This window comes from Hordeum vulgare, chromosome 2H (genome assembly GCF_904849725.1).
Source record: "Hordeum vulgare subsp. vulgare chromosome 2H, MorexV3_pseudomolecules_assembly, whole genome shotgun sequence".
NCBI classification, from domain to species: Eukaryota; Viridiplantae; Streptophyta; class Magnoliopsida; order Poales; family Poaceae; genus Hordeum; species Hordeum vulgare.
Genome location: NC_058519.1, coordinates 88519884 through 88591972, shown reverse-complemented (window position 1 = coordinate 88591972; position 72089 = coordinate 88519884). Strand labels below are relative to the sequence as shown.

General features: G+C 42.8%; 1 protein-coding gene across 3 annotated transcripts; it reads left to right on the top strand.

The window, feature by feature from the left end:
• The first annotated feature begins 30123 nt into the window (after positions 1-30123).
• LOC123425226 (origin of replication complex subunit 3) lies at positions 30124-38490 on the top strand. Of its 3 annotated transcripts, XR_006621799.1 has the most exons (18): positions 30141-30294; positions 30369-30596; positions 30706-30880; positions 30975-31144; positions 31250-31380; positions 31826-32099; positions 32202-32276; positions 32421-32497; positions 32570-32660; positions 32846-33039; positions 33444-33513; positions 33938-34017; positions 34434-34511; positions 37114-37189; positions 37523-37650; positions 37838-37996; positions 38138-38406; positions 38439-38490. XR_006621799.1 is itself a non-coding variant. In XM_045108900.1 (17 exons), the coding sequence occupies exons 1-17, from the start codon at positions 30244-30246 to the stop codon at positions 38241-38243; spliced, it is 2163 nt and encodes a 720-aa protein (XP_044964835.1). In that variant the 5' UTR covers positions 30141-30243; the 3' UTR covers positions 38244-38490. The 3 variants fall into 3 exon arrangements, 2 of the variants coding, with proteins under 2 accessions (XP_044964836.1, XP_044964835.1); XM_045108900.1 differs by having other exon boundaries at positions 38138-38490; XM_045108901.1 differs by lacking the exons at positions 37523-37650; positions 38138-38406; positions 38439-38490 and having other exon boundaries at positions 30124-30294; positions 37838-37921.
• The last annotated feature ends 33599 nt before the right edge of the window (positions 38491-72089 follow it).

Here is a 72089-nt window from a genome sequence, read left to right as displayed (position 1 = left end):
GGTGTTCCACGTGGCATGAATTGCGAGAACAATTTCCACATTTTCTCAACTATGTACCAAAATTTGCAACTCACATATTCATCTCTATGATCATATCGCACACAATTTATCCTCTTGTCACGACGATCTTCACTCTGAAATAGCTTTGAATCTTTCAATATTTCATACTTGTGATTCATCAAGTAAATACTCCTGTATCCACTCGAATCATCAGTGAAGTAAGAACATAACGATATCCACTGCGTGCCTCAGCACTCATTGGACTGCACACATAAAAATGTATTGCATCCAACAAGTTACTTTCTCGTTCTATGTGGTGTGATTTTGCATATCTCAAGTGATTCAAAATCAAGTGAGTCCAAATGATCCATCTGCATGGAGTTTCTTCATGTGTTTATACCCAACAGGTATGGTTTGCATGTCTCAAACGTTTCAAAAATGAGTGAGTACAAAGATCCATCAACATGGAGCTTCTTCATGCATTTTATACCGTCATGACTCAAGCCGCGGTGCCATAAGTAAGTGGTACTATCATTATTACTTTGTATCTTTTGGCACCAATATTATGAACATGTGTAACACTACGATCGAGATTCAATAAACCATTGAGGGTAATTATTCAAGCAAATAGAATAACTATTATTCTCTTTAAAAGAATAATCGTATTGCAATAAACGCGATCCAATCATGTTCATGCTCAACGCAAACAAAATAACAATTATTTAGGTTTAACACCAATCCCGATGGTAGAGGGAGCGTACGATGTTTGATCAGATCAACCTTGGAAACACTTCCAACACGTATCGTCACCTCGCCTTTAGCTTGTCTCCGTTTATTCCGTAGCTTTTATTTAGAGTTACTAATCACTTAGCAATCAAACCAGTATCTAATACACTCGTGCTACTAGGAGTACTAGTAAAGTACACATCAATATCATGTATATCAAATATACATTTGTTGACTTCGCCAGCCTTCTTATCTACCAAGTATCTAGGGTAGCTTTGCCTCAGTGACCGTTCCCCCCATAACAGAAGCACTTAGTCTCGGGTTTGGCTTCAATCTTGGGTTTCTTCATTAGAGCAGCAACTGGTTTGCCGTTTCATGAAGTGTCCCTTCTAGCCCTTGCCCTTCTTGAAACTAGTGGTTTTACTAACCATCAACTATTGATGCCCCTTCTTGATTTCTACTTTCGCAGTGTCAAACATTGCGAATCGCTCAAGGATCATCATATCTATCCTTGATATGTTATAGTTCATCATGAAGCTCTAGCAGCTTAGTGGTAGTGACTTTTGGAGAACCATCACTATCTCATCTCGAAGATGAACTCCCACTTGATTCAAGCGATTGTTGTACTCAGACAATCTGAGAACACGCTCAATGATTTGAGCTTTTCTCCTTTACTTTGTAGACAAAGAATATTGTCGGAGGTCTCATACCTCTCAACAAGGGCACGAGCATGAAATCTCAATTTCATCTCTTAGAACATCTCTTATGTTCCGTGACATTTCAAAACGTCTTCAGCGCCTTGCTTCTAAGCCATTAAGTATTACGCACTGAACTATCACGTAGTCATCAAAAACGTGTATGTCAGATGTTCGCAACATCCACACACGACGCTCGAGGTGCAACACACCGAGTGGTGCATTAAGTAAATAAGCCTTCTCCGCAGCAATGAGGACAATCCTCGGTTTTACGGACTCAGTCCGCAAAGTTGCTACTATCAACTTTCAACTAAATTTTCTCTAGGAACATATAAAAACAGTAGAGCTATAGCGCGCTCGTAATTCGCAAAGACCATTAGACTATGTTCATATAATTAGTTCAATTAATCATATTACTTAAGAACTCCCACTTAAAAAGTACATCTCTCTAGTCATTGAGTGATACATGATCCAAATCCACTAACTCAAGTCCGATCATCACGTGAGTTGAGAATATTTTCAGTGGTAAGCATCTCTATGCTAATCATATCAACTATACGATTCATGCTTGACCTTTCGGTCTCATGTGTTCCGAGGCCATGTTTGCACATGCTAGGCTCGTCAAGCTTAACCCGAGTGTTCCGCGTGTGCAACTGTCTTGCACCCGTTGTATGTGAAGGTTGAGTCTATCACACCCGATCATCACGTGGTGTCTTAAAATGACGAACTGTAGCAACGGTGCACAGTAGGGCAGAACACGATTTCGGCTTAAAATTTTAGTGAGAGATCACATCATAATGCTACCGTTGTTCTAAGCAAAATAAGGTGCATAAAAGGATTAACATCACATGCAATTCATAAGTGACATGATATGGCCATCATCTTGTGCTTCTTGATCTCCATCACCAAAGCACCGACACGATCTTCTTGTCACCGGCGCCACACCATGATCTCCATCAACGTGTCGCCATCGAGGTTGTCGTGCTACTTATGCCATTACTACTAAAGCTACGTCCTAGCAATATAGTAAACGCATCTGAAACACAAACATTAGTTTAAAGACAACCCTATGGCTCCTGTCGGTTGCCGTACCATCGACGTGCAAGTCAATATTAACTATTACAACATGATCATCTGATACATCCAATATATCACATCACGTCATTGGTCATATCATATCACAAGCATACCCTGCAAAAACAAGTTAGACGTCCTCTAATTTGTTGTTGCATGTTTTACTTGGCTGTTATAGGTATCTAGTATGATCGCATCTTACTTACACAAAAACCACAACGGAGATGTGCAAATTGCTATTTAACCTCTCCAAGGACCGCCTCGGTCAAAACCAATTCAACTAAAGTTGAAGAAACCGACACCCGCCAGTCATCTTTATGCAACGAGGTTGCATGTCAATCGATGAAACCGGTCTTTCATAAGCGTACGAATAATGTCGGTCCGGGCCGCTTCAATCCAACAATATCGCCGAATCGAGAAAAGACTAAGGAGGGCAGCAAATCGAACATCACCGTCCACAAAACCCTTCGTGTTCTACTCGAGATAACATCTACGCATGAACCTAGCTCATGATGCCACTGTTGGGGAACGTTGCATGGGAAACAAAAAAAATCCTACGCACACAAAGACCTATCATGGTGATGTCCATCTACGAGAGGAGATTTGGATCTATGTACCCTTGTAGATCGCACAGCAGGAAGCGTTAAGAAACGTGGTTGATGTAGTGGAACATCCTCACGTCCCTCGATCCGCCCCACGAACCGTCCCACGATCCGTTCCGATCTAGTGCCGAACGGACGACACCTCCACGTTCAGCACACGTACAGCTCGATAATGATCTCGGCTTTCTTGATCCAACAAGCAAGACGGAGAAGTGGATGAGTCCTCCGGCAGCGTGACAGCGCGCCGGTGGTGGTGATGATCTACTCCTGCAGGGCTCCGCCCGTGCTTCGCAGAAATCCGATCTAGAGGTGGAACTATGTGGTTTAGGGTTGAGTTGCACGTGGCAAAAGTTGTCTCAAATCAGCCCTAAAAGACCACTATATATTGGAGGGAGGGGGAGGAGGCTTGCCTTGAGGGACAAACCCTCAAAGAGTGCGCTGGCCAAGGGGGAGGTGGACTCCCACCCCAATTCGGTTTGGGGGAAGTAGTCCACTCCTTCCTTCCCACCTCCCCTTTTCCTTTTTCCTTTTTCTTTTCTTTGGTATTTTCTTATGTGGCGCCATGGGCCCCTTGGGCTGACTCCACCAGCCAACTAGGGACTTGTGGCGCCACCCTATGGCCTTGGGCTCACTCCCGGGTGGGTGGGCCCCTCCTGGTGAACTCCCGGAACCCATTCGTCACTCCCGGTACAATGCCGGAATTACCCGAAAATTTCCGGTAACCAAATGAAACCATCCTTTATATCAATCTTAGTTTCCGGACCATTCCGAAAACCATCGTGACGTCTATGATCTCATCCGGGACTCCGTACAACATTTGGTAACCACAAATATAACTCAACTATACTAAAACATCGTCGAACCTTAAGTGTGCAGACCCTGCGGGTTCGAGAACTATGTAGACATGCCCCAAGGCACTCCTCAGTCAATATCCAATAGCAGGACCTGGATGCCCATATTGGATCCTACATATTCTCCGAAGATCTTATCGGTTGAACCTCAGTGTCAAGGATTCATATAATCTCGTATGTCATTCCCTTTGTCCTTCGGTATGTTACTTGCCCGAGATTTGATCGTCAGTATCCGCATACCTATTTCAATCTCGTTACCGGCAAGTCTCTTTACTCGTTCCATAATACAAGATCATGTGACTTACACTTAGTCACATTGCTTGCAAGGCTTGTGTGTGATGTTGTATTACCGAGTGGGCCCCGAGATACCTCTCCGTCACACGGAGTGACAAATCCGAGTCTTGATCCATACTAACTCAATGGACACCTTCGGAGATACCTGTGGAGCACCTTTATAGTCACCCGGTTACGTTGCGATGTTTGATGCACACAAGGTATTCCTCCGGCGCCAGTGAGTTATATGATCTCATGGTCATAGGAACAAATACTTGACACGCAGAAAACAATAGCAATAAAACGACACAATCAATATGCTACGTTCATAGTTTGGGTCTTGTCCATCACATGATTCTCCTAATGATGTGATCCCGTTATCAAGTGACAACACTTGTCTATGGTTAGGAAACCTTGACCATCTTTGATCAACGAGCTACTCAACTAGAGGCTTACTAGGGACAGTGTTTTGTCTATGTATCCACACATGTATTTGAGTTTCCAATCAATACAATTATAGCATGGATAATAGATGATTATCATGAACAAAGAAATATAATAATAACTAATTTATTATTGCCTCTAGGGCATATTTCCAACAAGTGCCCCTGCCATGTAGATGGCGACTTGATGGTGCGGACCCATGGTTTCCTCAGGGATTACTGCCTCTGGCAACCCCCCAAGTTGTCCTTTGCGGAGAGCGTAGATTGAATGTGTATCACCCATGGACGACTCGTCGTCCGAATTGACAAGACTGGTCTCCTGGATCACCGGCTCATCCGGCAAGTTGATTCCCTGCGTAAAACCAACGAAAACATGACGTGACCAGTCCCGATGCTTGATGGGACAGACGTACCTAGCCGGCTCGATGATGTCGGTGACGGTGTCCGGCTCAGGCACGGGTGCTCCAATCTTGCCGATGAAGACGTGGATCTTGCCGAAGGGGACCCTGTATCCAGATTCGATTGAATCGGCCTCAGGCCCCCACTATGAGTTGTCGATGTAGTGTTTTCCTCGGTGGCTCTTCGTCATGACGCCGACCGCGTACCTTCCTAACCCTGGAAGGCCTCCCTTTGAGAACTCAACTCCATCGTGCGCAGGCCCCACGGTGGGCACCAACTGTCGTGGTTTTGTCACGGCAGATGTCCTCGTGAAAGGACTTAGTGAAGGAGCCATCGCACCTTGGTGGCGACTCAAAGGGGGTGAGCGGAAGCGAGACTCGTGTGGAGGTAAAAGCCTATGTCCTACTTGTGTATATTGATGGTGGATTCAATTACAAGGAGGGTGTAACTCGCCTGACCTAGCTCTCGATGATTTCTAAGTTGATCTATATATCCCAGAGACTCGCCTTTATATACAGGTCGAGGCCCCACGGTTTACAAAGTCCTGGCCACGTTACAAATCGTGGCCATCCTTATCTCTAAGTCGTCGTGTACTTCAAGCCGAGGAAAACTCCTTGGCGGCTTATCTTCTTTGTCATTCTTGAACTGCCATCCGGCTCATGGGCCGTGGCAGCCTTCTTACAAGATCTCCCAACACGCCCCAGGCCCAAACCAAGGCTTATGTTGGTCATGTATGTATGAGTCGCCACTTTCCTGACCCGTCCCATTAGGGCGGGTCATACCGCAGGTAATATCCCCAAGAGCATCCATTTTGAAAACAAAGTGTAGACTTCAGAAGAACTACTTAATGGTCGTAAGGTTGTTGGGAACAGATGGATTTAAAAAAAAAAAAGGAAGACGAACGATGATCGTAAGTCTCGCCATGAAGAAAGCTCGACTCATCGCAAATATGTTTTTGACAAGTTCAAAGAGTTGACTAGATGGGACTTTCTCATTCGTAGCGATGCTAAATGTCTATTGGAATTGTGTTAGCAGTTGATGCATCGTTTATGAAATCTTGCATGTAGGATGTCAAAACATTGTTTCCTCGACGGTCTCCTTGAGGAAAGGTTGTATGTGATACAACCAGAAGGTGTTGTCGATCCTATAGGATGCTGACAAGTATGCAAGCTCCAGCGATCCTTCTATGGACTAGAGCAAGCATCTCGGAGTTGGAATATACGCTTTGATAAGATGATCAAAGTTTTTGGTTTTATACAAAGTTTATGAGAAACTTGTATTTGCAAAGAAGTGAGTGGGAGCACTATAAAATTTCTGATGAGTATATGTGGTTGACATATTGTTGATCGGAAATGATGTAGAATTTCTGGAAAGCATATAGGGTTGTTTGAAAAGTGTTTTTCAAGGAAACCCTGGATTAAGCTACTTGAACCATGAGCATCAAGATCTATGGAGATAGATCAAGACGCTTGATAAAACTTTCAATGAAGTGCGTTCCTTGACAAGTTTTTGAAGGAGTTCAAAATAGATCGGCAAAGAAGGAGTTCTTTGCTGTGTTGTAAGGTGGGAGTATTGAGTGAGACTCAAAACTCGACCACGGTAGAATAAAGAGAAAGGACGAAGGTTGTCCCCTATGCCTTAGCCGTAGGCTCTATAGTATGACATGTTGTGTACCACACCTGAAGTGTGCCTTGCCATGAGTCAGTCAAGGGGTATAAGAGTGATCGAGGAATGGATCACTCGACAACGGTCAAAGTTATCCTTAGTAACTAGTGGACAAAGGATTTTTTTTCTCGATTATGGAGGTGGTAAATGTTGGGGAACGTAGTAATTTCAAAAAAAAAATCCTACGTCATGCAAGGACCTATCTATGGAGAAACCAGCAACGAGCAAAGGGGTAGAGCATCTTCATACCTTTGAAGATCGCGAAGCAGAAGCGTTGCTAGAACACGGTTGATGGAGTCATACTCCAGCGATTTAGATCACGGTGGATTCCAATCTAAGCACCGAATGTCGGTGCCTCCGCGTTCAACACACGTGCATCCCGGTGACGTCTCCAATGCCTTGATCTAGCAAGGAGGGAGGACAGGTTGAGGGAGAGCTCCGACAGCACGACAACATGGTGACGGTGGAACTACGTGGCACTCCGACAGGGCTTCACCAAGCACTACGGAGGACGAGGAGGAGGAGTAGGAATGCGCCGAGAGAGAGAGAGAGAGAGAAAAGTTGTCTCAAATCAGCCCAAAACCCTCACTATATATAGGAGGAGAGGGAGGAGGGTGCCCACCTTTTAGGGTTTCCCACCCTAAGGGTGCGGCAGCCCTAGATGGCTTTGGGCGGCGGCCAAGGTGATGGAGCCGCCCTAGGGTGGGCCTTAAGGCCCAAGGTGGCCTCCCGACGCCTAGGGTTTTGCCTCCTCCACCCCTTGTTGCGCCTTGGGCTGATTGTGGAGGCGCGCTCCCCACCCACTTTTAGCCCAAGTAGCAGCTTGGGGCCGGTGGCCCTTGCCGGTGGACCCCCAGAACCCTTCTGATGGTCCCGGTACATTACCGGTGTCGCCCGAAACACTTTCGGTGACCAAATCCTCACTTCCTATATATGAATATTTACCTCTGGACCATTCCAGAATTCCTCGTGGTGTCCGGGATCTCATCCGGGACTCCGAACAACCTTCGATAACCACGTACACTATTCCCCTATAACCCTAGCATCATCGAACCTTAAGTGTGTAGACCCTACGTGTTCGGGAAGCATGCAGACATGACCGGGACACCTCTCCCATGAATAACCAACATCGGGGTATGGATATCCATGTTGGTTCGTACATGTTCCACGATGATCTCATCGGATGAACCACGATGTCGGGGATCCGATCAATCCCGCATGCAATTCCCTTTGTCTACCGGTATGATACTTGTCCGAGATTCGATCGTCGTTGTCCCTATACCTTGTTCAATCTCGTTATCGGCAAGTCTCTTTACTCGTTCTGTAACACATCATCTCGTGGCTAACTCCTTAGTCACATTGAGCTCATTATGATGATGGATTACCGAGTGGGCCCAGAGATACCTCTTCGTCACACGGAGTGACAAATCCCAGTCTCGATTCGTACAACCCAACAGATACTTTCGGGGATACATGCAGTGCACCTTTATAATCACCCAGTTACGTTGTGACATTTGATACACCCAAAGCACTCCTACGGTATCCGGGAGTTGCACAATCTCATGGTCTAAGGAAATGATACTTGACACTAGAAAAGCTTTAGCAGACGAACAACACGATCTAGTGTATGCTTAGGATTGAGTCTTGTCCATCACATAATTACCCAATGATGTGATCCCATTATCAATGACATCCAATGTCCATGATCAGGAAACCATGATCATCTATTGATCAACAAGCTAGCCAACTAGAGCCTCACTAGGGACACATTGTGATCTATATATTCACACATGTATTACGGTTTTTGGTTAATACAATTATAGCATGAATAATGGACCATTATCATGAACTAGGAAATATAATAATAACCATTTTATTGTTGCCTCTAGGGCATATTTCCAACAGTAAAAGAGTTCGCCGTAAAGGGTTACGTCAATGCAAGCTTTGACACTAATCGGGATGACTCTGACTAGTAAACCGGATTCGTATAGTGGAGCACTCATTTGGAATTGTTCCAAATGGCGCGTAGTAGCAGCATCTATAGGTTGACATAGATATTTGTAAAGCACACACAGATCTGAAAGGTTCATACCCGTTAACTAAAACCTCTCTCACGAGGAGGACATGATCGAGCCCCATAACTGTATGAGTGTTAGATTCATTACAATCACATAGTGATGTGAACTAGATTATTGACTCTAGTGCAAGTGGGAGACTGTTGGAAATATGCCCTGGAGGCAATAATAAATTAGTCATTATTATATTTCCTTGTTCATGATAATCGTTTATCATGCTAGAATTGTATTGATTGAAAACTCAAATACAGGTGTGGATACATAGACAACACACGGTCCCTAGTGTGCCTCTAGTTGACTAGCTCATTGATCAAATATGATCAAGGTTTCCTGACCATAGACATGAGATGTCGTTTGATAACGGTATCACATCATTAGGAGAATGATGTGATGGAAAAGACCCAAACTATAAATGTAGCATATGATCGTGTCAGTTTATCGCTACTATTTTCTGCATTTCAATGTATATGTCCCTATGACCATGAGATCATGCAACTCCCGGACACCGGAGGAATACCTTGTGTGTATCAAACGTCACAACGTAACTGGGTGACTATAAAGGTGCTCTACAGGTATCTTCGAAGGTGTCTGTTGGGTTGGCGTGAATCAAGACTGGGATTTGTCACTCCGTGTGACGGAGAGGTATCTCGGGGCCCACTCGGTAATACAACATCACAATAAGCCTTGCGAGCAATGTGACTAAAGAGTTAGCCATGGGATCTTGTATTACGGAACGAGTAAAGAGACTTGTCGGTAACAAGATTGAACTAGGTATAGAGATACCGATGATCGAATCTCACGCAAGTAACATACCGATGGACAAAGGAAACAACATACGGGATTAACTGAATCCTTGACATAGAGGTTCAAACCGATAAATATATTCATAGAATATGTAGGAGCCAAAATGGGCATCCAGGTCCCGCTATTGGTTATTGACCGGAGAGTGTCTCTGGTCATGTCTGCATAGTTCTCGAACCCGCACGATCTGCACACTTAAGGTTCGGTGACGTTTTGGTATAGTTCAGTTATATATGATGGTGACCGAAGGTTGTTCGGAGTCCTGGATGAGATCCCGAACGTCACGAGGAGCTCCGGAATGGTCTGGAGGTAAAGATTGAGATATAGGAAAGTGGTATTTGGATTCCGAAAAAAGTTTTGGGCATTTCGTGTATTGTAAGGTTCCGAGGGTCCACCAGGTGGGCCCTGATGTCAGCTATGCTTCCCCAGCAACGGCGCCAGAAAAATGATGACTCCGTAACAGCATACCTTCCCTTGTAACGGCACCAGAAGAATGCTGCTAGCACTCTCTGGCAATCGAAACTAGAAGAATGTTGTTGAGGGCCCACCTGCGCGTGGGATCGTAGCAGTTTTCGAGGGTAGAGTATTTGACCCAAATTTGTTGATCGCCAAAACAGGAGGTGAGAGAATACTCTTGAGTATTAGCAGTTGAATTTGTCAGATTCAACCACACCTGAAAGATTAGTATCTGCAAGCAAAGTAGTAACAGCAAAGTAGCGAGTAACGGCAATGGCAAGGAACAACAGTAGTGACAGGAGTAGCAAGTAGCAACAGTAGCAAGCGACAGTAGTAGCAACAGTAGCAGCAGAGCAAAACAAGAACAGCAGGAGCAACAGTAGTAACAGCAGCAGAGCAAGACAAGTAACAGCAGCAGCAACAGTAGTAACAGCAGCAGAGCAAGACAAGTAACAGCAGCAGCAACAGTAGTAACAGCAGCAGAGCAAGACAAGTAACAGCAGCAGCAACAACAGTAACGGCAGCAGAGCAAGACAAGTAACAGCAGTAGCAGCAGCAGAGCAAGACAAGTAACAGCAGCAGTAGGACAAACTCGTAGGCAATGGGTCGGTGATTTGTTTGGATGGTATTCATCATGCAACAATTATAACACTGAGAGATATGTGGCTAGCTCCCATTCGTCAATGCGATGTAGGCATGCATTCCGTGTGTCGTCATACGTGCTTAGGGAAAAGAACTTGCATGCCATCTATTGTCCATCCCTCCCGTGGCAGCGGGGTCCAAAAGGAAACTACGGGATATTAAGGTTCTCCTTTTAATAAAGAACCGGACCAACGCATTAGCACTTGGTGAACACATGAACTCCTCAAACTATGGTCATCACCGGGAGTGGTTCCGGTTATTGTCACTCCGGGGTTGCCGGATCATAACACATAGTAGGTAACTACAATTTACAAGATCGGATCTAAAACACACATATATTGCTGACAATATAATAATTTCAGATCTGAAATCATGGCACTCGGGCCCTAGTGACAAGCATTAAGCATGGCAAAGTAGTAGCAACATCAATCTCACAACATAGTGGATACTAGGAATCAATCCCCATCAAAACTAACTCGATTACATGATAGATCTCATCCTACTCATCACCGCCCAGCGAGCCTATGAATAGATTACTCAAGAACGACCAAGAGCTTCATGGAATTGGAGAGGGAAGAAGGTTGATGATGATGATGGCGACGATTTCCCCTCTCCGGAGCCCAAGACGGACTCCAGATCTGCCCTCCAGATGAAGAACATGTGGTGGTGGCGCCTCCGTATCGCAAACGCGACAAAAACTTCTCTTTTTATTTTTTCGGGACAAAAGTGAACTTATAGAGCTAGAATTGGGGGCGGCAGAGCCGTGTGGGCCCCACAAGCCTGCCCACGGCCACCAGGGGGTGGTGGAGCCAGGGCTTGTGGCCCACTGGCCCACCCCCTCAGGTGGAACTTGGCGCAGATATTTTTCATATTTTCCAGAAATGCTCCCCGTAAATTTTCAGGACGTTTGGAGAACTTTGATTTCTGGACAAAAATAACACCAAGGCAATTCTGCTGAAAACAGCGTCAGTCCAGGTTAGTTCCATTCAAATCATGCAAATTAAAGTCCAAAACAAGGGCAAAAGAGTTTGGAAAAGTAGATACGATGGAGACGTATCAACTCCCCCAAGCTTAAAACCTTGCTTGTCCTCAAGCAACTCAGTTGACAAACTGAGAGAGAAAGAAAAACTTTGACAAACTCTGTTTGATCTTGTTGTTGCAACTATGTCTAACTCATAACCAGAATTTCAGCAAGATCACAAGTTAACCACATAAGCAAATGACACAAAGGTCTCATGGTAACCTAATATCAATGGCATAATAAGCTAACGAGCAAATAATAATGAGTTTCAAATACCAACACTTCAATCAAAACAAGCATGAAGCAATACGAATAGGTGGTATCTCGCTAGCTCTTTCTGAGACCGCAAAACATAAATGCAGAGCACTTTCAAAGATCAAGGGCTGACTAAACATTGTAATTCATAGCAACGAAGATCCAATCATAGTCATACTCAATATCAATCAAAAGCAAAGCATAAAAATGACAGAGGTGCTCTCTAATTGGTGCTTGTAAAAGAAGAGGATGACTCAACAGGAAAATAAATAGACATGCCCTTCGCAGAGGGAAGCATTGATTTGCAGAGGTGCCAGAGCTCAAGCTTTGAAAACAGAGATAATAATTTTGGGTGGCATGCTTTCATTCTCAACGCAATGACCAAGAGTTCTCAATATCTTCCATGCTACTCATGCTATAGGCGGTTCCCAAACAGAAAAGTAAAGTTTTAACTCCCTCACCACCAATCAATCACACTCCACAGCTAGCCGAATCCTCGGGTACCGTCCATACTAACATCAATCCGGGGGGAGTCTTGTTTTACAGTTATGTTTTCGATTTAAGCGTGGAACTGGGCATTCCAATTACCGGCCCCTTTCTCGTGAATGAAAGTGAATAAACACATGTCGAGGATAACACTCCTAGCAAGGAAGATACCAATAGCCCCTGTCACCACATGAGCGGTTCGGGCACGCAAAACAGATTATTTCTTGAAGGTTTAGAGAGTGGCACATGCAAATTTACTTGGAACGGCAGGTAGATACCGCAAATAGGTAGGTATGGTGGACTCTCATGGAAAAACTTTTGGGTTTATGGAAGTGGATGCACAAGCAGTATTCCTCTTAGTACAAGTGAAGGCTAGCAAAAGACTGGGAAGCGACCAACTAGAGAGCGACAACAGTCATCAAGATGCAATGAGTTTGACTAACATTAAATGCAAGCATGAACAGGATATAAATCACCATGAACACGAACATCATAGATGCCATGTTGATTTTGTTTCAACTACATGCATGAACATGCGCCAAGTCAAGACACTTGAAACATTCAAAGGAGAATACCATCCTATCATACTACATCATAGTCATCTCAAAATCTATGTTTGCATTCAAGACAAACCATTATAAGCTCTCAGCTAAATAAGCATGGCATCAGAAACTATGATCTCTAAGTTGTCATTGCAAACATGGTTCTCTCACAACAAAGATGAATCTGGGTCGACAAGCTAGTCATATTTACAAAAACAAAATAGATAGAGTTCATACCAGCTTTTCAGTCTCAGTCACTTCATCATATATCATCATTATTGCCTTTCATTTGCACGATCGAACGATGTGAACGATAATAAGAGTGCTCGTGCATTGGACTAAGCTGAATCTGCAGGCAAACACAAAGGAGAAGACAAAGTAATATGGCTCTTTGAAAGCTAAACAGGTAAGCATGTAAGAACCAATAAACATTGTAACCAATATCTTCTACCTTAACACAAAGAAAAAGAAAACTATTTACACGGGAAAGATCCCAACAAGCAAAAGAAGAAAGAGAAATCTTTTTGGGTTTTCTCAAAAGGACACAAAACAAGAGAACAAGAAAAAGAAAAAGAAAATAAACTAGCATGGATAATACAGTCGCAAAGTGTAAACACCGGCTAACAAAGTGAAAGCATAAGCATGAATGTAAAGTCGGTGAGAATACATACTCCCCCAAGCTTAGGCTTTTGGCCTAGCTTGGTCTACTCCCATGGATGATCCTGGCGAAACCCAAAGTCATAATGGCTGTTATACGGGAGTGCTGCAGCCACTGCCTGAATAGCTGCCTCACGAAGTCGAGCAGCAGTCGCCTCCCTCTCATACTCCTCTGCCTCTCCTATGGTTATGTAGTATCTTCATTTTACCTGAAAGTCAAAGAAAGCAGGAGCAGGAAGGGTAATATGGAAAACATGTTGTCGGTTAAATATCAAGCGGTATAGGAGGGATCCATGATCTCTCTCAAGGAACGGGTAGCGTGTTAGAGCGACACGATCAAGGTAGGCTGTACGGAGAGGAGGGTCTTCTGGACGAATGGATACTCCAAGAAAATTTGCTAAGCGTGTAGCATAAACTCCACCAAAAATATCCCCCTCACTGGCAGTTTTATTCAGCCTCCTTGCTATTATAGCTCCCATATTGAAGCTCCTGTCACCTGTTACTGCGCTCTTAAGGATACTAAGGTCGGAAGCGCATAGGTGACAATGTGCACCCTTGCCGTTAATGCACCTACCTATGAAGAGGGCAAGGTAGTGCAAGGCAGGGAAATGGATGCTTCCTATGGTGGCTTGCGTGATATCTCTGGTTTCTCCAACAGTTATACTGGAGACAAAGTCTCTAACACAAAGACTTAGAAGGATCATTAATACTACCCCCATCGGGTATCTTGCAAATCCTATTGAAATCCTCCAAATCCACGGCATAGGATTTATCGTACAGATCAAACAGTATGGATGAGTCACGGCCAACTGAAAATTTAAATCTACGCACGAAAGAGGCAGTGAGCATAGCATATTGTTCACATTTATCTGAGAGGAATTCTTCTAACCCGGCATTGCGGACAAGTGTATCAAACTCGTCCTTGAAACCTGCTTCGATCATGAACTCATCGGAAGGCCATTCACATGGTTGTACCGGTGCGTCCCTTAGTTGAAAAGGTTCGAGCTCCCGAAAAGAAAGACGAGGACCCTTCTTACTTGAGGAACCACCATGAAACTTCCTCCTCAACATAATTTCCTTTTGCTGAAATTTTTGAAGTTCAAGAGAAAAGTGAATGAAGACCCACCACACCTTGTAGAAACTACTCCTACTAGTGCCTAGAGACCGTATCACGCGCTAAAACTACTTGGGACCAGCTAAAATCAGCATTTCTAGCTCAAGAACAGGGTCACCAAGGTAGCAAGAATTCGCGAAGGATAAAGGACTAGAGCAAAAACTAATTGGACCAATGGAGGAGTCACTTACCAAGGAGTAATTTCCCCAAAACGGTTCGGAGAATGGTGCTTTGAGCAAGGAGATCGAAAATCACAGCCAAGTGAGCAAGAACACGGGTTTGAGATGCGAAACAATTTTTTATGGAGGTGGAAGAAGAGGCTGGGAGCTGGAATGAGTGGAGAGGGTCCCTGTGGGCCCCACAAGCTTGCGCTTCGCCACCAGGGGGTGGGTGGCGGTGGCAGGGCTTGTGGCCCACTGGTCTGGCCCCGAGGCGAGCTCTCAGGCCCAGTAATTTTCAAAAATTCCAGAAAAAAAACATACTAAATTTTCAGGACCATCGGAGAACTTTTATTTTCGAGGTATTTTTCTCCGGGAAGCTAAAACAGAAAACAGGAAAAGCTAAACTAATTATATCATTTTTCTTCTAAGCAAAAGAAAATGAAATCTTTAAAACAGAGGTATGTGACTCTTTGATTCATCCGTTTCATGGTCATCGAAAGAAATCCGTCAATGGGATTGATCAAGTCCTTATGACAAAACCTTCTCGAATCGCAAGAGAGAACGGTGAATTTTCGAATAGCCACTAAGTCACCTCAATGGGGATATGTATTTCCCCAACAAGCAAATCATACTTCATCTTGACACGAGGAATAGGGCATTCAAAGCTCCCAATGAGAATCGATGAAGTCTTTTCGATAGCATTGATGCAATGTACTTGATATCGTTTCTCCGGAAAGTGCACTCTGTGCTCATTACCGTTCACATGGAAAGTGACATTGCCTTTGTTGCAATCTATAACAGCCCCTGCAGTGTTTAAAAAGGGTCTTCCGAGGATGACAACCATGGCATCGTCCTCGAGAATATCCAAGATAACAAAGTCTGTTAAGATAGTAGTGTTAGCAACCACAACAGGCACATCCTCGCAAATGCCAATAGGGAAAGCAGTTGATTTGTCAGCCATTTGCAGAGAAATTTCAGTGGGTGTCAACTTATCCAATTCAAGTCGACGATAAAGAGAGAGCGGCATAACACTAACACCGGCTCCAAGGTAACATAAGGCAGTTCTTACGTAGTTTCCTTTAATGGAGCCAAGGTTAGTGGGCACTTCGGGATCACCAAGTTTCTTAGGAGTTCCACCTTTAAAAGTGTAATTGGGAAGCATGGTGGAGATCTCAAGATTTGGTATCTTCTGTTTATTAGTCACGATATCTTTCATGTACTTGGCATACGGAGACATCTTGAGCATATGAGTTAACCGCATCTGCGGAAAGATGGGTCTTATCATCTCAAGGAAGCACTCAAAATCCTCATCATCCTTTTTCTTAGATGGCTTAGGAGGAAAGGGCATAGGTCTCTGAACCAATGGCTCCCTTTCTTTACCATGCTTCCTAGCAGTGAAGTCATTCTTATCGCATTTCTTAGGTTGTGGGTTATCAGGATTAAACCGAAGGTTCAATCTCCACATCCTCATCATTGCTAGGTTGAGCATTATTATGAACATCACTGTCGGTATTGTCACCAGGTTCATGTTCATCACCAGATTGTGTTTCTGCATCAGACGCAGAAATATCATTAGGTTCTTCAGGTGTGACAGTATTTGGTGAACTGGCATGCAGGCTTCTATCATCCTTCTTCTTCTCCTTAGGATGACTAGGTGTATCAGCATTGATTCCTTGAGAATCTTGATCAATTCTCTTAGGATGACCTTCAAGATACAAAGGTTCCTGAGTCATTTTGCCTCCTCTAGTAATGACTCTGACAGAGTTGTCATTTAATTCATTGAGCAGGTCATTCTGAGCTTTAATTACTTGTTCTACCTGAGTAGTAATCATAGAGGCATGTTTACTCAGAAGCTTCAGATCATTGACGTTTCTGTCTACACAAGCACTTAAATGGCTAAGCATACGAGTACTTTGTTCCAAATGTCTGCTAACATAATCATTGAAACTCTGTTGTTTGGCAACAAAGTTGTCAAATTCATCAAAGCATAGGCTAGCAGGTTTATCAAAAGGAATATCACTCTCATCAAACCTACGCAGAGAATTCACTTCTACTACCTGTATCGGGTTAACGAGACCATGGATCTCTTCGATAGGTGGTAGATTTTTGACATCTTCAGATCTAATGCCTTTCTCTTGCATAGATTTCTTGGCTTCTTGCATATGCTCAGGACTGAGGAATAGAATACCTCTTTTCTTAGGAGTTGGCTTAGGAGGTGGTTCGGGAATAGTCCAAGCATTATCGTTGATCAAGCTGTTATTCGGTAGGGTCTCATCTTGTCCTACAGTTCGTTCCCTAAAAACACAACCAACACAACTATCTAGGTGGTCTCTAGAGGCATCGATAAGTCCGTTATAGAGGATATCAAGTATCTCGTTCTTCTTAAGAGGGTGATCAGGCAAAGCATTTTGTAGCTGGGCGAGCCTCCCCCAAGCTTGTGGAAGACTCTCTTCTTGGAGTTGAGCAAAGTTGTATATTTCCTGCAAGGCAGCTTGCTTCTTATGGGCAGGGAAATATTTCTCATAGAAGTAATAGACCATCTCCTGGGGACTACTCACACATCCAGGAGCAAGAGAGGTGAACCAAACTTTAGCGTCATCCTTTAGAGAGAAAGGAAACAACTTAAGGATATAGTAGTGACGGGTCTTCTCCTCATTAGTGAAAAGGGTGGCTATATCGTGTAGTTTGGCAAGATGGGCTACGACCGTCTCAAACTCATAACCGTGAAAAGGATCAGATTCGACTAGAGAGATTATCTCAGGATCGACAGAGAATTCATAATCCTTATCGGTGATAAAGATAGGTGAAGTGGAAAACTTCGGGTCGTATTTCATCTTAGCTTTCAGAGATTTTTCCTTCCACTTGAGAAGTAATTTCTAAGCGTCATAGGCATCATTACACGCAAGAAAATCCTCAGCTATCTATCCCTCCATAACGTAACCCTCAGGTATATCAGGTAATTCATATCTAGGAGAGCTAGATCTAGCAGGAGCAAAAGCAGGTTCTATCTCAATAGTATCGGCAGTTTCAGAAGCATCACGAGCATTGGCAGTAACTCTAGCAATATGAGCATCAAGGAATACCCCTAGTGGAACATCAGGCAAAGTAGTATCTCTAGCAGTATCAAGCATAACATCATCAGGCATAGCATCTCTAGCAATATCAGGCATAGCAGTATCAAGCATAGCATCTCTAGCAGTATCAAGCATAGCATCATCAGGCATAGTATCAAGCATAGCATCTCTAGCAGTAGCATCATAAGCATCATCAAGCACAGGCGACATATCAAGATTTCTAGCAGGAGGTGATGTCGCAAACTTACTCATAACTGAAGGTGAATCAAGTGCAGAGCTAGATGGCAATTCCTTACCTCCTCTCGTAGTTGAGGGCAAGACTTTGGTCTTCAAATCCTTCAGATTCTTCATAGTGATCAACAGATATAAATCCCAAGTGACTCAGAGAATATAGCAATACCTCCCCGGCAACGGTGCCAGAAAAATGCTTGATGTCATTTGTGCTTCCCCGGCAACGGCGCCAGAAAAATGCTGACTCCATAAAAGCAGACCTTCCCTTGCAACGGCACCAGAAGAATGTTGCTAGCACTCTCGGGCAATCGAAACTAGAAGAATGTTGTTGACGGCCCACCAACGCGTGGGATCGTAGCAGTTTTCGAGGGTAGAGTATTCGACCCAAATTTGTTGTTCGCCAAAACAGGAGGTGAGAGAATACTCTCGAGTATTAGCAGTTGAATTTGTCAGATTCAACCACACCTGAAAGATTAGTATCTGCAAGCAAAGTAGTAATAGCAAAGTAGCGAGTAACGGCAGTGGCAAAGAACAGCAGTAGTGATAACAATAGCAAGTAGCAACAGTAGCAAGCGACAGTAGTAGCAACAGTAGCAGTAGAGCAAGACAAGTAACAACAATAGCAACAGTAGTAAAAACAGCAGACTAAGACAAGTAACAACAGCAGCAACAGTAATAACAACAGCAGAGCAAGACAAGTAACAACAGCAACAACAGAAGTAGCAGCAGCAGAGCAAGACAAGTAACAGCAGCAGTAGGACAAACTCGTAAGGCAATGGGTCGGTGATTTGTTTGGATGGTATTCATCATGCAACAGTTATAACACGGTGAGATATGTGGCTAGCTCCCGTTCGTCAATGTGATGTAGGCATGCATTCCGTGTGTCGTCATACGTGCTTAGGGAAAATAACTTGCATGACATCTATTGTCCATCCCTCCCGTGGTAGCGGGGTCCAAAAGGAAACTATGGGATATTAAGGTTCCCCTTTTAATAAAGAACCGGACCAACGCATTAGCACTTGGTGAACACATGAACTCCTCAAACTATGGTCATCACCGGGAGTGGTTTCGGTTATTGTCACTCCGGGGTTGCCGGATCATTACACATAGTAGGTAACTACAACTTGCAAGATCGGATCTAAAACACATATATATTGGTGACAACATAATAATTTCAGATCTGAAATCATGGCACTCGGGCCCTAGTGACAAGCATTAAGCATGGAAAAGTAATAACAACATCAATCTCAGAACATAGTGGATACTAGGGATCAATCCCCATCAAAACTAACTCGATTACATGATAGATCTCATCCTACTCATCACCGCCCAGCGAGCCTACGAATAGATTACTCACGAACGACGAAGAGCTTCATGGAATTAGAGATGGAAGAAGGTTGATGATGACGATGGCGACGATTTCCCCTCTCCGGAGCCCAAGACGGACTCGAGATCTGCCCTCCACATGAAGAACATGTGGTGGCGGCGCCTCCGTATCGCAAACGCGACGAAAACTTCTCTTTTTATTTTTTTTCTCGGGCGAAAGTGAACTTATAGAGCTGGAATTGGGGGCGGCAGAGCCGTGTGGGCCCCACAAGCCTGCCCACCGCCACCAGGGGGTGGCGGAGCCAGGGCTTGTGGCCCACTGGCCCACCCCCTCAGGTGGAACTTGGCGCAGATATTTTTCATATTTTCCAAAATTCTCCCCGTTAATTTTTAGGACGTTTGGAGAACTTTGATTTCTGCACAAAAATAACACCAAGGCAATTCTGCTGAAAACAGCATGAGTCGAGGTTAGTTCCATTCAAATCATGCAAATTAGAGTCCAAAACAAGGGCAAAAGAGTTTGGAAAAGTAGATACAATGGAGACGTATCAGGCCCACCCACCCCAAAGGGTCTCATGGGCTGTGGGAGGACGTGGACTAGCCCCTAGTGGGATGGCCGAACCCCCACTAAGGCCTTATGCGACTAGGAGGTGGGTAGGAAAGAAACCCAAGTGGGGAAGGGAGGAATCTTACTAGGAGTAGGATTGGAGGTGGACTCTTCCACCTCCTCCACTTCGGCCGAACCCTTTGAGGGTTCCTCCTCCCCTCCCTCCCTCCTATATATACTAGAGCATTTGAGGGCAGCCCTAACCCTAAGAAGCCACGTGCTCCCCACTCTCTCTCTCTAGGTCGTTTTCTCCTCTAGATTAGTCCGACATAGCTTGGCGAAGCCCTGCTAGATTAGTTCACCACCACCACCATCATGCCTCGTGCTGGAGAATTCATCTACCTCTCCGCCCCTCTTGCTGGATCAAGAAGGCGGAGATTGTCATCGAGCTGTACATGTGCTGAACACGGAGGTGCCATCCGTTCAGCACTAGGTCAGGACGGATCATGATGGGATCGCGAGACAGATCATGATGAGATCGCAGGACGGATCATGATTGGATCGCAAAGACGTATTGATATTCAGATTGCTTCCCTCTTTAGTATTTTCTTGGTTCAGCGGTATTGTGCGATGAAGCGGCTCAGACCAATTTTACTCGTCCACGTACAAGAGACCGGTTCCATCGACAGACATGTAACTTTGTTGCATAAGATGGCTGGCGGATGTCTGTCTCTCCCACCTTAGTTGAATTGGATTCAATAAAGGCGGTCCTTGTAGAAGGTTAAATAGCAACTTCTGTATCACCATTGTGGTTTTGCGTAGGTAAGAAGCGTTCTTACTAGATAGTCATAGCAGCCACGTAAAACATGCCACAACAAATTAGAGGACGTCTAACTTGTTTTTGCAGGGTATGTTGTGATATGATATGGCCAAAGACATGGTGTTATTTGATGTATGAGATGATCATGTTGTAATAGTTAATATCGACATGCATGTCGATGCATACGGCAACCGACAGGAGCCATAGGGTTGTCTTTAATTATTGTATGACCTACGTGTCAATCATTAAGCGCTATGTAATTCTTTACTTTATCACTAAACAGTAGCAATAATAGTGGAAGCATGGTTGGCGCGACAACCCTGACAACAACACGATGATGGAGATCATGATGATGGAGGTCATGGTGTCATGCCGGCGATGATGGAGGTCATGCCGGTGCTTTGAAGATGGAGATCAAAATCACAAGTTCATGGCCATATCATGTCACTTATGATTTGCATGTGATGTTAATCCTTTTATGCACCTTGTTTTGCTTAGGACGACAGTAGCATTATAAGGTGACCCCTCACTAAAATTTCAAGATAAAATTGTGTTCTCCCTGAATGTGCACCGTTGCGAAAGTTCGTCGTTTTGAAGCACCACGTGATGATCGGGTATGGTAGACTCTACGTTCGCATACAACGGATGCAAGACAGTTTTGCACATGTGGAGCACTCGGGTTATACTTGACAAGCCTAGCATGTATAGACATGGCCTCGGAACACAGGAGACCAAAAGGTCGAACATGTGTCATATAGTAGATATGATCAACATGGAGATGTTCACCCTTGAAACCGCCTCATCTCACGTGATGATCGGACTCATCTCACGTGATGATCGGGCTTGGGTTGGTGGATTTGGATCATGTCACACTCGAACAAGCTGAGGGATGTTGAATTGAGTGGAAGTTCTTAAGTAATATGATTAATTGAACTCATTATCATGATCATAGTCTAAGTTATCTTTACAAAAGTATGTCGTAGAACAATAGCTCACGTTGTAGCTCCCCTGTATTTTTTATGCGTTCCTAGAGAAAACTAAGTTGAAAGTTGATAGTAGCAATTATATAGACTGGGTCCGTAAACAGAGGATTGTCTTCATTGCTGCACAGAAGGCTTATGTCCTTAACGCACCGCTCGGTGTGCTACCCCCCAATCATTGTGTGTGGATGTTGCGAACATCCGACACACACGTTTTGATGACTACATGATAGTTCAGTGCTCATGCTTTACGGCTTAGAATTGAGGCTCCAAAGACATTTCGAACGTGATGGAGCATATAAGATGTTCCAAGAGCTGAAATTGGGATTTCAGGCCCATGCCCGCGTTGTGAGGTTTGAGACCTTCGACAAGTTCTTTGCCTACAAGATGAACGAGAATAGCTCAATCAGTGAGCATGTGCTCAGGTTGTTTGGGTACTGCAATCGCTTGAATCAAGTGGGAGTTGATCTTCGAGATAAGATAGTGATTGACATAGTTCTCCAAAGTTACTGCCACCAAGCTACTGGAGCTTCGTGATGAACTATAGCATATCAGGGATGGAGAAGATGATCCCTGAGCTATTCGCGATGTTTGACACCACGAAGGTAGAAATCAAGAAGTAGCATCAAGTTTTGATGGTTACTAAAACCACTAGTTTCAAGAAGGGTAAGGGTAAGAAGGGAAACTTCAAGGATGACAAGCTAGTTGTCGCTCTAGTGAAGAAACCCAAGGTTGAACCCCAACCCGAGACTAAGTGCTTCTGTTATGAAGGGAGTGGTCAGTGAAAGCGGAACTATCCCAGATACTTGGCAGATAAGAAGGTTGGCAATGTTAACAAAGGTATATTTGATATACATGTTATTGATGTGTGCCTTACTAGTGCTCGTTGTAGCCCCTGGGTATTTGATACCAGTTCAGTTGCTAAAATTAGTAACTCAAAACTGGAGTTGCGGAATAAATGAAGACTAGCTAAGGGAGAAGTGTGGATGTGCTTCCAAGGTTGATGTGATAACCATCGCACACTCCATCTACCTTCGAGATTAGTAGTGAACCTAAATAAATGTTATTTTGTGTCTGCGTTAAGCATGAACATTATATTGATTTTGTTTATCGCAATACGATTATTCACCTAAGTTAGAGAATAATGGGTTATTCTGTTTACATGAATAATATCTTTTATGATCATGCACCCAATGTGAATGGTTTATTGATTCTCAATCGTAGTGATACACACGTTCATTGTATTTGTACCAAAGGATACAAAGTTAGTAATGATAGTACCACTTATTTGTGGCATTGTCGCTTAGGTCATATTGGTATAAAACGCATGACGAAATTCCATGCTAATGGATCTTTGGACTCATTTGATTTTGAATCGTTTGAGACATGCAAACCATGCATATTGGTGTAGAACGCATGAAGAAACTCCATACATATCCATCATTTGAGTCTCCAACAATTATTCGATGGATCTTTTTGGACCCACTTGATTTTGAATCACTTGAGACATGCAAACCATGCCACATGGGCAAGATGACTGAATGCCTCGTTTTCCAGTAAGATGGAACGAACAAGTGACTTGTTGGAAATAATACATTTTTATGTATGCAGTTCAATGAGTGCCGAAGCACGTAGTGGATATGTTATGTTCTTACTTCACATATAATTCGAGTATATATGGGTATATTTACTTGATGAATCACAAGTCTGAAATGTTGAAAAGTTCAAGAAGTTTCAGAGTGAAGTTGAAGATCATCGTAACAAGAGGATGAAATGTGTGTGATGCGATCGTAGAGGTGAATATCTGAGTTGCAAGTTTGGTATACACTTAAGACAATGTGGAAATTTTTTCACAACTCATGCCACGTGGAACACCATAGTGTGATGGTGTCGTACGTCGTAGCCGTGCCCTATTGGATATCATGCGTACTATGATGTCTCTTACCAGTTTGCCACTATCGTTTTGGGGTTATGCATTAGAGACAACCACATTCACTTTAAATAGGGCCATATAAATTCCTTAGAGATGACACCGTACGAACTATGGTTTCGCAATAAACCTAAGCTGTTGTTTCTTAAAGTTTGGGGATGCGACGCTTATGTTAAAAAGTTTCAACCTGATAAGCTCGAACCCAAAACGAATAAATGCATCTTCATAGGATAGTCAAAGGAAATAGTTGGGTATTCCTCCTATCTCAGATCCAAAGGAAAAGTGTTTGTCTTCTAAGAACGGGTAGTTTCTCTCAAAATAATTGAGTGGGAGGATGGTGGAATTTGATGAGGTTATTGAACCGTCACTTCAACCAGAGAGTAGTAGGGCGAAGGACGATGTTCCTGTGGCACCTACACTAGTTTAAGAGGAAGTTAATGATGGTGATCATGAAGCTTCGTATCAAGTTACTACCAAACCTCGTAGGTAGACAAGGACACGTACTGCTCCAGAGTGGTACGGTAATCCTGTCTCGGGGGTCATGTTGTTGGATAACAATGAACCTATGAGCTATGGAGAAGCGATGGTGGGTCCGAATTCCGACAAGTGGTTGGAGGCCATGAAATCCGAGATAGGATCCATGTATAAAAACAAAGTGTGGACTTTCGAAGAACTATTTGATGGTCGTAAGGCTATTAAGTACAAATGGATCTTTAAAAGGAACACATACGATGATGGTAAATGTCACCATTTAGAAAGCTCGACTTATCGCAAAGAGGTTTCCCACAAGTTCAAGAGTTGACTACGATGAGACTTTCTCACCCGTAGCGATGCTAAAGTCCGTTGGAATTATGTTAACAATTGCTGCATTTTTCAATTACAAAATCTAGCAGATGGATGTCAAAACATCGTTTCCTTAAAGGCTTCCTTGAGGAAAGGTTCTATGTGATACAACCAAAAGGTTTTGTCAATCCTAAAGATGCTAAAAGGCATGCAAGCTCCAGCGATCCATTTATGAACTGGTGCAAGCATCTCGGAGTTGGAATAAGTGCTTTGATGAGTGATCAAAGCTTTTGGTTTATACAGAGCTTATGAAGAAACTTGTATTTCAAAGAAAGTGAGTGGGAGCACTATAGAATTTCTGATAAGTATATGTGATTGACATATTGTTGATCGGAAATGATGTAGAATTTCTGGAAAACATAAGGGGTTGTTTGAAAGGAGTCATTCAAAGGAAAAACTGAATTAAGCTACTTGAACGTTGGGCATCAAGATCTATAGAGATAGATCAAGATGCTTGATAAAACTTTCAATGAATATATACATTAACAAGATTTTGAAGGAGTTCAAAATGGATCAGTCAAAAAGGAGTTCTTGCCTGTATTGTAAGGTGTGAATTTGAGTAAGTCTCAAAACCTGACCATGGTAGAAGAAAGAGAAAGGACGAAGGTCGTCCCCTTTGCCTTAAACATAGGCTCTATAGTATGCCATGTTGTGTACCGCACCTGTTGTGTGCCTTGTCATGAGTCTGTCAAGGGGTACAAGAGTGATCCAGCAATGGATCACTCGACAATGGTCCAAATTGTCCTTAGTAAATAGAGGACTAAGGAAATGTTTCTCGATTATGGAGGTGATAAAAGAGTTTGTCATAAATGGTTACGTCGATGCAAGCTTTGACACCAATCCGGATGACTCTAAGTAGCAGACCGGATTCATATAGTGGAGCAATCATTTGTAATAGTTCCAAGTAGAGCATGGTGTCAGCATTTACAGTATGACATGGCGATTTGTAAAGTACACACGGATCTGAATGTTGCAGACCCATTGACTAAAATCTCTCTCATAAGCAAAACATAATAAAACCCGAGAACTCATTGGGTGTTAATCACATGGTGATGTGAACTAGATTATTGACTCTAGTGCAAGTGGGAGACTGTTGGAAATATGCCCTAGTGGCAATAATAAAGTGGTTGTTATTATATTTCCTTGTTCATAATAATCATTTATTATCCTTGCTAGAATTGTATCGATTGGAAACTCAAATACATACGTGGGTACATAGACAACACTATGTCCCTAGTGAAACCTCTAATGGACTAGCTCGTTGAACAAAGATGGTCAAGGTTTCCTGGCATGTACATGAGATGTCATTTTATAATGGGGTCACATCATTAGGAGAATAATGTGATGGACAAGACCCAAACTATAAATGTAGCATATGATTGTGTCAGTTTATTGCTATTGTTTTCTGCATGTCAAGTATCTGTTCCTATGACCATGAGATCATGTAACTCACTGACACCAAAGAAGTACCTTGTGTATATCAAACGTCGCAACGTAACTGGGTGACTATAAATGTGCTCTATAGGTATCGCTGAGGGTGTCTGTTGAGTTTCCATGGTTCAAGACTGGAATTTTTTACTCCGTGTGACAGAGAGGTATCTCAGGGCCCACTCGGCAATACAACATGACAACAAGCTTGCAAGCAATGTGACTAAATAGTTAGTCATGGGATCTTGTATTACGGAACGAGTAAAGAGACTTGTCGGTAACGAGATTGAACTAGGTATGGAGATACTGACAATCGAATCCCAGGCAAGTAACATACCGATGGACAAAGAGAACAGCATACGAGATTGATTAAATCCTTGACAACGTGGTTCGATCGATAAAGATCTTCATAGAATATGTAGGAGCCAATATGAGCATCTAGGTCCCGCTATTGGTTATTGATCGGAGAATGTCTCGGTTATGTCTACATAGTTATCGAACCCGTAGGGTCTGCACACTTAACGTTTGGTGATTATATGGTATTGTTGAGTTATATATGTTGGTGGCCGAAGGTTGTTCGAAGTCCCGGATGAGATCTCAGATGTCAAGAGGAGCTCCAGAATGGTCGGGAGGTAAAGTTAATATATGGGAAGTCATATTTTGGCTACCGAAAAAGTTCTGAATTTTTCCGGTATTGTACCAAGAAGCTTCTAGAAGGTTTCAGAAACTTCTACACGAGTCCGGAAGTTCACCAAGGGTTCTAACACGCCCCAAGGGTTTGCATGGGCCAAGGGGAGACGTCGTATCCTTATTGGGCCAAGCGCACAAGTCCCTCAAGGCCCATGTAGTCGGGAAAGGTGGAAAGTCCACCTTTGTATGGAAGGGAAGGAGGGGGGCTAGGATTCCACCTCCTCCCCCCATTGGCCGCGCCCTATGGTTTGGAGGGGCTGTTCCACAAGCTCCTCCACCTATATATAGAGGGGAGGGGCTCCCCAAGAGGACACACGAAGCCCTTGGCGCCCCTCTCCCTCCCTGGATCGTTTTCTCCTTCGTTCGCGGTTTTGGTAGCGCTAGGCGTAGCCGTGCCAGGATAGCACCACCACCACCGCAACCACAACGGCTTGTTGCCGGAGAACTCATCTACTACTCTGCCCTCGCTCGCTGGATCGAGGAGGCGGAGACGTCATCAAGTTGTACGTGTGTTGAACGTGGAGGTGCCGTCCATTTGGCGCTTGATCGGGAGTTCGCGGGATGGATTGTGATTGGATCGCGAAGACGTACCACTACATCAACCACGTTCTTGAACACTTCCACTTAGCGATCTACAAGGGTATGTAGATAAAATCTCTCCTCTCATAGATGTGCATCTCCTAGATTGATCTTGGTGAGCGTATGATTTTTTTTGTTTCCCATGCAACATTCCCCAACAGTACTTTGACAAGTTGTTCAATGGGGAGAGTGAGAGCTCTACCATTGAACTAGAGACTCCTTTGATGATACCAGTATGGGTTGTGTGAAGTCAGAGGTCAAGGAGGCTTTAAAAAGGATGAAAGGAGGCAAGGCGATGGGCCGTGATTTTATCCTCGTTAAGGTGTGAAGAGGCCTCGAGGACATAGTGATGGTATGGCTGACCAAACCTTTCAACCTCATTTCTCGGGCAAACAAGATGCTAGAAGAATGGAGACGGAGTATATTAGTACCGAGATTCAAGAACAAGGTGGATGTTCAGAGTTGTACAAATTACCGTGGAATTAAACTGACGAACCATACAATGAAGCCATGGGAGAGAGTCATTGAGTACTGCTTAAGAAGAATGACAAGCGTGACCAAAAATCAGTTTGGTTTCATGCGTGGGAGGTCGACCATGGAAGCCATTTTCTTGGTACGACAACTTATAAAGATATATAGGGAGCAAAAGAAGGACCTGCATATGGTGTTCATTGACTTGGAGAAGGCCTATGATAAGATACCGCGGAATATTATGTCGTGGGCCTTGGAGAAACACAAAGTCCAACCAAAGTATATTACCCTCATCAAGGACATGTACGATAATGTTGTGACAAGTCTTCCAACAAGTGATGGCGATACTGACGACTTCCCGATTAAGATAGGACTGCATGAGGGCCGAGCTTTCAGCCCTTATCTTTCTGCCTTGGTGATGGATGAGGTCACAAGGTATATACAAGGAGATATCCCATGATGTATGCTATTTTTGCGGATGATGTGGTGCTAATCAATGATAGTCACAGGGGGGTCAATATGAAGTTGGAGTTATGGAGACAAACCTTGGATTCGAAAGGTTTTAGACTTAGTAGGTTTAAAACCGAGTACATGAGGTGCGCTTTTAGTACTACTAGGCACGAGGATCACGAGGATGTTAGCCTTGATGGGCGGTGGTGCCTCAGAAGGACACTTTTCGATATTTGGGGTCAATGTTGCAGAAGGATGGGGATATCGATGAAGATGTGAACCATCGAATTAAAGTCATATGGATCAAGTGGCGCCAAGCTTCTCGCATTCTTTGTGATATGAGAGTGCCACAAAAGCTAAAAGGCAAGTTCTATAGGACGACGGTTCGACCCACAATCTTGTATGGCGCTCAGTGTTGGCCGACTAAGAGGCGACATGTGCAACAGTTAGGTATGACGGGAGATGCGTATATTGAGATGGATGTGTGGCGACACAAGGAAGGACCGGATCCGGAATGATGATATACGAGATAGAGTTGGGGTGGCGCCGATTGAAGAGAAGCTTGACCAACATCGTGTGAGATGGTTTGGGCATATTCAACGCATGCCTCGAGAAGCCCCAGGCATAGCGGACGGTTAAAGCGTGCTGATAATGTCAAAAGAGGCCGAGGTAGACTAAACTTGACATGGAAAGAGTCGTAAAGAGAGACCTGAAGGATTGGAGCATCACTAAAGAACTAGCCATGGATCGGGGTGCGTGAAAGCTTGCTATCCATGTGTGAGAATCATGAGTTGATCGTGAGATCTTATGGGTTTCACCTCTAGCCTACCCCAATTTGTTTGGGACTAAAGACTTTGTTGTTTTTATCGTTGTTGTTATTGAACATTTTATTAAAATTGGTGAACACATTTTGAAATGGGAAGAATTTTGAAAACTCCCAAACATAATTTGGAAACGTGAACATTTTTTAACTTGTAAATTTATTTGAAAAAGGAACATTTTTTATAACATGGGGATTTTTTTTAGAAATTAAAGAACATTTTCTGAATTTGTGAAAACAAATAATAGCAATAATATTTTATGGATTACTGAACATTTTATAATTCTAGAAAAGAAATTGAAATTCTTAAGAACATAAAGACAATAAAAATAGAAGAAAAGGAAATTACAAAATGAAATGAAGAAACTCAAAAACGAAGAAACTAAAATAAAAAATATTTTACAAGAAATTATAAAATTCAAAACATGAACAAAAATAAAAGAAAATGTTGTTCTGAGTTTCAAGACAAATTTTCAAACATGTATTGTTTTTTCAAATTTTAGACAAAATTGCAAAATTGTGAATATTTTTTGAAGTTCCCATTTTTTTGAATATGCAAGAAAATTTTCAAGACATGACATTTTAAAATTTGTGAACAAAAATTTGAAAATGGGAACATTTATAAATTCCCCAAAATTATCAGAATTTGTGAACAAAAAATTATAACATGAACATTTTTAACATTTCTGAAAAATTGTTGAAAAGAAAAATAAGCTTGAAAAGTAAAATGAAAAGAAAAGGAGAAACAAAAATAGAAGCAGAAAAAAAATGAAAAAACGAAAAACAGAAGCCAAACGAAAAATGGAATAAACAGAAAAAGAAACAGAACATAAAAAAACTCGGCCGCACGGTGCAAAGCTGGAAATGGACCGGCCCATGTTGCGTCACTTGCATCCTTGTCCCTGCACGAATCCTCGACAATTTGCCGCAGCGAGCGGCGAATAGGATTTCCCCCCCAAAACCTCACCACGGCGCCAACCGTCCCCATTCGCCCTCAACCTTCCGAAAACCTAGCCGCCCCGCCCCAGCCGCCGCCCCCACCCCAAGTCCCCACCGTCCCTTGCCGTGTCCCTTGCCGGCGCGTGGTGCCGCCTACCCCTTCTGACCGCCGGAGCCATGGCTACACCGTCTCGCGAAGCTTCGCTCACAGCCGCCAACAATATCCAGGCATGTTTCCGCTCATATGTTGCTGCCTGCGTGTGATCTGCATTCATCTCACTCTCATGTCAGTCTCCATGCAGCCGTTCTTTGTCCTTCATAAGGCGTCCGCTGGTGCGTCCGCATCTGTTTCCTCCCCGGCAACTTCCCGGGCTCGGCGGCGGATCGAGGTCTCCCAACCGTTATCTCCCAACCCCAAATCTGCAAAGAGACCGCGGGATGACGAGGAGGAGGTGGACATAGAGCTGTACGAGCATCTCCGCCTGGAGGCCTTCAACTGCACCTGGTCCAAGATCCAATCCACCATCAATGTCTGCCTCTCTTCACCCCATAATTCGATTGACCAGCCCCGTCCCTCATCATGTGTATACTTTAATGTTTGCTATGTCTCATCTTGGTATTGCTTTGTTTTGGTTCCAGGAGGTCCTCAGAGGCATCAACCTCAAGCTGTTTGACCAGGTGCTGCGGTGGGTCCAGGAATCCTTCTCCACTATCCGCTCTATCATGAGACCCTGCCCTGCTGAAATCCAGCAGCCGTACCCTCTCTTAACCGATGTGATCTGCAGAAAGATACCAACGACATTTGTTCTCACTAGTAAGCAGAACACTGCCATCAAGTTTTTAACTGATTGGTTTCTACTGGCGAGGAATCAGCTGACTTGATTGGATTGGATTTCTCACTTTTGCAGAGAATGCAGAATTTGTTGATGATGTCACGACATTTCGGGATCTCATGGATCATCTGGAGTCTAATGGATGTCACCTGGCCAAGCTCTCGGCAACAGAATTATCAGCAAAGAATGGAGTCGGTGGCTGCTTAAGGAGCTTGTTGAGGCAGCTGCTGTCAGATGTTCCAGATGTGAGTGACATGACTGTGGCTCAAATTTTTTTAAATCTGCATTGTTGATTCAGATTCTAGTGTATTGGCTCTCTAACTTCATCTGCTGCTGCTTTTCTCCAACAGGTAGCGGATGTATCTGCACTCGCATCTTGGTACTGCAAAGGCGACAATTATGATCAACCTATCATTATCATAATTGATGATTTAGAGCAATGCTCCGGTGATGTCCTGGGAGAGCTTGTGATGACGCTGAGGTGAACTCTATGTTTCGTCGCTTCAGGCACTTTACTCTTATCTTGTATCACTTGTACGCCAACCCAGGTAAAAGTAAGTGCAATCTTTGAAGAAACTCTGATCTTGGTACCCACGAGATATGCCAAAATCCGGACTACATAAATACTAGATTCAATTTTTAGCCCACTCTGTAATCCTTACAGCTTAACACTAATTAGTTTCAATGTCAATGATAGCAAGAAGCATATTGATTTATTTGTTCAATAGCTTCTGCTCCTTTTCTTGTAGTTGCATGCTCCACGCCACTTATTTAGCTCCTCTCTAGAAGAAATGTATTTACCAGTAATGAAACATAATACATAGTTTTTCTTCTTTCTGTTATTAATTTCAATTAAGAAGCTTGCATTTGTGGGTTTAGTTCGACATAGAATTTTTGAAAGCCTAATACTGATCTCTTTGTTGTAGTGAGTGGGTAATTAAGATTCCAATCTTCTTTGTAATGGGGATAGCAACTACCCTTGACGCACCAAGGAAACTACTCTCATCGGAAGCTCTTCAAAGATTAGATCCCTGTAAGCTCACGTTGGGGTCTCCCTCTGATAGAATGAATGCCCTTGTGGAGGCCATCCTTGTTAAACCATGCGCTGGTTTCTGCATCAGTCACGAAGTTGCAGTCTTCCTCAGAAATTACTTTTTCAGACACGATGGGACAATAACATCTTTCATTAGTGCTCTCAAGGTTAGTGTTTCATATTATGCACTGAAGCTATATTCATGTTAGAAATTCTATTGAATATATTTTCTCCATCTGTTATGGAAAGGCTAATCAAAATTGACATAGCTTGCATGCAGTAAGCACTTCTCTGTCGAACCTTTGAGCTTCTTGTGCATGGGAATGCTTGAAGAGGATTCTGAGGTTGCTGCTATTTCCTAATTCCATCATAGTACCATGTTTGCAATTTTTTTGTTACTACTACCAGCTAGAACCTACACTTCAGTTTCTCTTAAATTTTAATATCTATATCTCTGTTTGAGTTGCTTCTGATTTACTGCCCTACAGAACTTTTGGCATGATAAATTTGGTGCACTGCCTGTAGGAATTCAGAAACAAGCTTTTGGTTTACCCTCATGCACAAGGTATAAGATCATCTATAAGATCTGGTTACAATAATTTCTCCCATGCTTTAGGTTTAAAACTGTGTATTGCAGGGAATATAACTCAATCAAGCCTGGCAACAATTTGGTAGAAGGGTTGTCTGAGCTGATGAAGCTGCAAAAGGATTGGAGTTCTGTTCTCTCGGTAGGCTCGTGGTGCTCCCCCCTATCATTATACATAAATGAACGTTGTGCTAAACGTTTACGATATTGCATGCTCACATGTCTACCTTCATGTGAAGGATGTGCAGAAGCTTCTTTAGTTGATTAATTGTGAGTATGCTATGTCCATTGTACTGAATATTTGTCTCCCACATTATGACTATCCAGTGCCTGTATGAAGCTGGAAGACATGGCAAAGTGCAACTTTTAGATATTTTCTGCGAGGCAATCAATCCAGATCTGCATACTCGGAATGATTCAAATAATGAACTGCTTATGTCTAAACTGACAAGTGGGAATCTATCAAGCGGAAAATCAGGTGCTGGTAGAAGATGTATAGCTCAGGCATTGGATACAGTAAGGTAAGATGATTGAATTTGCTTTCAGGTTTCTTGAAGCACAAAGTATTCAATTTATTGTTGTTAGAATATATCACATGTAGATCCTAACCGATTGTAATCGCTAATATAAAAACTGTGATCCTGCAGTGTGTGACCGTGTAGAGTATTTCCCCAATTACTCTCCTCATACCTTTTTATCTCTTTAATTTATAATTTGTGAGAGCTCCAGATTCTTCAATGGAGTCGCTAGGCCATGATTATTGTAAGTAATATGGGCAACTTACAATTACCATGAAAGATTTAAGCTTATATATTTTTTTGCAGCAGTTACATACTAGGGCTGCTTTTTTCATTTGTCTGAAGGCTATACCTTTTTTTTGCAATCTTTTATTTAATTCTGTCCTTTTGATTTGTCTATGGATCAGATACATGCCTATGGAAACATTATTTCATGTTCTTGAAGTTTGGAGCATCCACTTAGAAGGAATGAATGAGGTATTCTCACTGCTGATTTTGTAATGATGAACACTTTGGTGAAAGAAGTGCAACTCATGTAACGAGAAATTATATTATGTCATATTTAGTCATTTTGGTCAAGTTTATTCACTTGCTAAATGGTGTCCAGTTTCTCATCACCAGTTTTCATACTTGGTTGTTTGTATGGAATCTGGATAGATACTCTGAAAATGGGATAAATTATTTTGGTTCTCTGGTTGAAGTTTTTTGGGTTAAAGTAGCTTCTGAATATTTGTGATTGCTGAATTTATGTTTTCACAAAATGGACTGGAAATTCGTCAATTTAACTTTACATTGCAGAAGCTAATTATGGGCTTGTAGCAGAAAACCCAAAGACAATAATTGCAAAACTTGTATTGACTGCACTGAGGCGCTAGTAATGAATATGCTCATTCTTTTCTAGATTATTGCCAAGGTCAAAGAGCTTCAGTCAACTACAACCAGTGCAGATTGTGTGATAACCACAAAGGATAAGTGGCCTAGGTTCGTACCTCCTTTTATCATCTATCATGTGCAATTCTATTGATCAAACAAATATTAAGACCTAAATAATCATGCAGTTATTGTTATTTATGACTAATGGTTATGTAAAACTTGTGATACCGAATTATGATCATGATGTTAATGCCGAATAATAATTAGCAGGGGTGTTTCATTTGACGCACCTGCTACCAGCCAGACTAATATAGTACTCCCTCCGTCCCAAAATAAGTGTTGCTGCTTTAGTACTAAATTTGCGACCCTTATTTTGGGACATATGGAGTAGTATTTACTTTACATACAATGCTATAGTGATAACAGGCAAGACGTGACTGAATGTCTTATCCTTGAAACTCCAATACAATATTATAAATTTTGCTTAGCTGAAACTGCCTGACTATCACTTCATGCTGTATCAGGAGATCAACCAATAGTACTGCAATTGGAACAGTGCCATTAAACGATAAAGCTACCATGTTATTGGATGATATTACGAGGTAAAGTTATGGTAGGATATATTAGCTCAGCACCATTTTGATCTTGCATTTTGTGTTTGGTAAATTAGCTTAATATCAGACAAGTTTTATCCAGTGTTTGTTCTCTCATGTTTAATCTCAGTTTGAAACACAGTAATATATTTGTTTCCATCTTCATTAAGAGAAGTGTCTAGTTAAACACCCAAATATAAGAAGCTAAGCCAAATGTGATCACCAGATTGTCATAATCCACCACAATACCAGATGAAGCCTAGATGTACAATGATATGCCATAAGACCCTCTAGGAATAGGTATGACTAGTGTGCGGACGCACGGCGGCACGCTGCACCAGTTGGGTAACCTGTGTACATATCTATGTTGCTTGTATTTGCATGGCAAAAAAGAGGTGGTGGGCTTTAAAGGTTGCGAGTTGAGTGGTGCTTTTTGTTTACTCAGTGAATTCATGCAAATATGTGCATCTTTTTGCGTGGTACAGTAGGTCCTTGTTCCCATTTTTGGCTGATTTTTTTGATGTGTCTAGCTTATTATCTTGTGTTCTAGTTTTAGCCGACTTGATGGTTGCGCTACTGCTGCTACTGTGAAGAGGAAATCACGAGAGAAATAAGGGTGCCACCGATTGGGACTGAGGAGGGGACCGAGAGTAGTTGGGGATGGTTTCTAGTGTCGGTTGAGCCTTCTCCTGGGTCATTCTCAAGCAGCACACAACGTCCCTTGACCCACCGCACTTGTCTCCACCACAGGCGCCTCCATGTGCTGACCGCAGCTCCTCTAGCAACGGTTGTCGGCGATGGATCCGCTAAAAGTCAAGGGATAAGATAGAGCGGAGACTGGAGATTCCACGGTGTTGTTGCTGCGCTGCCGCTTTGTGGACATCGCCACTGCTCTACCCTCATGACCGTAGTTGCCGCCGGGGATGCAATGTTTATTTTATCGGCCGAGAACCGAGAAAGATATGATCCGATAGAGCATTTTCTAGAGTTCTTTTTATAGAGTGGAGTTGGGTAGTGGTGGATGCTTCGGAAAGGTCTCAGTATTGGTAAAACAACGCAAACCCTCTTAGATCCACATAACCATGCCAAGTAAATCATCACAAAACTGTAAAAAAGTCATAAAGTGGCAAAAGGCTATAGAGCATCCTTAGCTGGGTGTCGTTGACCATGTGTGCTTCCACCCGTCACCAGTGATGCTTTGTGTAGATCAATGTGGATCTAGGGAGGTTTGTGGGAGGTAGCACCTGGCAGGGAGAGGTCAAGTTGGCGCACGGGCGGCGTACGGCGACCCCATCATCAGCACCATTGCAAACCAGACCCAGGCTAGGGTGTATCTCATCGACTGCATGGTCGTGTGTGCGTAGGGACTACGCTGGCCCGACAGATGTGCAGGGCCAGAGATATGGCATCAACGTCGCGCTAGCAAGGAGCAAGAGGATAGCGCGTCGAGTTAGTTGTGCACCCAAAGAGGCGTGGTGGAGGATTCCACCCTACATGAAGTGGAACCTGGTCCGGCTTGGGCAAAGACGGACGGTGTAGTGGCCTGAGGCTTGACATTGGTGGAGGACACAAAAGGGAATGCAAGGAGGACGGGCAATAAAGTACACAGATGGAGGATGTGCGCCGGTGCGTCCGAGTCATTCGTGTTGAGCGCCGAGGAGATGTCTGCCGCCTCCATCGGTGGTGGCCACGTACAAGATACCGATGATAGCGACGTGAGGATGTCTGTTGTGGCAGGTGCAGGGACACCGAGCATAACAATGGCGTATTGGTGCAGCGGCAGAAGAAGTAGGGTAGCGGTGGGGAAGAAGCTGGTCTAAGGTGGAGCCATTTTATAGCCATGCATAGCGGTGGAATGGCTTGGAGCCTTCCAGAGAATACATGACACATGAAATTATGGCAACAACCGATCATGTGCACGACCGAACCAATGAAAGATGCATCAACAAAAGAGAGAAACACAGGACCCAAGAGCAGTTAAATGGCGGTGGCCCGAATAAACACTGTTGTCCCACCGAGTGAAGAAAAAAAGGGAAAAGAAAAAGAGGAAGCTAATTTGAGCTATGTTTTTTTACCAAGCTTCTCTTCTCGGATGTCATCACAGCGTGAAAAAATACACGAACCTAGAAAGGTCTCTTGTCTTTGATGTGTATAAAAATCTCAGTTTTTTAAAATCTTTTTGTTTTCAAATATACTTTTCATATGGAAATAATGTTAACAGGAAATTATTGTGTGCATCAGTTTTATAAGTGGTTTTGCTAGTACTGTTCACCCGTAATTACTATTTACCTATGATTAATGTTCACACAGGATTATTGGCACGGTTAATCAATGAACATAGTTACTATTCAGGGCACTGTTCATTGGTTGCCATGTATCAAAGTGATACAGCCCTTGAAAAAAATTCAAAAAAAGAAGGGGCTCCTAGCTTAGCCGGTTTAATATAGTAGTATATATAATATATACAGTGAGATTTAGTAATTAACATCTTGACATGACTGATTGTTAAGTTGACGCTGTGAACCGAGAAGTCACTTATCCTATTAACCCATTCAGTTTCTAATATTAAGTCGTTTGAAGTTTCAGCATCTAATGTCTAGATATTCAACAGAAAACTTTTGGTGCCTGTCGAGTGTTTACCTTTTCACGAAATCATTTGCTTCAAGAATGTTGGTGTTCTCCAATCTGTAAGTTTTTCCTTCATATAAAGAATTGTTATTACTGTGTACTCCATCTGTTCCAAATTAGTTGTCAAACTTCTTGTAAGTTTAACCAGGACCATAGAAAAATACATCAACAACTGCAACACCAAATTAGTTTCATTGGGTTCATCATAAAAAGTATTTTCATATTATATATATGTGATGTTGTAGATATTAACATAATTTTCTAGACTTGGTCAAATATAGAGAAGTCTGACTGAGGACAAAGCTAGGACTTCAGTTAATTTAGAATCGTATAAGAGTAACCCATGTACTGATAACAATTCTGATTTCCATTTCATCTCGTATCATATCTAGGCACTAATTGGAAACCCAAGAAAAATGGTTCAGCTTGATCTCCTGAAGTCACAGAGCCGTCTTAATTGCTCTTGCTGCAGCAGAAATGGAATTGCTGTGTCAGCATCCTTGCATGACACATCAGTTATGTAAGTCCATGCACGAAGATATGAATATTCTTACTGATATCTAAGTAGCTGTTACGCTTGGAATCTGAATGGCAAAACCATAATATGCCATAAAGGCTAGGCCTAGGCTCAAACAGGTGCCATATTGTGGGCAAGCAAAGCCTTGGCCAACATCTTATAGCTGATGCGAAACCATTTTGCTTTGCAGGTGCAACCTAGCCCAAGAATATGGTGACGTAATTAACCTTCATGACTGGTACCTGTCTTTTGATGGAATCATCAATTCAAAAGGGAAAAACAAATTGGTTGGTTCCCCCTCAAAAAAGAAATCAAAAGCCACGCCTCAACAGAGTGAAGCCATGATCCAGTATCCTTGACCATAGTGTTTTTTTTACGCTTCATTGACCACAGTTTGACAAACTGAATTCATGGTTTTCATTTTCAAATACAGTCCATAATTGTCTACTCACATTTCAGTCTAGGTAATCCTTGACACGTATTTTTTCAGAGCACGGTTCTGCAGGGCTGTCACGGAGCTCCAAATTACTGGACTTCTTCGGATGCCGAGCAAGAGAAGGCCAGATCTGGTGCAGAGAATTGCCTTCGGTCCTTGATACCTTCATTTTTCATTTAGAATTTATGCTAGAAGCGAGCAAGGCACCGAAAGGCTAAGAAAATGTTTCTCCTGTAGTCCATGCGGAGCCTTGTTTTGTTGTATGTGGATCTGCATGAAGTCAACGGGCCTTTGAGCGCTTCTTCTGTAAGTATCAATTTGACATGGGATTTCTGAACCCAAGTATCAATTTGACATGGGATTTCTGAACCCAAGTTAACGTATACAGCACATCTCACTTTGATGAACTGCCCTCTTGCTTTCCACAATATTTGTAATTACACATGCTCTTGACATAGTTTCTCCTACAAAAGAGGCTGGGCTACCTGCCATTCTGAGGCAACCGCGTGCGCCAAGCTCGTTCGGCTGCCTGATTTTTTTACTGTCGCTCAGCTTTTGACTGCTGGCGTTCTGTAAGCTGTTGGTTTTCTTTCACGTATACGGCTGCTTCAAGTGTCATTGACGAGTGGGCTCTTTCCATGTGGGGTCAAGGAAATCAGCTGTCGTTTTCCTTTCTCAGCGTGCATATGGATTTGGGAAAGCGATGAAAAGTTGAAAACCTAAACGATTCATCGTCCTCCACCTCCGCTGCCACACCCTTTGCCGTCCCCCCATCTTCAACAGACCAGCCCCTCGACCTTCCCGCCCCCAGCTTCAACAGACCAGCCCCTCGACCTTCCCGCGTGGTCACCCTCACGTAGGGGAGGAGGTGATGTAAGAGGGCAACAACGATCTCAGCAGCTCCTGGTTCGTCTGTCCTCACCAGTCACCAGATCACGTATCTCCTCCCCTCTCAAAGCCTCCTCCCCATCAGCAAGCAGTAGTAGTTGGACGGCATGAAAGAAACAGCAGCGGCTCGACGGGAGTAAGCCAGCACCGGCTCGCCGGCTTAGGTCCTCACCTTCCCCTTAGTCTGCAGTAACTCCCATTCACCTTCCTCCCTCTCCCTCTCTCTCTCATATAAATTTCCATCTAATGGCAACTCTATCTCTGTTGTGTATTTTGGTGGTTTGGAAATGAATTTGAGACAAGCCTCACAGGAAGGCGATTTGATGGAGAGGGGCGTCCAGGACCTGAAGTATGGATTTAATACACACTGCCAATTTGATGAAATGCAGGTACAAGGTGTTCTCATTATGCTTTGGTTCTCCAGTCTCGTTTTTTGTTGCAGAAGTTGATATTTTTTAATTTGTGCTCATACAAGGCAACATATGGTCTTTAGTGTGTGCATTATCTCATCTTAAATTTCTCATAATCAGTATTCAGTTGAGCACAAGTACACTCTTGCTAAAGGTAAAAGGGAAAAACCATATCCTTGGGCAGGAAGAATATGGTTTGAATTTGATTTCTACTGTTAACAAATTCTCATCTTTGATGTTAGATGGCATTGTTCACATTTAGTGTGTGTTATTTTTGTAGGAACACATTTAGTGTGCTTTGAATGTGAAATTCTACTCTTTACTATTTGAAGAATTGCGAGGAGGACAATAAATTAGCTCCTTCTGATATCTTGGTTGATGCCATTGGTCATATTTAGCCCTTACTTTCAATCCTTATTTTTCATTTGCTTCGTCTCTAAAGTTTTGTTCCTGCTGCAGGGGAGACACACGTGTTGGTTGCATTCTTGCTGCTGGCTTGGTCTGAGATGAATCTGTTCGGTTGAGGTATGTTTCTACCCTGCTTTTCTACAACGTTACTTGGTGACTATAAAGGTGCTCTACAAGTATCTCCTCGTAGTCGGACTCTTCTTCTTTATGTTGATGACATGATCATCACCGGTGACGACCCCGAGTATAGTGCTTTTGTAAAGGTCCGTCTTCGTGAGCAGTTTCTTATGTCCGATCTTGGACCTCTTCGTTACTTTTTTGGGATTGAAGTCTCTTCTACCTCTGATGGCTTTTTTATATTCTAGAAAAAGTATATCCATGACCTTCTTGATCGTGCTGCTCTTACCGATGAGCGCATTGTTAAGACTCCCATGAAGCTCAATGTTCACCTCCGTGATACTGATGGTGAGCCCCTGCCTGATCCGACGCATTATCGTCATCTTGTTGGCAGTTGTAAGTGCATCTAGTGTCCTTAGTGATTTTGATGGTTTGAAGACTTATAGGTTAAGAGACTAATGTGTTTGTAAGTGTACACATGCTCTATAAGTCGCTGAGGAGTTTGATTTATACGATGAATATCGACCCCTAAAAATGTATGTCTTCGGCTGAAGAATTTGGTCTTATCTTGAAGACTTTGATAGTGAAGAAACTGCGATGAAATTGACATTCCTCATGAAGATATTGAAAATGAGAAATTCGGCGTGTCCGGAAGAATATCTGCCTGAAGACTTTGAAGCGTGAAGATTTACTCTTTCTGTTTTATTTTCTTTACTCTTGAGTCATAGGAACACCGTACTGTTAAATGGGGTCGAAGTAATATTACGGAATGAATTTCCTCATGATGCTCAACCCAATCCTAAACCTACCAAAGCCTTAAAGTGAGGAATATGAGAGACATGAGGACTTTCACAATGGAAAGTTCCGACCGTTGCTGCGACACGCGCCACCTCACTGATCTTATCCACGCAACGGTCACAATATTTAAGAGCAATCCAGCAGTCAATTGTGGATCGCCGGGTGACCTAGTTTGTGACGGTTTGGAAGTCTGCCCTGAAGACTTACCACGAGTGTTGGACGAGGACTGTGTGTCCTTAGCTCAAGGAGAATACGGTAGGGACTGTGTGCCCCGGGACTGTGTGTCCTTTGGTTTCAATAGCAATCCGCTCCAAGCCAGACGTACAACTGTCACAACAGTTGGAACTGGGTCATCAACAACTGTCTTCATCGTGATACGGGTTCTATTTCTTCAACTATTTCATTTCCTCAAAGTTGTATGTTGAAGACTTTCATATGTGCTGTTTGAAGAATTTGTCTGAAGACTTTCTCTAAATTTCCTCAACTTCAAATTGTTCACTTGAGTTAATCTTCACGTACGTTCTGTGTACCGGCGTACTGTGCAAACCGATTCTCATAATCTTCACCAAGTAATCCGCTGTAGTAGTCTTTGCACTTATGATCCTGTGCTATTTCTGCTGCACGTATTTCATCATTGAGGAATTTCCTCACAAGAATATCCTCAACGATGAAATTCTAAAAATCGCCTATTCACCCCCCTCTAGTCGATAATACGCACTTTCAATTGGTATCAGAGCAAGGTACTCCCTTGTTATGTGTGATTTTGGTTTAACCACCTGGAGTTTTAGTTATGTCGACCGCAGGTATGATCAAGGTCACTGTAGGATGTCCTACCTTCGAAGGAAATGGCTTTCCCTACTGGAAGACCAAGATGCAGATGCATCTTGATGCTATTGACAATGATCTCTGGTACATTGTGGAACATGGTATTCCCTCCATCACTGCTACTATCTCTGCCGCTGATGTGAAGAAATTCAAGCAACTTGATTCTCAAGCAAAGAATATCATCCATGGCCATCTGAGCAAAGGTCAGTATGGCAGCATGAGTGCTTTGGGCACAGCTAAGCTTATATGGGACAGGCTGTCCAAAGTCAATGAAGGAATCTCAACTCAGCGTGACTCTCGTGTTGATGTTCTTCGCAATCTCTTCAATCGCTTCAAGAGGCTTGACAATGATAGCTGCCAAGATACCTTTGATCGCCTCACTGACATCTCAAATGAACTGCAAGCACTGGGAGCTCGAGACATCACTGACCATGAAGTTGTGAATAAACTGCTAAGATCTCTTGATCCATCATTTGATACACTGGTTCTGATGATTCAAGAAAGAGGAGACTATAAGATGCCTGATCCTGCTGATATACTTGAAAGACTCAATACTCATGAATTCCAACATGAAGAAAAGAGGGATCTGTATGGACCAAGCTATTCAAGACCTCGTGCGCTGAAGGCAAAAGCAATTTCCTCATCTGAAGAAGAAGACTCACATTGCAACATTAGTGATCCTGAAGAACTTGGAGAGGAGCTTGCAATGCTCGTGAGGAAATTTCAGAAGTTTACAAAGCGTGGCCAGTTTGAGACTCATCTTTGAATGGAAAACGATTCATTGCTTTCTCAACAGATCAGCACCGCTCAGGTTGAATTCACTCCACCATGTCTCAAATGCTTCGAGCGTGAAACTGCCAATTCTTCACCAGAATCATCAAATGCTTCTATCGCTACAAATTCTTCAACTGCTCTTGTGGTATCAAATTCTTCACTTGAGGAAACCACAAATACTACTGACGAAAATGCAGGGCTGAAGGAATTGTATGTGAGAGGCATATACAAAAGGCTCAAAGGACATCAAACCCTTTGTGATGTGCTCGAAAATAAGATCTTGAACAGGAACCCGAGGAAAGAAGGAATTGCCTTCGAGAGAAAATTAAATGCTGATGGACCATACTGGAAACCTGAGCAGTATCCCAAAACCTCATGGATTGCTGCTAAGGGCCCCCCCGTTGATCCATCCTCTCTAACATGCTTTGCATGTGAATTATCCCATTCCTCGGATGAGTCATTTGAATCCAACTATAAACTGTTCAAAAATCAATCTAGTGAAGTATTTGCTCAATGTGTTGGAACTAACCGCATGAATGGACCACCCCTGAGGAAAATCTGGGTCCCCAAAAGTTGCTTGGAAAACTTCAGGTGAATGTCCTCATGACACCACCTATGAAGAACCTGAACCCCAGATCAAATTCCTCAGATGGACCAAAGTATTCAAGAGGATCAAAATCCTCAAATGGTCAATACTATGCTCGCACTTGTGCTAATGCTTTTGATATGCAGGGAAATTACAAGGGATATGAATATGAGCATTATTCCTCAAATCATTATGTTCATAAATCCTCAAAGAACTTCTCTGCCTATTCATTTGGGTACTCTAACCCCCATACTGTGAAACGAAGTGCATTAGCTTCAATGCCCCTTTCTCATATGGTGCTCGCAGGATGATGAACTCTTTGCCACCCCTTCAGATGTGAGTGGTGAAGAAATTGAACTAATCACTTCTGCAGGTCAGGTCTCCAGATGAAAATCATCATCTGAAGAATTTGCTGGAGACGTGAGGAAAATGCTTGATTGGACGCAAGCTAAAATTGATGAAATGATAATATTTCACACGTCCTCAAATTTACTGTTTATGATGAAATTCCTGTCTGATGAAATTGAAATCATATTCTTCAAGTCTGAAGCATATGAGATGGTAAGCTGTACTAATTCATCTGCAGGATGACAAACCCAAGAACACTGAGTGGGTTCTTGACAGTGGTTGCACAAACCACATGACTGGTGATAAAAGCTTGCTGATGAATATGCCACTGGCTCCATCACCACTGAAGCAAATCACTTATGCTGACAAAGGTAAAAGAAAGGTATTGGGACTTGGCAAAGTGGCTATTTCCAAGGACAGGCACATGGACAAAGTCATGCTTGTCGAATCCCTTGGGTTTAACCTCATGCCAGTCTCAATGCTTTGTGATCTTGATATGGTTGTTATCTTTGGAAAATACAGATGTGTAGTCATCATGGAGTCTGACAGATCCAAAGTCTTCGAAGGCTTTAGGAGAGGAGATTTGTACATTGTTGATTTTTCCACAGGTCCTCAACCAGCCACATGTTTACTAGCAAAAACCTCAGAAGGCTAGCTATGGCATCGAAGACTTGCTCATGCAGGCATGAGGAATTTGCACACGCTGGCGAAAAAGAAGCATGTCATTGGCATCGAATCAGTCAAATTCCTCAAGGACCACCTCTGCGGTGCTTGTGAGTCTGGAAAAATGACGAGATCCAAATACCCTTCGAAGACTATGATGGCTACTACTCGTCCGTTTGAATTGCTTCACATGGATATGTTGGACCTACTCCTTATGCTACTCTAACCAATGCAACATCTTTATATGGCTTTGTCATTGTTGATGACTATTCTCGATATTCTTGGGTACATATCATTTTGTATAAAACTGAAGTGTAGGAAGTCTTCAAACGATTTTCCTCAAGGGCCTCGGCGAACTTCGGTGTCAAGATCAAACACATCAGAAGTGACAATGGGACATAATTCAAAAACACTGGTCTTGATGATTATCTTGATGAACTTGGTATTACTCACGAATTATCTGCTCCTTATACTCCTCAACGGAATGGCGTCGTTGAACGCAAGAACAGGATTCTGGTTGAAATGGCATGAACCATGCTTGAAGAATATCAGACTCCTCGTCGTTTCTGGCCTGAAGCAATCAACACCGCTTGCCACATCATCAACAGGGTATATCTTCACAAATTCCTCAAGAAAACCTCATATGAACTCCTCACTGACAAGAAACCCAATGTAAGTTACTTCAAAGTCTTCGGTGCAAAAGACTGGATTAGAGATCCTCACCATAACTCAAAATTTGCACCTAAACACATGAGGGTTTTATGCTTGGTTACGGAAAGGACTCGCACACCTACAGACTCTTCAACACCTGTCACAACAAGGTTTTTGAAACTGTAGATGTGCGGTTCGATGAAACTAATGGCTCGCAAAGAGAGCAATTACCTCATGTGCCAGATAAATTATCTCCTGAGGAAGCCATCAAGCTCAAAGCCACTGAGGATATCATTCCTAATGAGGAAATTGCTGAAGAAATCGTCCCCAACTCTGATGAAATTCAGACAGATGCACCTGAGGAAATTGCTCCAGATCAAATTCCTCAGCCCAATCAAAGTCTTCAACCAGCTCATTCGAGGATTGCAAATGAAGTGGAACTTGACAAAATCCTCGCTAACATCAATGCGCCAGGTCTTCTCACTCGCTCAAAAGCTTCACATTTAGTTAACTTTTGTGGTCATTTCTCTTTTGTGTCTATCACAGAACCCTCAAAAGTTGCTGAAGTTTTCATGGAACCTGAGTGGATTCAAGCCATGCAAGATGAACTTCTTCAGTTCAAGCTAAATGACGTGTGGGAACTCGTCAAACGACCAGATCCTCGCAAGCACAATATCATCGGCACCAAGTGGATATTCCGAAACAAGCAAGATGATGGTGGTCAAGTGGTGAGGAATAAGGCACGACTTGTAGCCCAAGGCTACACACAGGTTGAAGGAATTGATTTCGATGAAACTTTTGCACCTGTTGCTAGACTTGAAGCTATTCGAATACTACTTGCTTATGCTAATCATCATAACATTACTCTATATCAAATGGATGTGAAAAGTGCATTCCTCAATGGTAAGGTTGAGGAAGAAGTATATGTTGCTCAGCCCCCAGGTTTTGAGGATCCGAAGCATCCAGACAAAGTCTTCATACTCAAAAAGGCACTCTATGGCCTCAAGCAAGCCCCTCGGGCGTGGTATGATACATTGAAGGAATTCCTCATGAAGAAAGGCTCCAAACCTGGTTCACTCGATCCAACTCTTTTCACAAAATATTATGACAATGAACTATTTGTGTGCCAAATATATGTCGACGACATTATCTTTAGTTGTACTGACAAACGTTATAGTGATGAATTTTCTTACATGATGAGTGAAGAATATCAGATGTCTATGATGGGGGAGCGAAAATTCTTCTTAGGTCTTCAAATTCGTCAACAACGCAATGGCATCTTCATATCTCAGGAGAAATACCTCAAGGACGTTCTGAGGAAATTCAACATGCATGAATGCAAAGGTGTCAAGATTCCTATGCCTACCAACGACCACCTCTACACTGACGAAAATGGTAAATATTTCGATCAACAGGTATATCGCTCGATGATTGGCTCTTTATTGTATCTATGTGCATCTAGGCCAGATATAATGCTTAGTGTTTGCATGTGTGCTCATTTTCAAGCAAAATCGAAGGAATCACACCATAAGGCCTTGAAACATATTCTTCGATACTTAGCTCACACACCAACACTAGGATTATGGTACCCTAAGGGCTCAAATCCTCACCTCGTTGGATATTCTGATTCTGATTATGCTGGTGACCGTGTGGGTCGCAAGTCAACATCAGGCACTTGCCATTTCCTCGGAAGATCATTAGTTTGTTGGTCCTCAAAGAAGAAGAACTGTGTTTCTCTATCCAGTGCCGAAGCTGATTACATTGCTGTTGGATCCTGCTGTGCTCAACTGCTATGGATGAAGCAAACCCTCAGAGACTACGACATCAACATGAAGAATGTGCCCCTCTACTGCGACAATGAGAGTGCAATCAAGATTGCCTACAACCCAGTACAACACTCGAAGACTAAGCACATCCAGATTCGTCATCATTTTCTTCGGAACCATGTCCTCAAGGGCAATATCATCATCGATCATGTGAAGACTGACGATCAGCTAGCAGATATTTTCACTAAGCCCTTGGATGAGAGAAGGTTTTGCAAGTTCAGGTGTGAGCTAAATATCCTAGAGTCTTCAAATGTTTTGTGAAAACATGCACACATCCTAACACTTATGTAAAATTAATGACTTAGATGTGCAACACACGAAGAATCGATTTTCTTCAATCAATGAAGAATATCACTCTTAGTGTGAAGAAATTAATGAAGAATTTGGTTCTCAGGGCCCTACGATAATTATACGCGGCGCCTAAAATCATCATTCTTATACGGTGGGTCACGCCACCACCCAACTTTGAAGTTCTTCAAGCTGTTTTTCTTCAAAGTTGAAATTCATCAATCTGACACTTTGTCACAAAATCCTCAAATTTTCAAAATCTTCAAACTCTTCAAAACGTTTGATGATTTTCATTTGCATATATATATAGACTAAGATTTCAAGTCCTCAACAACATTCACTTATAGCTCAGTCTTCAATTTGATATTTCATCTAAGTGAATGTGATCGGACCCGACTCCCGTCTATGCTAAGCTCAACCCAGTCTATTCTCATTTCTTCATATGCGTTCTACTTGACACTTGTTCAAAATCGTCACTGAGTCCTTGTCTGTTGAGGATTTTGCAACAAAATCCTCAAAAATTCAAAAGTTGTTTTTATAACGTTACACAGTAACTGGACCCACTTCTCACGATTGGATAACCACGAACTCCACCGCTTCAGTCGTGGGCACTACGTGTCATGCGCAAGCGAATGGGCAAGGGCAATTCGGTCCTAAAGTTTCGGCCGAACATTTTTTCACCTGAGCTATAAATAGGCCCTTACTCCCCTCAGTCAAAACTCTTCGTCCTCTCGTCTTCTTCGGTCAAGATCAACCCTAGCGCCACCGCTAGCATCCTCGTCGCCGGTGAGGAAAAGCTTCTCTGCCTCGCCCTCGCCGGACTCACGCCGACCGCGGAAAATCATCTTCCGCCATCGTCGTAGCTGATTTCAGTTGCCAAGTTAGGCCGCTGAAGATCTGAACCGAGGAACTTCTCTCTATTACCGCTCCAGTTCTTCGTGTTCTTCGCACAGGGTAAATAAAATCCTATTTTACTGCCTCTGTTGATCTTTTAATTCACTTTAGACTCGCGAAATCTGTTTTTCCTCAGAGAGTCTGTCAGCCATGCTCACTCATTCCTCAAACACTTGATGAATTTCACTTAGCCACTAAAATTATTCACGTGATTCCTCAATTGTGTAAATTCTCGAATCTGCACAGCTCTGGAACCCAAGATCAGCATGCTTAGTCAAATTCCTCAACTCACTGGTCAAATTCCTCAACTTTTTTTTTCAATTTCTTCAAATATGAGAACGCATATGACCTCTCCAAATTCTTTGCACCTATACTCTGTTCACAGGTACAAAAAAATGTCAGCTAATGAATCTCTAGGTTCTCATCAACTTAACTCATTTGCAGCATTCTTCGAAGAAACTTTACCCGTGTCTTCGGAATCATCAAGAGTTCAGATTCCTCAGAAAAAGTCTCAGTTGAAGAAAATGGAGGATGATCGGAAGCATAAAGGAGGAAAGAATCTTGAACAGAACACATCATTTGGAATACTTGAAGATATATATGGTGACTATTGTACTCCGGATGAGGAAATTCATGGTAAAGAGACCATGGCGAAGCGCAAGATAAGGCTTCAGAAGATTGAGAACAGGTGGGCTAAGGAGTGGAAGGAGTACAGATATGTGACTCCAAAATATGCGAAGAAATTCGCCCTCAAGCCACCTTGCAAAAGGCCTCCACAGGGTGATCAACAAGCCGCTCATCCCTCAAGTGTAGAAACTATTGAGGATTATCCAGATGAGAAAAGAAAATATTTGTCTAAGTTACAAAAGAAGGTAGAAGTAGCTGTGAAGAAATTCAATGAGGACTCTGCTGCTGCAGCCATTGCTGCCACTTCTTCAGCTGCTGAGGCCTCTGCTACAACAATTCCTCAGAAGAAGACTTTGCTGAAGAAACCCAAAGCCTCAACTACAGTGCCAAAAGAGCAATTGCCTCAGAAGGCTGCAACGACAACAAAATCTTTAATAGCACCATAGTCTTCACCCCACAACAGAAGCAGCTCAGTAAGCATCAACTGCTCAATCAAGTTCCTAAGTGCCATCTACCACTAGCTCTGCTGCAAAGTCTTCACCCACTTTATTGAAGACTAAAATGGCTGCTGGTAGAGGCATCATGCCAAGTCCTAGCAAAGTCATCAACGTTCCTTCTGCATCAAAAGGAAGTGAAGAATTTGATGAGGAAACACTCCAAGCAATCATCAGAAACAAACAGGAACGGGTTGCACAAGCCTCCGACAGCTCCATTCCTCTAGACATGGACCCAAAGGGTTTGCTGGATTTCATCGACCTCTGGTATGAAGATCCAAACACACTGGTTGATGACTTAAAGCTTCCCCCTGGTGTCAGCCATATGGTGGCTATGTATATCAATGAAGCAAAGTGGAAAGAGCAGCAAGCCAAGCAAGCAAGGGCTACCAAAGTAAAAAAGGAGAAATTCCTCAAGCAAAATCTCCTCAACCTGACGCCTGAAGCACTTGTATCAACTCAGGCTGAACTCAAAACCCTGAGAGACAAGTATACAAGTCTTCCCTCTGATCATCAAGGCGTCAAAGTAAAATTCATCAAGGCTGCAACAGTTGCTGTTGATGAATACAACAAGAGAACCGCCCCTCCAAAGCAGCAAACACCACCTCAGTCAAGCTATACTGTTCAGCTGACCGAGGAAGATGAAACTAATGAACCAGCTGCTGAGGAAATTCCTCAAAACATTCCAACTAAAGAAACTGCTCTAGCTGAAGAAACTGCCAGGCCTGACACTGAACCAGTGCCTCATGAAATTGTTCCTTCACCTCAACCCTCAAAGGTGAAGAAAGTGACTCCTTCTGCATCAGACGTGAAAAAGAACAAAGCGACTGAGAAAGAAGCCAAAAAGAGAAAAGCTTCAATGGCCTCAGAAACCTCAGAGGCCAAACTTCTAAAGGTTACTCAGTTAGAGTCTTCATCAGCCCCGGTGGATGCTACCCCTCTGAGTGTAGCACCATCATACATGATCGTTCCCTTCGGAGTTGACTATGTCATTCCTGAAGAAGATGAAGAAATGGATGATGCTGAAGATAATGAAGTAATGGATGAGGAAATACAAATAGATGATATTCCTCAGTCCACCACTCCTCTAAAGACCACTGAAGAACAAGTGGGTGATGATGACATTGGGTGCAACACTCTAGTAATCCATGATGATTTCTGGGAAGAAACTCATCCTCGCTCACCAAGGTCAACTCAAATCCCTCCGACTCCTGCTGCAACTGAGGTCCTCACCGATTCTGATGAGAGAAGCATTCGCGAGGAGTCTGCTCAAGAATCAGCCGCATGAGCTGAAGACAATGCAGCGACGAATACTGCAACTGCCTCCTCCAACAAGAAAATTCCTCAAGCTGAGGAAAATGCTCAAACTGAAGAAAATGCTATTGCGCCCAACACTGAAACCGCTATTGTTGTGGTGAACACAAAAACAACAACGGTAGTGGCCACTCCTCAAGAACAACATCACAATCTTCAACCGCAGCAAAATCAACCTTTCTCCAAAAGGCCAAAGTTTTAGAAAGAGGCATTCTATGAAGAACACATGTACTTCACTGGCGAAAATCCATATGACAAGCTTCGCATCAGACACAGGAAGTTCTGGACAAGAAATCTGCTTAACTAGTATGCTTCTGTGCTCTATGGGAGAAACAAGATATTTCAGCATACCCATATTCCTCACTGTGAATGGAGGAAATACCTTGCTTTGCTCCAGTCCTCAATGTTCTTCATAAAGCTGGGTTACTGCCTTTCTGTACTGACATCGGAGATTGGAACACTAACATCATTCTTCAATTCTACACCACACTGCACATCTCTGGCGACCCAAAGGATGTCAACACTTGGGTTTTGGATTGGATGACTTAGCACAAGCACTACAAAGCTCATGCCACTGAATTGCTTCGAGATCTTCCAATTTCAATTCCCTCAGAGGATGTAGTTCTGATGTATGATGAACGAGAACTGCCCAACAAGCTGATGGAAGTCCTCATGAAGCCTTTGGCCAAGGACCAACCCCCAAGGACTCGATTTCTGGTACAGGACTTGAAGTATGAACCCAGAACAGTGTACATAATCCTGTCTTATGCCATTGCTCCTATAAAAGGGCATGATGATGAAGAAGATGTCGTAGGCATCATGAAGAATATCTTGTCCAATGTCATCCATGGCATACCTATGAACCTTCATGATTTCTTCTTGTGGACTTTGGCTGACAATGCCGTGTCGCCATTTGAATTGAAGATTTATGCGCCTTGGATTATGAGATTCATCAGAAACAGGTCAGGCATCAACTATCAAGCTAATTTTGAGAATCACCTGAGATATACGCCGCCTATCAAAGTCATCAAGAAATCATTTGAACCTGTTGAAGGCAAAGGCAAGTCTGTAATTGATGAAGGAAATCGGCCCCTTGATGGCCAATTTATCAAGGCAGATTCTTATTCTTCATATGATGACACTGCTACTCAAGATCCTCCAAGCCCAACTGCCCCCAGAGTGATGAATAACAGAGAGCTACTCCTCAGTCTTCATCAAAAGGTCAATCGCAATCACAAGTGGGTGAAACGCCAGTTTGGTGCCATTGTGAAAACCCTCAACGAGACTCAGAATGCAGTGAAGAAAAATCACTATCATCTTCATGAGGTGTTTGATCGCACTTGGGCCACCTTGGCTCATCTGAAGACTCCAGAGGAACTTGAGGAATTGGAATTTACTCAAGACTTTGACTAGTCGTGGCCTCCAAAGAAGAAATTCAAGCCACTTCCAGTTTCCGACTTAGAGGACAGTTCATTTTCTTCATTTCACACTACTAAATCAGATGAAGAACCAGAAGACACTGCGTCTGGTCCAAGGAAGAAGCCTGTCTCCAAGAATTCTCATGCCTCTACATCAACCAAGAAGTGAATTTCTTCAAAGGGCGTTAGTCCTCAATTTTGTCCCTTTTCGTCACTTGATGACAAAGAAAAAAAATCTGAGAGTTAGTCTTCAAGAGGGATCTATTTTGGGCTTATAAACTTTATTAAGTTACAAACTCTTGGTTTTTCTGAAGTGTTTGATATAATGAGTTGTAACTTAAAACCAATGGTGCTCCGACTCTTTTGAACATTTTTCTTCGTATGCTTATTCCTGAAAGTCTATTAATGTAGGCATGATGAAATTTGTCAGACACCATTTTTCATCACGCATTTTCAAATTCCTCATATTATATGTTAACTGTATGCATGAGTTACAAGATACATGGGAAGATCTCCATGATATAAATCATCAATGTGCATGTGCTGTGCAAAGCAAATTCCTCAAAATATGCACATCTTCAGGGGGAGTCTCTCAGTATCTTGACTTCAAACTCATCAAACTTAGTACTTACATTTCATATTTTTACTCCCGTTGAAAACTTAACCTAATTTTCATCAACCACCAAAAAGGGGGGGATTGTAAGTGCATCTAGTGCCCTTAGTGATTTTGGTGGTTTGAAGACTTACATGTTACGAGACTAATGTGTTTGTAAGTGTACACATGCTCTATACGTCGCCGCGGAGTTTGATTATATGATGAATATCGCCCCCCTAAAAATGTATGTCTTCGGCTGAAGAATTTGGTCTTATCTTCAAGACTTTGATCGCGAAGAAATTGCGATGAAATTGACATTCCTCATGAAGATATTGAAGATGAGGAATTCGGCATGTCCTAAAGAATAACTGCGTGAATACTTTGAAGCGTGAAGATTTACTCTTTCTGTTTCATTTTCTTTACTCTTGAGTCATAGGAACACCGTACTATTAAAGGAGGTCGAAGTAATACTACGGAACAAATTTCCTCATGATGCTCAACCCAAGCCTAAACCTACCAAAGCCTCAAAGTGAGGAATATGAGAGACACGAGGACTTTCACAGTGGAAAGTTCCGACCGTTGCCGCTACACGCGCCACCTCACTGATCTTATCCACCCAATGATCACAATATTTAAGGGTATTTATGTTAAATCATGTCGGGATGCTCCGAGGCTATAAATAGCCGCCCCCACAACCACTAGCTGGTTGGCTGCTCCGAGAGAAACTGACACATATCATTTAGAGCAACCCAAATTCCTTAGAGACTTCGAGAGAAAATCATCAAGTGAGGAAATACCCCAAACACAAAACCCCAAAGCAAAACCAAGTGATTGAGCATCACTGAAGAATTTGTTCATGTGTGGAACTGAAGGCTTTTACCTTTGAGGACTATGCATCCTCCAGACGGTTAGGCGTCATGGTCTAGAGCATCCAACAGTCCATTGTGGATCGCCAGGTGACCTAGTTTGTGAGGGTTTGGAAGTCTGCCCTGAAGAGTTACCACGAGTGTTGGGCGAGGATTGTGTGTCCTTAGCTCAAGGAGAATACGGTAGGGACTGTGTGTCCCGTGACTGTGTGTCCTCTGGTTTCAATACCAAACCGCTCCAAGCTAGACGTACAATTGTCACAGGAGTTGGAACTGGGTCATCAACAACTGTCTTCATCGTGATACGGGTTCTATTTCTTCAACTCTTTGTCGGGACCCCGATCCTAAGCCATACAATTCCAGCTTGTAACACATCATATCACTTTGTGGCCTCACGCAGGGTAATCACCACGGCTGTCACCTTACCTTTGCCGGGACCGTTTGCACCTTTTGGCTCACGTATATGACTATGTCGCCAGCAATTATATGTCAGAGAACCCGGGTTGACATGGCTAGTTATAAACCCAAGTGGCACATTTGTACAGGGGCAAGCATACATAACCCAGCAAAGTAGGTGTCGATCAACATCGTGTGAAGACGAGTCATAGCAAGCTACATGGACTCCATTACACCGCATGACATTTCCCCGAGGGGACAGACACAACAACAGAGAAGGATACATGCCGGTCAATCAATGTGTCAGGAGCAGTAGCAAGCTACCAAGGCTGGGTGGAAGCACAAAGAGGCATTTCCCTGTAAAGAGTACTACTACAGGCACACAACTAGGTGTCGAATCCCACACATACCAATGCATTTCAAACATACACATAATATGCATGATATGTGTATATACAACAATGGCATCACAACATAACTCTATGACTCATCATTTATTTAATAGGCTCCGAAGAGCCAACATAGTATAATGTTACAAACAGAGGGGTCACATGACCCAACATTCAGAGCATACAAGCATCAAGCGGAAGTTATATGTCTGGGTACAAACATCTATTAAAAGTGGCTGGAAGAGCCTGAAAAGCTACAACGACCCTACCATAGGAGCTATACCACTATCTGGGTTCCCAAGCTATTACATCGATGTTAACATTAACAGGAAAACATACAGATAACAACGCCTATCTATGCAAAAATGAAAATAAGCAACAGTGAGTACGAAGGTACTCATCAAGACTTACATTAGAAATAACTACATATGCATCATGTATCAATGAACGGGGTTGTGGGGTTTACTGCAGAAAAGCCAGCTTTGACCTTTGGCTAACCTAAACTACAACAATGTATTATACCTCTCTCGTCTCCCTACGAGAAAGCGAACATGAGTCCACATATCCACCACATCAATACACCACCATGGATCCTCTCTCGTCATCCTACGAGAAGGCCATCCATAGCACTCACACTTATCTAGACCGTTTTGAAGTATCCATTAAAGTTATCTATGAACCATGTAAGTATCCAAGTAGTCCATATCCGAGGACGTGGCTATTCAAATAGATAATTACCCTGCAGGGGTGTACTTCGTCACACATGCTCCCACCACTTATCGCCATGTGCACATAAAAACAAGCATCTCGACAACCTTCAATCAGAAGCCCAACGAGGGAGTTGGCCACGGACGTTAACCTATAATGAATCACGCCCAAGGCAGTCGCCTATCTGAGTTGGAACCCATAATGGAAGTCCGGCCGAGGTTTCCAATATGGCCTCAAACGATGTGAGCAGGGCCCCAAGCCAGTCCCAGTTGGACCGTTCATCCACTTAGCAGGCCGTGCCACAACCTATGAATGTTTTGAACTACTACGACTCCTGGACTGAGAACAGAGTAGTTAATAGGCCGAGAGGGGTCAAGTTACCGAAACCCAATGTGCGGTAGTATCTAATCTTGGAACACTAACACAAGATCTCAGGTCCTAAGTGCGGTATCAATGAGACAACCCACCATGTACTCCTACATGGCCTCTCATCGCTACCTTTACCAAAACAGGTTCACACACTTAACTCTCATTAGTAGGACATGATCATTCCAATTCATCATCCAGATGATCAGACCAACTCAACTCTAAGCATAGCAATCATATCAAGGTAATGGCACAACATGACTCAAGCATCTACCAGGTATGCTAGGTTGCTTGGTTTAGCTATTTACTGTGACAAAGACAAGTCATGCAAAGGAATGGGTTCATCTACCGAAACATAAGTAGCAGTTGAATCTTTATGTCCTAATGCATTGAAATGAGAGCAAGAGTGAGAGAGTTGGATTGTATCTAAATGCTCAAGGGGGGTTGCTTGCCTGTTGATCAGAAGAACTCAGCTGTTCTTCGATGTCGGTGATAACTACATCTCGCAAGGTCTACCAACAAGATCAACAGAGAACAAATTAAGCACGACAAATGCTTCAAAATTATGCATGAGCATGGCATGTTAACATGATGCTGGGTTTATCTAATGCAAGTGATCACAAGTTAATTGGGGTTTACTTGATCAATATAGATCAATTCTAAACTCCAAGTATAAGCATTTATATGCCTATTGTGTAATCTTCCTATTCAACAAGTTTAAATTGTTCAAACATGCATGAAAATGGTACCATTGGATTCCTTGCATTTTCTAATAATTTTTCATATATAAATTATTCTCATCCGAGTTATAATTTAATTTCTATGAATTTTTGAAGTTTTGCTATTTTTATGGAATTATTTAAAACCAGAAATGAATTAATGCGTCAAGTTGATGTCATCCCTGCGTGAGCACGTCAACCAGCCGGTCCAGGTCAAACCTGACCAGTGGGGCCCACTGGTCAGTGACCCAGGGCTAAACCCGCGCTGGCCCGCCCCAATTGGGGTTTGACCCACGCGTGGGGCCCTCTGGTCAGTGGCTCTGGGGAGGGGATTATGCCCTAATGGCCGGCCACGTCGACCCCCACCGGAGGGTGGTCGCCGACGACCAAAACCACGGCGGAGGCTCGCCGTAGTTAGCCGGAATCACGCTACAGGGCACGGAATCAAGCGGGGTTTGCGGCTATGGGATATTGGCAAAGCGCCCGATCTAGCGGGGGCAACGGCTCGTCGAGGGGACGCCGACGATGAGGCGCACGGCGGCTGGAGCTCGGGCTTGACGGGCACGGTGCTAGGGTGCGGCAGAGCATGGGAAAATGGGGGAAAAGAACGGCGACCTCACGGCGGTTCCAACTGCAGCAACGGCAGGCTCGGGGAGGTCTTCTCGCCGGCGAATCGCGATGAAGAATCTTCAATGGACGGAGTTGGGAACGATGGTGGTGAGGGCGATGCAGGGGTTTGGAGGTTGATTCCGTTGGCGTGGAGGTGTTGCTCGTGGAGGCGGAGCTTAGGAGTAGGTCGGGGAGGGCTAGCAGGGCCGGAGGCAAGGTGGCAAGCTCGAGCTTGAGCTCGGCAATGGCAGCGAGGAGGAGGAGAGAAAAACAGGGGAGAAAAGGGAAAATGGAGAGAGGAGGAGATAAGAGAGAGAGGGGTGCTACGGCAACACACAACAACGCCAGAGATTGACACATTGACGGAGACTGGGCTTGCGTTGGTTTTTCCCTTGAAGAGGAAAGGGTGGTGCGGCACAGGAGGAGTAAGTATTTCCCTCAGTTTGAGAACCAAGGTATCAATCCAGTAGGAGAATCTCGTCAAGTCCAGAGTACCTGCACAAACACAAAGAGCTTGCAACTAACGCTATAAAGGGGTTGTCAATCCCTTCAAGATTGATTGCAAAGTGAGATCTGAAGGCGGAAAGTGCAACGAAGTAAAAGAGTAAGGCTGAAAATATGGTGCGGAGTAGACCCGGGGGCCAAAGTGTTCACTAGAGGCTTCTCTCGAAATAGCAAATATTACGGTGGGTGAACAAATTACCGTCGAGCAATTGATAGGACCGCGCAAAATCATGACGATATGTAAGGCAATGATCATACATATAGGCATCACGTCCGAGACAAGTAGACCGATACTTTCTGCATCTACTACTATTACTCCACACATTGACCGCTATCCAGCATGCATCTAGTGTATTGAGTTCATGACGAACAAAGTAACGCCTTAAACAAGATGACATGATGTAGAGGGATAAAATCAAACCAATGATGAAAACTCCATCTTTTTACCCTTGATGGCAACAACACGATGCGTGCCTCGCTACCCCTTCTGTCACTGGGTGAGGTCACCACACGGTATGAACCCAAAACCAAGCACTTCTCCCATTGCAAGAATCATAAATCAAGCTGGCCAAACAAAACCCACAACTCGAAGAGAATTACGAGGATATGAAATCATGCATATAATAGATTAGAAGAAACTCAAATAAGATTCATAGATAATCTGATCATAAAAATCCACAATTCATCGGATCTCGACAAACACACCACAAAACAAGATTACATCGGATAGATCTCCATGAAGATCATGGAGAACTTTGTATTGAAGATCCAAGAGAGAGAAGAAGCCATCTAGCTACTAGCTATGGACCCGTAGGTCTATGGTGAACTACTCACGCATCATCGGAGAGGTCATGGTGTTGATGAAGAAGCCCTCCGTATCCGAATCCCCCCTCCGGCAGGGCACGAGAACGTGCCCCAGATGGGATCTTGCGGAGACAAAAGCTTGCGGCGGCGGAAAAGTACTTTCGATGATCTCCTGATTTTTTCTGGGATTTTAGGGAATATATTGGCGAAAGACCTAGGGCAGAGGTGGCCCAGGGAGCCCACAAGCCTGGGAGGCGCGCCCCCTGGCCACGGCTAGGGGGCTTGTGGGGTCCGTGGTGACCCCCTGCCTTGGTTCTCAAGTTCCCGGATCTTCTTCTGTTTCGAAAAAAAATCTTTTTGGAAGTTTCGTTCCGTTTGGACTCCGTTCAAAATACTCCTCTGAAAAGGGTCAAAAACACGGAAAAAACAGGAACTGGCACTTGGCACTGAGTTAATAAGTTAGTCCCAAAAAAGATATAAAAGATATACAAAACATCCAAAGTTTAACAAGATAATAGCATGAAACCATCAAAAATTATAGATACGTTGAAGACGTATCAAGCATCCCCAAGCTTAACTCCTGCTCATCCTCGAGCAGGGAAGTGATAAAGACTGAAATTTTGATGTGGAATGCTACCTAGCATAGTCGTCCTTTGTAACTTCTTTCATGTGACATGAATGTTCAGATCCGTAAGATTCAAAACAATATTTTGCTATTGACATGAAAACAATAATATTTCAAGCAAACTAGCAAGGTAATCATGAACTTTCAAAATAACAAGGCCAAAGAAAGTTATCCCTACAAAATCATATAGTCTGGCTATGCTCCATCATCCTCACACAACTAATTTAAATCATGTACAACCCCGGTATTGGCCAAGTAATTGTTTTCGCACTCTTACTTTCTCAAACTTTTTATAACTGTCATGCAATACATGAGCGTGAGCCATGGATATAGCACTATAGGTGGAATAGAGTGGGGTGGTGGTTGTGAGACAAAAAGAAGGAGATGGTCACATTGACTCGGTGTATCAAAGGGCTACGGAGATGCCCATTAATAGATATCAATGTGAATGAGTAGGGATTGCCATACAAAGGATGCACTAGAGCTATAATTATGTGAAAGCTCAAAAGGAGAACTAGTGGGTGTGCATCCAACTTGCTTGCTCACGAAGACCTAGGGCAGTTTTGAGGAAGCCCATCATTGGAATATACAAGCCAAGTTATATAATAAAGATTCTCACTAGCATATGGTGGTGCCGAAATGAGAGGCTCTCAATCATGAAGAACATGGTGCTATTATGAAGCACAAGTGTGGAAAAAGATAGTGGCATTGTCCCTTATCTCTTTTTATTTTTATTTGGGCTCTTGGGCCTGTTTTTTTCCTCTTTTTTTATTTGGGCTCTTTGGCCTCTATTTTTTTATTTCGTCACATGGGACAATGCTCTAATAATGATGATCATCACACTTTTATTTACTCACATCTCAAAGCTTAGAACGATGATGACTCTATAGGAAATGCCTCCGGCAGTGTACCGGGATGTGCAACGATCTAGATTACGATCATGCAATGGCAATATGAGAGTGACGGTACAAGTCATGAGACGGAACGGTGGGAGTTGCATGGCAATATATCTCGGAATGGCTATGAAAATGCCATAGTAGGTAGGTATGGTGGCTGTTTTGAGGAAGGCATATGGTGGGTTTGCGTACCGGCGAAAGTTGCGTGGTACTAGAGAGGATAGAAATGGTGGAAGGTGAAAGTGCATCTATACCATGGACTCACATTAGTCATGAAGAACTCATATACTTGTTGCAAAAGTTTTTATTAGTAATCAAAACAAAATGCTAAACGCATACTCCTAGGGGAAGGGTTGGTAGGCGTTAACCATCGCGTGATCCCGACCTCAACACAAAGGATGAAAATCAATAGATCAATTATGCTCTGACTTACTAACATAGCGGTTCACCATACGTGCATGCTACGGGAATCACTAACTTCAACACAAGTATTTCTAGATTCACAACACCCTACTAACATAACTCTTAATATTACCAAATCCATGTCTCAAAACTAATTGAGAGGAATCAAGACTTCTCTTTCTACTCAATGCACATGAAGATGGAGGTTTTTGTATCCTCTTTGGGTACCTATCACCTTTGGGACTACTTTCATAGCATAAGACAACTACCAAGTCACGCACCGCCGTGCTCTAAAAGATCTAAGTGATGCACGTAGAGCAAAATTATCTAGCTCAAAAGATATAAGAGAAGCACGATGAGCATTCTAGCAAAATCACGATGAGTGCATGTCTATATCTAAAGGTGTGCAGCAAGGATGATTGTGACAAAAAAAAGAAAAGACTCCTAAGATAGAAGACGCTCCAAGCAAAACACATATCATGTGGTGAATAAAAATATAGCTCCAAGTAATGTTACCGATGGATTGAAGACGAAAGAGGGGATGCCTTCCCGGGGCATCCCCAAGCTTAGGATTTTTGGTGTCCTTGAATTTGGCTTGGGATGCCTTGCGCATCCCCAATCTTGAGCTCTTTCCACTCCTTATCTCTTTGTCCATGAGAACATCACCCAAAACTTGAAAACTTCACAACACAAAACTTAAATAGAAACTCGTGATAACATTAGCACAAGAAAACAAACTACCACCTCTTTAGGTACTGTAGCAATCTTGATTTCTATTTATATTGGTGTTATATTACTGTATTCTCACTTTTCCATTGCTAGTACCCCCCGATACTATCCATAGTTTCATCAAAACAAGCAACCAACTCAACAAAAATAGAATCTGTCAAAAACAGACCCACCTGTAGCAATCTGTATACTTCGTATACTTCTGGTACCTCAAAAATTCTGAAAAAAATTACGACTGCCTGGGAAAAAGGCATATCAACCAGAAACAAAAAGAATAAACTCAAAAGCTCTTTCTGAATAAAAATGAAAAATCATCTCGTGAGCGAAAAGTTTGTGTCTTTTTCCAGCACGATCAAACAACCATCACCAAGACTAGTCATAAAGGTTTTGCTTGGCCCACACACAAAAGGAAACACAAAAGACACAATCATAACAGAATTATGATGGTGTGGACGCAACAAAACAGAAAGAAAAAGAAATAAATTCATTGGGTTGCCTCACAACCAGCGCTATTGTTTAACGCCCTTAGCTAGGCATAAGGCGATAGAATCACGTATCGTTGTCTTTGGTGCTCAAACCATAAGTAACCCTCATCATGGATTCATAAGGCAATCTTATTTTCTTTCTAGGAAATTGTTCCATGCACTTCTTTAATGGAAATTGAAATCTAATATTCCCTTCCTTCATATCGATGATAGCACCGATAGTCCTTAGGAAAGGTCTACCAAGAATGATAGGGCAAGTAGGATTGCAATCAATTTCAAGCACAATGAGATCCACGGGTACATAGTTCCTATTTGCAATAATAAGAACATCATTGATCCTTCCCATGGATTTCTTGACAGTAGAATCCGCAAGATGCAAATTAAGAGAACACTCCTCAATCTCATTAAAACCCAGAACATCACATAAAGACTTTGGAATCGCAGAAACACTAGCGCCCAAATCACACAAAGCATTGCATTCATAGTTTTTGATTTTGATTTTGATAGTAGGTTCCCACTCATCATGAAGCTTTCTAGGGATAGAGACTTCCAATTCAAGTTTCTCTTCAAGAGATTTTATCATAACTTCGACGATATGATCGGTAAAGGCCTTGTTTTGTCTATAAGTGTGTGGAGAGTTTAGCATGGATTGCATCAAGGAAATGCATTCAATCAAGGAGAAACTATCATAATTGAATTCCTTGAAATCCAAGTTAGTAATTTAATTACTACTCAAAGTTTTAATATCTTCTACTCCACTTTCAATGCTTTTAGCAACAAGATAGATGGACTCCGAATCATTGGGGCGTTTTTCAACCAAAGTGGATTCACATCCAGCCCCATCATCATTAGGTTTGACACAAGAAAACAAAGATTCAATGGGAGTCACACCAAGCACGTTAAGATCTTCGTGATTCTCATCACGAGAACACGCCTTTTAAGCCATTCATGTCTAGCACGAATTTGGGCGGTTCTTTCTTTGCTCTCACTCATGGAAACACGCATAGCTTTCGAAGTTTCATCCATATTGATCTTGGGAGGAGCACATCTAACTTTCAAAGCATCAATATCACTAGACATTCTATCAACGCTCTTAGCCAAATCGTCAATTTTGACTAGTTTTTCCTCTATGGACGCATTGAAAATCTTTTGCGAGTTGATAAACTCTTTGATATTACTCTCTAGATCAGAGGGTAATCTATTGTAATTTCGATGAGTATTTTTGTAGGAGTTGCCAAAGTTATTAGAGGGGTTACTAGGAAAAGGCCTTGGAACATAGTTTCCTCTAAAAGCATTGTTGTTGCCAAAATTATTCTACCAACAAAATTAACGTCCAAGCTAGCGTTGCTACTCTCAATCAAGGAAGGCAAGGGCATATCATTAGGATCTAAAGGAGCACTTCTACTAGCAACCAAATTCATTAACTCACCCATCTTAGCACTCAACGAGTTAATTTCTTCTATAGCATGTACCTTCTTACTAGTAGGTGACCTTTCATTGTGCCACTGAGAGTAGTTCGTCATGATATTGTCTAGGAGTTTTGCGGCTTCTCCTAACGTGATTTCCATGAACGTTCCACCTCAGGCGGAGTCCAAGATATTTCTAGAAGCGAAATTCAAGCCAGCGTAGAACATTTGTATAATCATCCAAAGACTCAAGCCATGAGCGGGACAATTTCGAATCATCAATTTCATTCTCTCCCAAGATTGTGCAACATGTTCATGATCAGGTTGCTTAAAATTCATGATATCATTACATAGAGAGATAATCTTAGTCGGCGGAAAATACTTGGATATATAAGCATCTTTGCACTTATCCCAAGAATCAATACTATTTTTGGGCAAAGACGAAAACCAAGTTTTTGCTCGATCTCGCAACGAGAAAGGAAAAAGCTTCAATTTAATCACATCATTATCCACATCTTTCTTCTTTTGCATATCACAAAGCTCAGTGAAGGTATTAAGATGGGATGCAACATCTTCACTAGGAAGGCCGGAGAATTTCTCTTTCATAACAAGATTCAGCAAAGCGACATTGATTTCATATGACTCCGCACTAGTGGCGGGAGCAATCGGAGTACTAACAAAATAATTATTATTAATATTCGAGAATTCACAAAGTTTGGTGTTTTCAGTCATGGTGACTCCAGCAAGCAAGCAAGCACACAAGCGAACAAAGAGCAAGCGGGAGAAAAGGGCGAACGAAAAAGGCAAACGGAGAAAAGGGCAAACGAAGAAAAGGGCAAATATTTTTGTAAATGTTTGTTTTTCAGAAGTGGGGGAGAGGAAAATGACAGGCAAAAAAGTAAATGCAAGAGATGAGTTTGCGATACTTACTTGGATGAGTTCTTGACTTGATCCTCCCCGGCAGCGGCGCCAGAAATTCGTCTGCTACGGCAACAGACAACAGCGCCAGAGATTGACATGTTGACGGAGACTGGGCTTGCGTTGGTTTTCCCTTGAAGAGGAAAGGGTGGTGCAGCACATGAGCAGTAAGTATTTCCCTCAGTTTGAGAACCAAGGTATCAATCCAGTAGGAGAATCTCATCAAGTCCAGAGTACCTGCACAAACACAAAGAGCTTGCACCCAACGCTATAAAGGGGTTGTCAATCCCTTCAAGATTGATTGCAAAGTGAGATATGAAGGTGGAAAGTGCAACGAAGTAAAAGAGTAATGCTGAAAATATGGTGTGGAGTAGACCCGGGGGCCATAGTGTTCACTAGAGGCTTCTCTCAAAATAGCAAATATTACGGTGGGTGAACAAATTACTGTCGAGCAATTGATAGAACTGCGCAAAGGCATGACGATATGTAAGGCAATGATCATACATATAGGCATCACGTCCGAGACAAGTAGACCGATACTTTCTACATCTACTACTATTACTCCACACATCGACCGCTATCCAGCATGCATCTAGTGTATTGAGTTCATGACGAACAGTGTAACGCCTTAAGCAAGATGACATGATGTAGAGGGATAATCTCAAACCAATGATGAAAACCCCATCTTTTTACCCTTGATGGCAACAACATGATGCGTGCCTCACTAACCCTTTTGTCACTGGGTGAGGTCACCAATGATATGAACCCAAAACAAAGCACTTCCCCATTGCAAGAATCATAGATCAAGCTGGCCAAACAAAACCCACAACTCGAAGAGAATTACAAGGATATGAAATCATGCATATAAGAGATCAGAAGAAACTCAAATAAGATTCATAGATAATCTGATCATAAATCCACAATTCATCGGATCTCGACAAACACACCGCAAAATAAGATTACATCGGATAGATCGCCATGAAGATCATGGAGAACTTTGTATTGAAGATCCAAGAGAGAGAAGAAGCCATCTAGCTACTAGCTATGGACCCGTAGGTCTATGGTGAACTACTCATGCATCATCGGAGAGGTCATGGTGTTGATGAAGAAGCCCTCCGTATCCGTATCCCCCCTCCAGCAGAGAACCAGAACGTGCCCCAGATGGGATCTTGCGGAGACAAAAGCCTGGGATTTTAGGAAATATATAGGCGAAAGACCTAGGGCAGAGGTGGCCCAGGGAGCCCACAAGCCTGGGAGGCGCAACCCCTTGGCCACGGCTAGGGGGCTTGTGGGGTCCCTGGTGACCCGTGCCTTGGTTCTCAAGTTCCCCGATCTTCTTCTGTTTCGGAAAAAAATCTTTTTGGAAGTTTCGTTCCGTTTGGACTCCGTTCAAAATCCTCCTCTGAAAAGGGTCAAAAAACAAGGAAAAAACAGGAACTGGCACTTGGCACTGAGTTAATAAGTTAGTCCCCAAAAAGATATAAGATACATATAAAACATCCAAAGTTTGACAAGATAATAGCATGAAACCATCAAAAATTATAGATACGTTGGAGACGTATCAAGGGGGTCCTCACGCTTGCGCGGTGGAGGAGAGGGGAAGCTGCTAGTGCGAAGCAGGAGTTGGCGCGGCTAGCCGCCCTGCTCATCTTCGTGTGTGCCTATTGGCAAGAGGAGGAAGACGACAGAGGAGGTGGCCTGGTGGGCTGGGCCTGCCCCTTGGCGTGAGGTAAGCGTTTTTCTCCTCTATTTTTCTTTTCTAGCATTTGTTTTGATTTAAAAGTAAAATCAAACCATTTTTATAAAACCCTAAAATATTTTTATGTGACATAAGATAATTATCCAATGCCACACAATTATTTTCAGAGTTTATGGAACTATATTTTATATAAAGCAAATATAATTCCATTTCATATAAGTGTTTGTTTAAACTATAAATCCATTTTAAACTGTTTCTGTGACCTAAAATATTAGTTGACATTTTTATCTCATGTCAATATTATCACACAATATTTGGAACATTTTTCTAGTTCATTTTAAAGCAATTTTTATATTGCCCTTTTTGTCAGAAATTAGTTCCTCAGGCTTGATCACTTCCCCATTTCAAATTCAATGCAATTTGAATGCATGCATGAATGCTTGGGAAGCAAAGTAAAACTAGGGCTGTGATACTCTTTCATTTCCTCAAAGTTGTATGTTGAAGACTTTCACCTATGCTGTTTGAAGAATTTGTCTAAAGACTTTCTCTGAATTTCCTCAACCTCAAATTCTTCACTCGAGTTAATCTTCACCTGCATTCTGTGTACCTGCGTACTATGCAAACCGATTCTCATAATCTTCACCAAGTAATCTGCTGTAGTAGTCTTTGCACTTCTGATCCTGTGCTATTTCTGCTGCACGTAATTCATTATTGAGAAATTTCCTCACAAGGAATTTCCTCAGCGATGAAATTCTAAAAATCGCCTATTCACCCCCTCTAGTCGATATAACACACTTTTAGCAGTCTTGTCTATCTAGCTGTCACTCGTCCGGATATCTCTTACCCGGTTCATATTCTGAGTCAGTTTGTCTCCGCTCCCACCTCGGTTCACTATAGTCACTTCCTTCGTGTTCTTTGATATCTTGGATGCACGATCTCTCACCGTCTATTCTTTCCCCGCTCCCACCTCGGTTCACTATAGTCACCTCCTTCGTGTTCTCTGATATCTTGGATGCACGATCTCTCACCGTCTATTCTTTCCCCGCTCCAATTCTTTATAGCTTCATGCCTATTCGGATGCTATGTGGGCTAGTGATCCTTTAGATTGCTGTTCACTTTCTGCTTACTGTGTTTTTCTTGGTGGTTCTCTCATTGCGTGGAAGATGAAGAAACATACCGCAGTTTCCCATTAGAGTGGAGAGGCTGAGTTGCGAGCTATGGCTCTTTTGATGGCAGAGGTGACTTGTTTATGGTGGTTACTTCATGATTTTGGTATTTCTGTCACTACACCTACTCTGCTCTTATCTTATAGTACATGTGCTATTAGCATTGTGCGCGATCCTATGAAGCATGAGCTCACCAAGCATATTGGTGTTGATGCTTTCTATGTGCGTGCTGGTGTGCAGGATTAGGTTATTGCTCTTCAGTATGTGCCTTCCGAGTTACAGTTGGCAGATTTTCTAACGAAGGCCCAGACTAGAGCACAACATGGCTTCTATCTCTCCAAACTCACTATTGTTAATCCACCATGAGTTTGAGGGGGGTGTTAGAGTACTATATATCTAGCCATGTAACCTTTCATATTTACCCTATTGTATAAGGGGTTTTTTGCATATTACACACATGTACATGTATATATACTGGCCTATGGCCTCTTGGAAATACAAGTTCCATATTTCCTAACACTCATGAGTTGTGGACAAAGCTTCAAGATAAATATGGTGTGACCAAGATTTGTGGAATGATTATTCTCCCTCCACCTCCGATCGTGTGGTCTTCTCAACTTCATCTACTTCACCTACATGTGGATTTCCACAAGGTAATGATATGGTGAGTAGTGGTGATCATTTCAATGATGATAGTGGGCTTATTGTTGATGATCCTTCATCACTATATTATTGCAATGCTTCATCTTTGGGCATTAACACTTTGAGCACTTTAGATGTTTTACATGCTTGTGTTCATAGTCCTTGCATATCATGTATAAATTGCGTGACTAAAACTCATGATGATATGCTTTATATATCTTGTTGCCATGATAAAAATGTATCTGTTTCTTTGAGTTGTTGTGCTAACAATGTAGAGGAAATCCATCACTCCATGGAACAAGATGTGGCCTCGAATGATGCTTCAAGGGATCCTACATAATCATCTATTGTTTCTCACTTTTTCCTTATGGCTAAGGCTTCAAAGGTATCTCCTACTTTGAATCCCAATATATCTCATGATGATAATGTGGATGATAATGAGGATGAGGATAATGATGAAGAGAGTGATAATATCGCATCCTTAAAAACTAAGGGTGAAATGATTTTTAAAGCTCTTCATAAGAATAATATTGCTCATTCCAACTTCATGGAAATCATGTCTATTTCCATTGAGGTCAAGAAATATATTGAGGAGTTGGAAGCTCATCTCAAGGAACATGAGGCCATCATTGATACAATGGAAGGTCATGAGTGTGATTACGCTAATGAGATTGCAGAGCTATCTCAAGCTCTTGAAAATGAACAAACCACCAAGGAATATCTTGAGCAAACCTTTTCTCTAGAATTATCTAGATTAAAGGAATCCCATGATAGAGCTCTCGAGGTGGCTAATGATTTTAAAACTAAAAATGATAAGCTTGAAGTTGCACATGCTAAACTCCTTGAGGACTTTGAGCACCTCGAAAATGGCTCAAGTGTCATTAACAGTTCGCTCATCGAACTCACCAACTCTCATGCTCAACTTTTAGCTTCATATGCAAAAGAGCTTGCCAAGTTGCCTTATCCTCTTGTTGTTAATAATGATGCTTGTGCTACTTACTCCATTTCTTGTGAATCATCCATATTAAAGGAGAATGTTGAGCTACTGTCTCAACTTGAGTTGCTATCTAGCAATTATGGGAAATTCAAAGAAAGTCATGTAATGCTCACAAGCTCTCATGATGATCTTCCAGTATCCCATAATGTGCTATAATTAGCACATGAGGCTATTACTACGAAGGTAATATCAAGTGAGCCTCATGTGGACATTAGCACTACTTCTAGTCAAAATGCTATATTGCCATGTGCTAGTCCTCGTAATTAATCTACTCATAATGTTGCTACATCTTGTGATGAATTACTTTCGTTGCCTTGTTGCTCTAACAATGAAACTTATAATTCCTCTAGTACTTGTGCTAATACTAACCATGTAGAGGAAATCAACGAGCTCAAGGCCCAAGTCACTTCTTTGAAGAAAGACTTGGAAAAGAGTCATGAAGGGATGTCCACACTCAACAATGTCTTGTGTGGGCAAAAATCTTCAAATGAAAAGGTGGACTTTGTTGGAAATATGCCCTAGAGGCAATAATAAAATAATTGTTATTATATTTCCTGTTTAAAGATAATCGTTTATTATCCATGCTTTAATTGTATTGAATGGAAGCACAAATGCATGTGTGGATATATAGACAAAAAATATATTCCTAGTGATCCTCTAGTTGACTAGCTCGTTGATCATAGATGATTAAGGTTTCCTAGCCATAGACAAGTGTTGTCAGTTGATAACGGGATCACATCATTAGGGGAATAATGTGATGGACAAGACCCAAACTATAAACGTAGCATGTGATCGTGTCATTTTGTTGCTATTGTTTTTCTGCATGTCAAGTATACGTTCCTAGAACTATGTATTTTCGTTATGTTGGTAATGGAAAGGGGTTCGTCCAGTTCAAATAAAAAGCATACGTTCCTATGACCATGAGATCATGTAACTCATTGAACCGGAGGAATGCCTTGTGTGTATCAAATGTCGCAATGTTAATGTGTGACTAGAAAGGTACTCTACATGTATATCCGAAGGTGTCCGTTGAGTTAGCATGGATCAAGACTGGGATTTGTCACTCCGTATGACAGAAAGGTATCTCGGGACCCACTCGCTAATACAACATCACAAACAAGCCTTGCAAGCAATGTGACTAAAGAGTTCGCCACGGGATCTTGTATTACAGAATGAGTAAAGATACTTGCCGGTAACAAGATTGAAATAGGTATAGAGATACCGACGATCTAATCTTGGGCAAGCAACATACCGAAGGACAAAGGGAATATTATACGTGATTAACCAAATCCTTGACATAGAGGTTCAACCGATAAGATCTTCGTAGAATGTGTAGGAGCCAATATGGGCATCCAGGTCCCGCTATTGGTTATTGATCGGAGAGTGTGTCATGTCATGTCTACATAGTTCTCGAACCCGCATGGTGTGCACACTTAAGGTTCGGTGACGTTTCGGTATAGTTGAATTATTGATGTTGGTAACCGAATGTTGTTCAGAGTCCTAGATGAGATCCTGGACATCATGAGGGTTTCTGGAATGGTCCGGAAACGAATATTGATATATTGGAATGTTGCATTTGGCTTCCAGGAAAGATTTTGGGCATTACCGGTAAAGTACCGGGAGTGACGAATGGGTTTCAGGGTTTTATCGGGAGGGGCCATCACCCGGGAGAGGACCTTATAGGCCCATGGGTGCCACACGAGCCCTTTGTGGGCTGGTGAGGCCAGCCCAACAACCTATTTCGGCCAAGGCAAAAAATGGGAAAAAGAAAAAAAGGAAGGAGGTGGACAAGTTGGAAGGGAGTCCTCCACCAAACCGAATTGGAGGAGGACTCCTCCCTCTTGGTTCGGCCAAACCCTCCTACTTTGAGTAGGAGGAAGGCAACCCTCCCTCTTGTTCCACCTATATATAGTGGAGGTTTGAGAGGATTTTTGCACCCCAAGCCATAGTGCAACCCTCTCTCCCTCCACCACTTCATGACACCTCATAGCTAGTTTGGTACGGCACGACGAAGCCGTGCCGGAGTAGCTCCACCACCATCACTGCCATGCCGTCGTGTTGCCGGAGAATTCAACTACCTCTTCTGTTGGAAATATGTCCTAGAGGCAGTAAAAAAATAGTTATTCTTATATTTCGTGTTTCAAGATAATCGTTTATTATCCATGCTATAATTGTATTGAATGGAAACATATATGCATGCGTGGATATATAGACAAAACAATGTCCCTAGTGAGCCTCTAGTTGACTAGCTTGTTGATCAAGGATGGTTAAGGTTTCCTAGCCATAGGCAAGTGTTATCACTTGATGACGGGATCGCATCATTAGGAGAATGATGTGATGTACAAGACTCAAACTATAAACGTAGCATATGATCGTGTCATTTTGTTGCTACTGTTTTCTGCATGTCAAGTATACATTCCTATGACCATGGGATCATGTAACTCACTGACGCCGGAGGAATGCCTTGTGTATATCAAACGTCGCAACGTTACTGGGTGACTATAAAGGTGCTCTACAGGTATCTCTGAAGGTATCCGTTGAGTTAGCATGGATCAAGAATGGGATTTGTCACTCCGTGTGAAGGAGAGGTATCTCGGGGCCCACTCAGTAATACAACATCACAAACAAGCCTTCCAAGCAATGTGACTAAAAAGTTATCCACGGGATCTTGTATTAGGGAACGAGTAAAGAGAATTGCCGGTAACGAGATTGAAATAGGTATGTCGATGCCGACGATCGAATCTCGGGAAAGTAACATACCGAAGGACAAAGGGAATGATATACGGGATTGTGTGAATCCTTGACATAGAGGTTCAACCGATAAGATCTTCATAGAATATGTAGAATCCAATATGGACGTCTAGGTCCCGCTATTGGATATTGACCGGAGAGTGTCTCGGTCATGTCTACATAGTTCTCGAACCTGCAGGATATGCACACTTAAGGTTCAATGACGTTTTCGGTATAGTTGAATTATTGATGTTGGTAACCGAATGTTACTCGGAGTCCCGGATGAGATCCGGGACGTCACGAGTGTGTCCGGAATGGTCCGGAAACGAAGATTGATATATAGGATTGTTGCATTTGGCTTCCGGAAGGATTTCGGGCATTATCGGTAAAGTATCAGGAGTGACGAATGGGTTCCGGGGTTTTACGAGGAGAGGCCACCCACTCGGGAGAGGACCTAATAGGCCCATGGGTGGCGCATGATACATCTCCAACGTATCTACTTTTCCAAACTCTTTTGCCCTTGTTTTGGACTATAATTTGCATGATTTGAATGGAACTAACCTGGACTGACGCTGTTTTCAGCAGAATTGCCTTGGTGTTATTTTTGTGCGGAAATCAAAGTTCTCCAAACATCCTGAAAATTTACGGGGAGCAGTTTTGGAAAATATCAAAAATATCTGCGCCAAGTTCCACCTCAGGGGGTGGGCCAGTGGGCCACAAGCCCCTGCTCCGCCACCACCCCTGGTGGCGGTGGGCAGGCTTGTGGGGCCGAGAGACACCTGCCGCCCCCAATTCCAGCTCTATAAGTTGCCTTTCGTCCCAGAAAAAAATAAAAAGAGAAGTTTTCATCGCGTTTTCGATACGGAGGCGCCGCCACCACCTGTTCTTCATCTGGAGGGCCTATCTGGAGTCCGTCTTGGGCTCCGAAGAGGGGAAATCGTCGCCATCGTCATCATCAACCTTCTTCCCTCTCCAATTCGATGAAGCTCTTCGTCGTTCGTGAGTAATCTATTCGTAGGCTCGCTGGGCGGTGATGAGTAGGATGAGATCTATCATGTTATGGAGTTAGTTTCGATGGGGATTGATCCCTAGTATCCACTATGTTATGAGATTGATGTTGCTACTACTTTGCCATGCTTAATGCTTGTCACTAGGGCCCGAGTGCCATGATTTCAAATCTGAAATTGTTATAATGTCACGAATATATGTGTGTTTTAGATCCGACCTTGCAAGTTGTAGTTACCTACTATGTGTTATGATCCGGCAACCCCGGAGTGGCAATAACCGGAACCACTCCCGGTGATGACCATAGTTTCAGGAGTTCATGTGTTCACCAAGTGCTAATGCGTTGGTCCGATTCTTTATTTAAAGGAGAACCTTAATATCCCGTAGTTTTCTTTTGGACCCCGCTGCCACGGGAGGGATGGACAATAGATTTCATGCAAGTTCTTTTCCCTAAGCACGTATGACAACACACGGAATGCATGCCTACATCACATTCCCTAAGGAACTATCCAAAATAGCCAACCTTTTCACTAATGAGGAGAAGATCCGCCACTACTATATCCCTAAGCTGTTTCCTTTCTCTCTAAAGGATGATGCTAAAGCCTGGTTCACCTCTCTTGCTCCTGGATGCGTGCGTAGTCCCCAGGAGATGGTCTATTACTTCTGTGAGAAATATTTCCCTGCCCATAAGAAGCAAGCTGCCTTGCAGGAAATATACAACTTTGCTCAACTCCAAGAAGAGAGTCTTCCACAAGCTTGGGGGAGGCTCGTCGAACTACATAATGCTTTGCCTGATCACCCTCTTAAGAAGAACGAGATACTTGATATCCTCTATAGCGGACTTACCGATGCCTCTAGAGACTACCTAGATAGTTGTGCCGGTTGTGTTTTTAGGGAACGAACTATAGAACAAGCTGAGACCCTATTGAATAACCTCTTGATCAATGATAATGCTTGGACTATTCCCGAACCACCTCCTAAGCCAACTCCTAAGAAGACAGGTATTCTATTCCTCAGTCCC

Excerpts from the sequence above, each read along its gene's own strand:
- LOC123425226 (XM_045108900.1), top strand. The coding sequence starts at position 30,244 with ATGGCTACACCGTCTCGCGAAGCTTCGCTCACAGCCGCCAACAATATC. Across the intron at positions 32,498-32,569 it reads GGTTTACCCTCATGCACAAG|GGAATATAACTCAATCAAGC; the intron begins GTATAAGATCAT and ends TGTGTATTGCAG. Across the intron at positions 34,512-37,113 it reads TTATTGGATGATATTACGAG|AAAACTTTTGGTGCCTGTCG; the intron begins GTAAAGTTATGG and ends GATATTCAACAG.